Genomic DNA, 72,089 nt, shown 5'->3' with positions numbered 1-72,089 from the left:
TAAAATATGTGATTATGCTGTTTCATGTAAACATTCTGACGGTCAGTGCTTCTCCAGCCATCAGGGAGGAAGGAGCCTCACAATGTACAGGATTTTTGTTATGTAAGAAATCCTAAACCATAATTATTTTATTCATGTGTAATTGTATGTTAGCATGGAGTATCAGGTTGGCAATATTTATTCTATATTATCATTTAATTGCTATTCTTGAATGAAATGTATTGTTTTGTAGCCTTCTGACAAGTGGCATTTTTGAAGACTGCATCCATACTTCTTGAAATTAGCAAGACCTATATCTGAACTGTCATTCCAGGGGGTTGATGAAGAAAGAATGAGAGTGATATTTGACATTGTCTTTCTTTCTTCGTCAACTTGTGAAATGAACTTTTTCGTCGGCCTTGATTGCTCATGTTTTCCTGAGAAGTTGGATGCCTAATGTAAGATAGACCTAACAATAAGAAGTGTTGCGGTTTCTGCTCCAGTCAAAATGTCTACTTGCATCAGGGAATTCCTAATTGTGTTTACATGAAATGGCAGTATCTACAAATTTTTAACTGTATAATACTTCCATTTCATGTGAATACGATTATGGTCAGTGCTTCTCCAGCCATCAGGGAGTAAGGCGGCTCACAGTGTACAGGATTTTTATTATATAAGTAAACTCTAGCCATTATTATTTTATTCATGTGTTATTGTATGTTAGCAGGGAGTATCAGGCAGGCAATATTTATTCTGTATTCTCATCTAATCGATATTCTTTAATGAAATACATTGTTTTCTAGCCTTCGGATAATTGGCATTATTGACGACTACATCCATACTTGTTAAAGTTAGCAATACCTATATCTGAACTGTCATTCCAGGGGGTTGATGAAGAAAGAATGAGAGTGATATTTGACATTGTCTTTCTTTCTTCGTCAACTTGTGAAATGAACTTTTTCGTCTGCCTTGATTGCTCATGTTTTCCTGAGAAGTTGGATGCCTAATGTAAGATAGACCTAACAATAAGAAGTGTTACTGTTTCTGCTCCAATCGAAATGTCTACTTGCATCAGGGAATTCCTAATTGTGTTTACATGAAATGGCAGTATCTACAAATTTTTAACTGTATAATACTTCCGTTTCACGTGAATACGATTGTGGTCAGTGCTTCTCCAGCCATCAGGGAGTAAGGCGGCTCACTTAGTACAGGATTTTCGGTATGTAAGCCAATTCTAGCCATCAGTATTTTATTAATGTGTTATTGTATCTTAGCAGAGAGTATCAGGCAGGCAATATTTATTCTGTATTCTCAACTAATTAATATTCTTGAAATAACTGCATTGTTTCCTAGCCCTCTAACAAGTGGCATTATTGAAGACTACATCTATACTTTTAAAAGTTTGCAAGAACTATATTTGGACTCTAATTCCAGGGGGTTGATAAAGAAAGAATGAAAGAGATATTCGACATTTTCTCTATTTCTCTGTCAATCTGCGGAGTGAACTTTTATTTGGCAAGAATTGTTTCATGTGTTCCTAAGAAGTTGGTCACCTAATCTATGATTGACCTAAGAATAAGAAGTGTTGTTGTGTCTACTCCCATCAAAATGTCTACTTGCATCAGGGGATTCGTTATCGTGTTGCCATGAATTGGCAGTACTGTGGGACCTCGGTCTAATGTTTTTCAGGGCATGGATGAAAATATTGAAAAATGCGGGAAAACGATTAATGCAGTAGTGTTTGGCCTGGTTGCCTATGCCCCAGGAAACGCTGGAATTTTTTCGAATTATGATATTCTTTAAAGGATTCAAAAATTATTTTACCTGATTACAGGTATATTATTTCTTTATTGAAACACTTAGGTCATATTGTTCATTTCACTGATATTTCTTCAAAATATCCTGCAGGAACACGCCACCTTGCTAAAAAGTGTTACCACTCCACTTGGCATTTGCACTGATGTAATGGATTTCTATCTGATGTATAAATTCTTATCCATCAAATGCCATTGAACGTTCACTTGTTCCGTGAGCAATGTGCGCATTATGCAAAAACAACCCCTTTCGCCGATGCAGTGATAGGTTTGGAGATGGATCAATAAGGCCAAAAATAGTTTATTATTTGAAATGTTCCTTTCTAGCAATCAAATTTTTAATATGAATGAGGCCAGTGGCGCAGTGTGGGGGGTTTTTGGGGTTAAAACCTCCCTCCGGAGCTCAGAGAAATTTTTAAGTTTAATCCATTTTACTTAATTGGATCGATGTTACTAATAGAATAGTGTAGGGATTAATAAAATATCCTTCAGAAAGCCGTAAAACTCACCATTTTCAACCATTTATCTTAAAATTCTGCAATTTATTAATCTCGCACCTGCCGCTTATCCTGGTGGGTATTCCATACCCCCACACACCCCGGTATTAGTTGCTCTTAACCCTTAGACTACCATTTTTTTCTCCTTAATTTACAAACTTTTTATTTGTTCCTATCTCTTTACTAGTGCTTCAAGAGGCCATAGGGTCATTTTCTTACATGTCAGGTTACGTGTTTTCGGCTGGGGGGTGTGGGACATATACGTCCCACTGGTACTAATGGGTGGGACACATATGTCCCACTGGTACTTACGGATGGGACAAAATGTCCCATTGGTACCTATGGTTGGGACATGCATGTCCCATTGGTATATAAGGTAATTCAACTATCCACACTAATATATGGGAATAAATACGTTTTGAGAAAAACATTATTTTGAAATCGGCATACGTGTAGGTACAAAGAAGCAAAATACACAATAAAAGAGATTGAGATTGAAATTGTCATGAGGGTTATAATTGAAAAAAGTAGATAATACAGAGTTGAATAAAAAATTCTATTATTACAAACAAACAATACTTAAGTTTGACAAAAAAATGTGATGAAACAGACAAATCAAGTTTGTGAACCCTAGGTGTGATACGGCGTAAAACAAATTTTACATAATGGTGCATACGTTACACATACAGCAAATAGTTTTTGTTCTTTTTTCCATTTTGTTCTGCGCACTCCTCGAACAGCGTCTCCTGGTGTTACCCCCAAAAGGCAGATGGTCACCCACATTTATCATGAGCTTAGCTGCTTTTGATGGCCTCCCTATGCATCTTTTGCGTTTTACATGGCTTTTTTCTTTCCCAGTTACCATCAAGTTTTCGGCCAATGGAACAACGAACTGTAGCAGTTTTACATTTTTCTTTGTTATTTCCTTGTGTAAAATCCATGTATTCAGCACTGCTAGCATTAGTAGTTTGTAAAATACCTTTACCACCACTTCATTGACCGCCTGTCAAAGTCATACACGCTAACCTTTTGGTCAGAGAGATCTACTCCTCCCATGCACCTATTGTAGAAACAAATAGCGGCTGGAGTCTACCACCAACTTTGTACCATCTTTTTGTTTGCGATTAGCAGTGTGCGCTGTAGTATCGTGGAAGTTGCTAAGAACAGTAACTTCTTTGCTGTCCTGACACCTTATTGCTATTGTCCATGCTGATTCACAACAAGCTCATACTCTCCCCTTTTCAATTTTCCTTGGAACTTCGGCATATGTTTTCTTGAACTGATAGCAGTAACCACTGATGGAAATTCCATGGTATTTATCAATTGTACACTTGTGAAAAATCTGTCAAAAATTAGTGTGACATCTGGTTTTCTTATCGTCTTACATAGACATAGAACAACTCTCTCTCAGAGAGTGGTCAATGCAGAATAGTTTTGTCCGGATTCTTTCCCAGAGTAAATATTCAAATCATATGCGTACCCAGTTACTGCATCGCAGCGCTCCCAAATTTTTATCCCTCTTTTTATTGGTTTCATAGGAAGGTATTGCTTGAGAGAGGATCTGCCTTTGAACTTTGCTATGGACTCATAAATGCTCTGGAACGGACTTTCTTCCCTTGCCTTAGGAAATGAATGTTTGAGGCAAGAAACTACCTCGTCAATATAATATGTTTTTGAAGAACCCATAGATTGTTCAGGATCATTGAAATAGAGCTTTGATACTAACAATTGGAATCTATTTCATGCTATTGATTTTTTGATGGCCTCATTTCCCAAGGAAAGGTTGTGAGACCAATAATCTGAAATATTTGGTACTTAGTTGTAGCTCATAACGAGCATAGAATCAAGGAGCAACATAATTTCCCCAGGATCAGTGTCTCGGATAATATTATGTTTTCCCTTTTTTCGCAATATATCCAAACGCTTATTGGTACATTGACTGATGAATATAAATAAGCTGTGAGGAAATAATTGGAGAAAACAGTCCATTTCATCTAATGGCCTACTAACCGAAATCAATGGCATTGTCAATCAGGTATGCAAAAATGTCTCGGAAGCAATTGTATCTTTGAGTAGTCCACAAAATCTCACTCGGAATGTCACTTGTAGATAAGAGGGTAGAATTATTGCTTTCCTCTGTACATAAATTGTCTTGGATGTCGTCAGACTTTTCATTGCTGTCTTCCATAGAGCTCTCATCAGTTTATTCACTCCCCTCACTATTTTCAAAATCAACCCTGTATTCTTCGTCCGATGTATCACCAGATGACGCGTCTTCGTTTGATGATTCGCCAACCGACATTTCGTCGTCAGATTCATCCAATATCTGGAGTAATTCTTCTTCATTGCACTTTCTCATGTGGCTCATTTCTTGTGACTAAAATGAAAATGAATATGAATATGTAAAGGCTGTTATGGAAGCAATTATGTATTAGGACACCAAATTACATTTTGAAGGGTTTACTCACCTGGTATCAATCTACTCCAGAGGTTACACAGATGTAGTTGTAAATCACTGTAATCCTCAAATAGCTTCAAAGGACTGAAAGAAAGAGCCTCTAGATCTTGAATCTAGGAGTGCTCGACGCAATGGTCAGTATCACGTGGACACAAAGACAACTCTTTGACATCGTTTACGTCATCGACATGACAAATTTATCAGACAACGTACAGAACCAAAAAATTTATCATGTGGTAAAAATTCATAACGTCAAAATAACAACGGTAAATCAGAGAAATTATTTCACAACGTCGGCACTCATAATTGCAGATGTGAAAAAGATAAATCATTGCGCAAAATGGAGAGTGGTAATATTGTACAAAAAAACAAGTATCCTAAAGTAACATGAAAAAATATACTTAGCGTTGTAGAATTACTAGCCAAGACTAAATTTCCTCTGCTATAATAAACCAGAGGTGACAATGAAAATCTTATTGAACATGTCAAAGTACTGTCATCTGTTGGCAAAATAAGAACTAAAAGTCGGTAAGTTCATCCTATACCGATGGGACGATATTTTAGGTGTTTATAATAGGCCTACATCCCAAAGGTTATTTTGCAAATCTACCTGGGACATATGTGTCCCGTTGGTAGTCTAAGGGTTAAACCCCTCCCCCCTTGCCTTAATTTCTAGCTGCGCCCCTGATTGAGGCAATGTGTTAAGTGTTAATAATGTTGCGTCACACCCACTTGCTGTTTTCACCATGTACCCACACTACCCCACCCTTGCCGTCATGTGCCAGCAGGCAACCCGAGGCATTCTGCAATATTCACGTGCTTCTCGCCTGGATTCTTTTCTTCATCTTCAATTATTATCAGTCGATCTGTTAAAGTTCTCACTTGTTTCTTCGGAAGGGCCATGGTCCGAAGAGGAATAAAAATATAAAGAATGAAACGGGACTTTATTGAACCCACACCGAAAACACTCGCTGGTTTTAAGTCAACCCACCCTGGAAAGTACGGAACCACTCATACGAGGTGAATTTTGGCACTAGTGCAATCGCGTCCCAGTGAGAAATGGGTGGTGGAATCCACGTGGAACCCACGTGGAATCCACGTTGAGTGGTGGATATTTGGTGGTGGTGGATATTGAGTGGTTGGACCCACGTGGAATCCACGTTGATTTCACGTGGATTTGTGGTGATTATCATAAAATGTTAAACAGAATTTCTAATTTGTGGAACTTAACTCTCTGGTGACATTGCGTCATTTATCATCCTGAAACCACGCTAGTTATGTGAAAATGTATCGCACATTCTATTTTTATATAATTCGTGGAAAGGCAGCCATGAGAGCACATGAAAAATCGTAGACACATATATAGAAGGTTTAGATATAGAGTGGTTGAGGTTTTAATGGTTTTAGGACAGCACCAACTGCTGTTTTAATTTTTCCACCAAATTTCCACGTGGGTTCCACGTTGATTCCACGACCAAAAACACGTGGTATCCACGTTAATTCTCCACGTGGGTTCCACGTGGATTCCACCACCCATTTCTCACTGGGGTATGGCGTAAGCAGAGCTTGCTGCAGAGGGTGAGGCATGACAAAATGACTGAGCACTGAAAATTTTTGTCCTGTAGAGAAGGCAACTTACCCACTCATTTCTAACAATAATTAGCGTAGCTCTAGATGAGCATATGAATTCAGATTGCTTGTAGGGAGAAACAAAATATCCTGAGAAGACATCGCCTAGCAACTCTGACTAGTGAGACTTATAACAAAACTCATAAATTGTAACCTGACGCCATTTTGGAAAAAAATGCCGCATCAACAGCTGAGAAGGTAACAATTAGCTGCGAGGATATCGAGATTCTTCAGAAATCACCATCGTATCATTCCAACTATTTCCTTGTTTAAAATGCTTAAATATATTAGAAATATGTGGTGTTTGGTATCATTCTTTTTTGAAATACGTGCACAATAATAATATTTCAATCTAATAAAAGTATAATACCAATTGCAGAAATTCATTGTTTGACACCTTTTGGGCCAATAGGTGATTCATGCAGCAGTTGACCTCCAGAAACTGGAAAATTTGAAGGAGATAGAATAAAAAATTAAAGGGGGCGAGAATCGGAGAGGCGTGAAACACGTTTCTATTATTCTCTTGTAACTTTTTCTTTTGGTGAAGAAGAAAGCTTCAGAGGGGGGGAGGCGAGTGCAGAATGGAGGGAGATTGCAGATATTGAGAAATGCGCTAATGTATGTATCCCACGGAACTCAGGTTCTCCCTGTTGTAGTTCAAACTCCTGGGGAAGATTCAACCTATGTGTCTGTTGTTATTAGCCAAAATAACACGTTGTAAACACTTTGCCTCATTTACGTCAAACCATGGATGGGGGAAAATTATACGATGGGACCGCGATCTTCAAACAATCAATGCAGTAAAATGATACTTTGAGGAACAATGGATGAAGGTAAAAATTACATTGTCTTTGTGGAACTTAATTTGGGACAAGGAACGGAGAACAATGAATAAGGGAAAACAGTCAATGCCGGATTGATTGATCGGGGTTCCACTGTATTTACAAATTTTTAAATATGTAACACTGCTGTTTCATGTTAAAAAGTGTTGCTGCGACTGCTCCATTCGAATTGCCTAAGTGCATCAGGGGTTGTGTCATTGTGTTGACATGAAATGGCAGTATCTACAAATTTTTAAATATGTGATTGTGCTGTTTCATGTGAACATGCTGATGGTCAGTACTTCTCCAGCCATCAGGGAGTAAGGCGAGTCTTATTGTACAGGAATTTTGGTATGCAAGTAAACTCTAGCCATCATTATTTTATTCATGTGTAATTCTATGTAAGCAGGGAGTATCAGGTACATCATACTTATTCTGTTCTCTCATCTAATTGGTATTCTTGAATGAACTGCATATTTTCTAGCCTTCGGACAAGTGGCATTATTGAAGACTACACCAATACGTATAAACGTTTCCAAGAATTATGTCGGCACTGTCATTCCATGGGGTTGATGAAGAAAGAATGAAAGTGATATTCGACATTGTCTTTTTTTCTTCGTCAACATGTGAAATGAACTTTTTAGTCGGCCTTGATTGCTCATGCGTTCCTGAGAAGTTGGATGCCTAATGTCAGATTGACCTACAAATAAGAAGTATTGCTGGTTCTGCTCCAATCGTAGTGGCTACTTGCATCAGGGGATTCCTCATTGTGTTGTCATAAAATGGCAGTATCTACATATTTTTTAACATGTAATACTGTCATTTCATGTGAATACGCTGATGGTCAGTGCTTCTCCATCCATCAGGGAGTAAGGCAGCTCAATATGTACAGAATTCATGGTTGGTAAGTAAACTCTAGCCATCAATATTTTATTCTTGTGTAATTGTAATTTATCAGGCATGTTATTTAAAAGTTATTTAGAATTATTGAAACCAGTAAAGTTAAGATTTATGTGTGCGAGGCTTTTTCATTTCATCAAGAGAAAAAAATACCATTCTTGAACCAAATGCATTGTTTTCAAGCTTCTGACAAGTGGCATTTTTGAAGACTATGTCCATGCTTCTTGAAGTTAGCAAGACCTACATCTGAACTGTCATTCCAGGGGGGTGATAAAGTAAGAATGACTGTGATATTTGACATTGTCTTTCTTTCTTTGTCAACTCGTGAAATGAACTTTATCGTCGGCCTGGATTGCTCATGTGTTCTTGAGATGTTGGATCCCTAATGTCAGATTGACCTAACAATAAGAAGTGATGCTGGTTCTGCTCCAATCGAAATGTCTACTTGCATCAGGGGATTCCTCTTTGTGTTGACATGAAATGGATTAATCTACAATTTTTTTTACATGTGATACTGTCGTTTCATGTGAATACGCTGATGGTCATTGCTTCTCCAGCCCTCAGGGAGTAAGGCGGCTCACAGTGTAGAGGATTTTTGTTATGTAAGTAAACCCCAGCCATCACTATTTTATTCAAGTGTAAGTGTATGTTAGCAAGGAGCATCAGGCAGTTAATATTAATTCAGTATTCTCATGCAATTATTATTCTTGAACCAAATACATTGTTTTCAAGCTTCTGACTAGTGGCATTTTTGAAGACTACATCCATGCTTCTTGAAGTTAGCAAGACATATATCTGAACTGTCATTCCAGGGGGTTGATAAAGTAAGAATGACAGTGATATTTGAAATTGTCTTTCTTTCTTTGTCAACTCGTGAAATGAACTTTATTGTTGGCCTGGATTGCTCATGTGTTCTTAAAAAGTTGGATGCCTAATGTCAGATTGACCTAACAATAAGAAGTATTGCTGGTTCTGCTCCAATCGAAATGTCTACTTGCATCAGTGGATTCCTCATTGTGTTGACATGGAATGGCAGTATCTACAAATTTTTTAACATGTAATACTGTCATTTCATGTGAATACGCTGATGGTCATTGCTTCTCCAGCCCTCAAGGAGTAAGGCAGCTCAGAGTGTACAGGATTTTTTTTATGTCAGTAAACTCTTTAGCCATAATTATTTTATTCCCTTATTGTATGTTATGAAGCATTTTATGTATAATTTATTTACTCTTCGCCCCATACCCCTACGCTATTAGCCGCAAGGGGACCAATCAGGGCGAGACTACACCACTGGGCTACCTATATAAAGGCGGCCAAAACACAGCATAATCACTTCGACCTGAAGACACCTGCTGGAATGCAGGAGAAACTGTTGTCACCAACGCAACCACGACGCCGTGAAAGCCGGAAAATGCAGCCTACATTACTGCCATCATGCATTGCACAATGTATTTTATTCCTCAAGTTTGAAATCTTTTTCTGCATTCAGATGTATATGATATTCTTGTATTTAACGCATTGTTTTCTAGTCTTCTACAAATGGCATCGTTGAAGACTACATGAATTCTCCTTCGTTAATGTTGGGTGTCCTATAGTATTCTTGTCATAGCATGGGCTTAGTGAGAAAGAATGGCAGTGGTATTTGACATTGTTGTATTTTCTTCCTCAACCGGTGGAGTGACGTCTTTTGCCAGCATTAGTTATTCCTGTGTTCGTGATAAAATGAGTTCTTAAAACAGGATAGACCAAACAATAAGAAGTGGTGCTACGTCTTTTCGAATCGAATTGTCTATGTTCATCAGGGGCTCCGTCATTGTGTTGACATGAGATGGCAGTATCTACAAATTTTGTAACATGTAATACTGCCGTTTCATGTGAATACGCTGATGGTCAGTGCTTCTCCAGCCATCAGGGAGTAAGGCGGCTCACAGTGAAGAGGATTTTTGTTATGTAAGTAAACCCTAGCCATCACTATTTTATTCAAGTGTAAGTGTATGTTAGGAAGGAGCATCAGGCAGTTAATATTAATTCAGTTTTCTCATGCAATTGATATTCTTGAACCAAATGCATTGTTTTCAAGCTTCTGACAAGTGGCATTTTTGAAGACTACATCCATGCTTCTTGAAGTTAGCAAGACCTATATCTGAACTGTCATTCCTGGGGGTTGATAAAGTAAGAATGACAGTGATATTTGAAATTGTCTTTCTTTCTTTGTCAACTCGTGAAATGAACTTTATCGTCGGCCTGGATTGCTCATGTGTTCTTGAGAAGTTGGATCCCTAATGTCACATTGACCTAACAATAAGAAGTGATGCTGGTTCTGCTCCAATCGAAATGTCTACTTGCATCAGGGGATTCCTCATTGTGTTGACATGGAATGGCAGTATCTACAAATTTTTGAACATGTAATACTGTCGTTTCGTGCGAATACGCTGATGGTCATTGCTTCTCCAGCCCTCAGGGAGTAAGGCAGCTCAGAGTACAGGATTTTTTTAATGTAAGTAAACTCTATAGCCATCATTATTTCATTCTGTTATTGTATGTTATGAAGCATGTTATGTTTAATTTATTTAGCATTATTGAAAGAAAAACATTTAAGATTTATCTGTGTGAGCTTTATTCATTTCATCAAGAGAAAATAATACCATTAATTGTGAAGCAAGGTTGCAATATTTTTTTTGGGTGTATCATGAAAATGTAGATTCCGGCCACTTTTGCAAAGAAAATTGTTCTTAAAACTTTACTTTTCAATTTATTATAATGTATTTGCATGTGTCTGACATTCTTCAAAGAGATGAATTTTTTTATAGCCTGTTTCCAAGTGACGTTATTGAAAAACTACTTACATTCTTCTTCAACGATTTAAACCACGTAAAGGACTGGTCCTTCATTGGTTGGGTAAGATTGAATGAAAATGGTATTTGACATTGTCATACTTCCTTCCCCAACCAATGGAGTGAATTACTTTAGTTGCGGTAATTACTCCTGTGTTCCTGAGAATATTGGTGCTTTGTGTAATACTGAAAAGAAGGCGAGAGATATGCTGTGTCAACTCCAATCCAAATACGAAGTTTCATCAGGAGATTCATCATTGTGTGGACATGGAATGGCATTACACACTTATTAAAAGTATGTGGTAATACCTTTTCATGTGAATACGGTGTTGCTCAATACTTCTCCTGCCGTCTTGGAGTATGGCGGGCATACAGGATATTTGGTATGTAAGTCAACTCTAGCCATGATAATTTTTTTCATGTGTTATTGAATGGTGTAAGACAAGGATTTTAAGGCTTTTTAGCATTAATGAACCAAGTGATTTTAAGTTTGTGCAGGTGTGTTAACATCTCTGCAATTTCGCCATGGAAAATTAAAGCCACGGAGGATTCTGTGCCGTCTGGGATGAGGATTGAAACCATATAGCCTAATTTGATATAGTGTACATCGGGATAATGAGACTACTGCCATAATTCATTGCACAATGTTTTTTATTCCTCAAGGTTGAAATCTTTTTTCTGCATTAAGATGTATATGATATTCTTGTATGTAATGCATTGTTTTCTAGCCTTCTACAAGTGGCATCGTTCAAGACTACATGCTTCTCCTTCGTTAATGTTGGGTGTCCTATAATGTTCTTGTCATTGCATGGGCTGAATAAGAAAGAATGGCAGTGGTATTTGACATTGTTGTATTTTCTTCCTCAACCGGTGGAGTGACGTCTTTTGCCAGCATTAGTTATTCCTGTGTTCCGGAGGAAATGGATGCTTAAAACAGGATAGACCAAGCAATAAGAAGAGGTGCTACGTCTTTTCGAATCGAATTGTCTAAGTTCATCAGGGGCTCCGTCATTGTGTTGAGATGAGATGGCAGTATCTACAAATTTTGTAACATGTAATACTGTCATTTCATGTGAATACGCTGATGGTCAGTGCTTCTCCAGCCATCAGGGAGTAAGGCGGCTCACAGTGTAGAGGATTTTTGTTATGTAAGTAAAATTCAGCCATCAATATTTTATTCAAGTGTAAGTGTATGTTAGCAAGAAGCATCAGGCAGTTAATATTAATTCAGTATTCTCATGCAATTGATATTCTTGAACCAAATACATTGTTTTCAAGCTTCTGACAAGTGGCATTTTTGAAGACTACATCCATGCTTCTTGAAGTTAGCAAGACCTACATCTGAACTGTCATTCCAGGGGGGTGATAAAGTAAGAATGACTGTGATATTTGACATTGTCTTTCTTTCTTTGTCAACTCGTGAAATGAACTTTATCTTCGGCCTGGATTGCTCATGTGTTCTTGAGAAGTTGGATGCCTAATGTCAGATTGACCTAACAATAAGAAGTGATGCTGGTTCTGCTCCAATCGAAATGTCTACTTGCATCAGGGGATTCCTCATTGTGTTGACATGGAATGGCAGTATCTACAAATTTTTTAACATGTAATACTGTCGTTTCATGTGAATACGCTGATGGTCATTGCTTCTCCAGCCATCAGGGAGTAAGGCAGCTGAATATGTACAGAAGTCATGGTTGGTAAGTAACTCTAGCCGTCAATATTTTATTCATGTGTAATTGTAATTTATCAGGCCTTTTATGTAAAAGTTATTTAGAATTATTGTAACCAGTACATTTAAGATTTACGTGTGTGAGCCTTTTTCATTTCATCAAGAGAAAATAATACCATTAATTGTGAAGCAAGGTTGCAATATTTTTTTTTGGTGTATCATGAAAATGTAGATTCTGGCCACTTTTGCAAAGAAAACTGTTTATAAAACTTTAATTTTCAAATTATTATAATGTATTTGCATGTGTCTAACATTCTTCAAAGAGATGAATTTTTTTATAGCCTGTTTCCAAGCGACGTTATTGAAAACTACTTTCATTCTTCTTCAACGACTCAAACCACATAAACAACTGGTCCTGCATTGGTTGCGTAAGAAAGAATGAAAATGGTATTTGACAGTGTCATACTTCCTTCCTCAACCAATGCAGTATTTATTTTATTTGTATTAATTACTCCTGTGTTCCTGAGAAGATTGGTGCTTTGTGTAATTGGTGCCCTTTCGTGCAGGGCCTTCGTTGAAGGAAATTCTTCCCCAATAAGAGTCTCTTGAAAGTTTTCTTTACTCCTCTATACGAAGCCTGTCCGCGTCGACTATAGGCAGGTGGTCCCTCCAGAAACATTTTTGGAGCCAACTCGGTGGGGCGCCGATCATTTTCCTCGGCCTCCTAGACCCTAGAGGGATTAAAAGCCCCTTCCTAGCACGAGTCCGCGGTCATCTAGCTAAAATATTAACGCAGAATATATGCAAATACTTGTTGTTCGTATTGATTTTTTTTTATTCGAAATGAATTTAGTGTTGTTTTCTGACCATGCAGAAATTTTAAACGAAGTTCTAACGTTCATATAGATGGATTTAGTATATTTACTAGTTGTTCTATAACTCTGTTGATATTAACGTTAGAATTTCGTTTGAAATTTCCATGTGGTCAGCAAAAAAAGATGAATTCATTTCTAGCCTTGGATTTCAAAAGTAAGCAACAAATATTTTTTTGGAAAAAACACTGCAAATAACAGTAGTTGACCGCGTGGAGACGATAGGAAAAGGTCGACCTGAGCGGCCGAAGAAGGGGCTGGGCTCGCGCTAAGGCGGATCACAAGGGGCGACTGCATCCGTGGGTCTATTGTGTCCGCCACAGTCACTTTTTTGACCTGTGCCGCATAGGCGCGGCATTCGTTGGTTAGGGTAAGAACATTCAGGACGCACTGGTGTGGCATTTGTAGTTGAGGAAAATAAATCCTCGCCGCACAGGTGCGGAATTCGGCGCGAAAGGGTTAAAAGAGGGTGAGAGATATGCTGTATCAACTCCAATCCAAATACGAAGTTTCATCAGGAGATTCATCATTGTGTTGACATGGAATGGCATTACACACTTATTAAAAGTATGTGGTAATACCTTTTCATGTGAATACGGTGTTGCTCAATACTTCTCCTGCCGTCTTGGAGTATGGCGGGCATACAGGATTTTTGGTATGTAAGTCAACTCTAGCCATGATAATTTTTTTCCTGTGTTATTGTATGATGTAAGACAAGGTATTTCAAGGCTTTTAAGCATTAATGAACCAAGTGATTTTAAGTTTGTGCAGGTGTGTTAACATCTCTGCAATTTCACCATGGAAAATTAAAGCCATGAGGACTGAAACCATATAGCCTAATTTGATATAGTGTACATCGGGATAATGAGACTACTGCCATAATTTATTGGACAATGTTTTTTATTCCTCAAGGTTGAAATCTTTTTTCTGCATTAAGATGTATATGATATTCTTGTATGTAATGCATTGTTTTCTAACCTTCTACAAGTGGCATCGTTCAAGACTACATGCTTCTCCTTCGTTAATGTTGGGTGTCCTATAATGTTCTTGTCATTGCATGGGCTGAATAAGAAAGAATGGCAGTGGTATTTGACATTGTTGTATTTTCTTCCTCAATCGGTGAAGTGACGTTTTTTGCCAGCATTAGTTATTCCTGTGTTCCGGAGGAAATGGATGCTTAAAACAGGATAGACCAAGCAATAAGAAGTGGTGCTGCGTCTTTTCGAATGGAATTGTCTAACTTCATCAGGGGTTCCGTCATTGTGTTGACATGAAATGGCAGTATCTACAAATTTTTAAATATGTAATACTGCTGTATCATGTGAATACGCTGATGGTCAGTGCTTCTCCAGCCATCAGGGAGTAAGGCGGCTCACAGTGTAGAGGATTTTTGTTATGTAAGTAAAATTCAGCCATCAATATTTTATTCACGTGTAAGTGTATGTTAGCAGGGTGTATCAGGCAGGTAATATTTATTCAATATTCTCATGTAATTGATATTCTTGAATCAAATGCATTATTATCAAGCTTCTGAGTAGTGGCTTTTTTGAAGTCTACATCCATACTTCTTGAAGTTAGCAAGACCTATAGCTGTACTATCATTCCAGGGGGGTGATGAAGAAAGAATGAAAGTGATATTTGACACTGTCTTTCTTTCTTCATCAACTCTTGAAATGAACTTTTTCGTCGGCCATGATTGCTCATATGATCCTGAGAAGTTGGATGCCTAATGTAAGATTGACCTAAACATAAGAAGTGATGCTGTTTCTGCTAACAGCAGCAACACATGTGAATACGCTGATGGTCAGTGCTTCTCCAGCCATCAGGGAGTAAGGCGGCTCACAATGTACAGGATTTTTGTTATGTAAGTAAAATTCAGCCATCAATATTTTATTCACGTGTAAGTGTATGTTAGCAGGGTGTATCAGGCAGGTAATATTTATTCAATATTCTCATGTAATTGATATTCTTGAATCAAATGCTTTATTATCAAGCTTCTGAGTAGTGGCTTTTTTGAAGTCTACATCCATACTTCTTGAAGTTAGCAAGACCTATAGCTGTACTATCATTCCAGGGGGGTGATGAAGAAAGAATGAAAGTGATATTTGACACTGTCTTTCTTTCTTCATCAACTCTTGAAATGAACTTTTTCGTCGGCCTTGATTGCTCATATGATCCTGAGAAGTTGGATACCTAATGTAAGATTGACCTAAACATAAGAAGTGATGCTGTTTCTGCTCAAATGGAAATGTCTACTTGCACCAGGGGAATCCTCATTGTGTTGACATGGAATGGCAGTATCTACAAATTTTTTAACATGTAATACTGTCGTTTCATGTGAATACGCTGATGGTCATTGCTTCTCCAGCCCTCAGGGAGTAAGGCAGCTGAGAGTGTACAGGATTTTTTTAATGTAAGTAAACTCTATAGCCGTCATTATTTTATTCTGTTATTGTATGTTATGAAGCATGTTATGTATAATTTATTTAGCATTATTGAAAGAAAAACATTTAAGATTTATCTGTGAGCATTTTTCATTTCATCAAGAGAAAATAATACCATTAATTGTGAAGCAAGGTGGCAAAATTTTTTTTTTTTTGGTGTATCATGAAAATATAGATTCCGGCCACTTTTGCGAAGAAAACTGTTCTTAAAATTTTAATTTTCAAATTATTATAATGTATTTGCATGTGTCTGACATTCTTGAAAGAGATGAATTTTTTAATAGCCTGTTTCCAAGTGACGTTATTGAAAACTACTTACATTCTTCTTCAACGATTCAAACCACATAAACGTCTGGTCCTGCATTGGTTGGGTAAGAAAGAATTAAAATGGTATTTGACATTGTCATACTTTCTTCCTCAACCCATGCAGTGATTTATTATAGTTGTGTTAATTATTTCTGTGTTCGTGAGACTTTTGGTGCTTTTGTTAATATTCTAAAGAGGGTGAGAGATATGCTTGGTCAACTCCAATCCAAATACGAACTTTTATCAGGAGATTCATCATTGTGTTGACTTGGAATGGCATTACACACAGGCCCGTCGCGAGGGCGGGGCAACCAGGGCATTTTGCCCTTGGCGCAGCAAGTTGGGGGCGCACCGTGCTCGCCGACTAAATTTTTTTTAAATTTTGACTAACAATGTTATCCGCTTTGTGGCGCTCTCAGCTCTCTTCAACACAACGGAAGAGCTCCCTCACTTTCATAATCAATAAAATATCTGTATTATGAAAATGTTTTCAATTGTAATTTCAAATCTCCCGATTGCGGATATAACAATGTTATGGGGTGGGGGGGCACGATCCCAGTTTGCCCCGGGCGCCAGATCAGCTAGCGACGGGCCTGATTACACACATATGAAAAGTATATGGTAATACCATTTCATGTGAATATGGTGTTACTCAATACTTCTCCTGCCGTCTTGGGTTATGACGGGCCTACAGGATTTTTGGTATGTAAGTCAACTCTAGCCATTATAATTTTTTTCCTTTGTAATGGTATGGTGTAAGATAAGCTATGTCAATATTTTTTTTCATTAGTGAGTCAATTGATTTAAAGCGTGCGCGTTTGTATTAACATCTCTGCCATTTCTTCATGGAAAACTAAAGCCATTAGGACTGAAACCAAATACCCAAATTTCATATAGGCATGATCAGGATAATGAGGCTCTTGCCATTATGCATGGCTCAATGTTTTATGTTCCTCAATCGATTTGTCTAAGCTCATCAGGGGTTCCCTCATTGTGTGTTCGCATGAAGTGGCAGTATCTACAAATTTTTAAATATGTAATACTGCTGTATCATGTGAATACGCTGATGGTCAGTGCTTCTCCAGCCATCAGGGAGTAAGGCGGCTCACAATGTACAGGACATTTGTTATGTAAGTAAAATTCAGCCATCAATATTTTATTCACATGTAAGTGTATGTTAGCAGGGTGTATCAGGCAGGTAATATTTATTCAATATTCTCATGTAATTGATATTCTTGAATCAAATGCATTATTATCAAGCTTCTGACTAGTGGCTTTTTTGAAGTCTACATCCATACTTCTTGAAGTTAGCAAGACCTATAGCTGTACTATCATTCCAGGAGGGTGATGAAGAAAGAATGAAAGTGATATTTGACACTGTCTTTCTTCATCAACTCTTGAAATGAACTTTTTCGTCGGCCTTGATTGCTCATATGTTCCTGAGAAGTTAGATGCCTAATGTAAGATTGACCTAAACATAAGAAGTGATGCTGTTTCTGCTCCAATCGAAACGTCTACTTGCACCAGGGGAATCCTCATTGTGTTGACATGAAATGGCAGTATCTACAAATTTTTAAACATGTAATACTGTCGTTTCATGTGAATACGCTGATGGTCAGTGCTTCTCCAGCCATCAGGGAGTAAGGGGGCTCACAGTGTAGAGGATTTTTGTTATGTAAGTAAACTCCAGCCATTACTATTTTATTCAAGTGTAAGTGTATGATAGCAAGGAGCATCAGGCAGTTAATATTAATTCAGTGTTCCCATGAAATTGATATTCTTGAACCAAATGCATTGTTTTCAAGCTTCTGACAAGTGGCAATTTTGAAGACTGCATCCATGCTTCTTGAAGTTAGCAAGACCTACATCTGAACTGTCATTCCAGGGGGATGATAAAGTAAGAATGACAGTGATATTTGAAATTGTCTTTCTTTCTTTGTCAACTGGTGAAATGAACTTTATCGTCGGCCTGGATTGCTCATGTGTTCTTGAGAAGTTGGATCCCTAATGTCAGATTCACCTAACAATAAGAAGTGATGCTGGTTCTGCTCCAATGGAAATGTCTACTTGCATCAGGGGATTCCTCATTGTGTTGACATGGAATGGCAGTATCTACAAATTTTTTAACATGTAATACTGTCGTTTCATGTGAATACGCTGATGGTCAGTGCTTCTCCAGCCATCAGGGAGTAAGGCAGCTCAATATATACAGAAGTCATGGTTGGTAAGTAAACTCTAGCCATCAATATTTTATTCATGTGTAATTGTTAATTATCAGGCATGTTATGTAAAAGTTATTTAGAATTATTGAAACCAGTACATTTAAGATTTATGTGTGTGAGCCTTTTTCATTTCATCAAGAGAAAATAATACCATTAATTGGGAAGCAAGGTTGCAATATTTTTTTTGGGTGTATCATGAAAATGTAGATTCCGGCCACTTTTGCAAAGAAAACTGTTCTTAAAACTTTACTTTTCAATTTATTAGAATGTATTTGTATGTGTCTGACATTCTTAAAAGAGATGAATTTTTTAATAGCCTTTTTCCAAGTGACGTTATTGAAAAACTACTTACATTCTTCTTCAACGATTCAAGCCACGTAAAGGACTGGTCCTGCATTGGTTGGGTAAGAAAGAATGAAAATGGTATTTGACATTGTCATACTTCCTTCCCCAACCAATGCAGTGAATTACTTTAGTTGCGTTAATTACTCCTGTGTTCCTGAGAAGATTGGTGCTTTGTGTAATATTTAAAAGAAGGTGAGAGATATGCTGTGTCAACTGCAATCCAAATACGAAGTTTCATCAGGAGATTCATCATTGTGTTGACATGGAATGGCATTACACACTTATTAAAAGTATGTGGTAATACCTTTTCATGTGAATACGGTGTTGCTCAATACTTCTCCTGCCGTCTTGGAGTATGGCAGGCATACAGGATATTTGGTATGTAAGTCAACTCTAGCCATGATAATTTTTTTCCTGTGTTATTGTATGGTGTAAGACAAGGTATTTCTAGGCTTTTAAGCATTAATGAACCAAGTGATTTTAAGTTTGTGCATGTGTGTTAACATCTCTGCAAATTCGCCATGGAAAATTAAAGCCATGAGGACTGAAACCAAATAGCCTAATTTGAGATAGTGTATATCGGGATAATGAGACCACTGCCATAATGCATTGCGCAATGTTTTTTATTCCTCAAGGTTGAAATCTTTTTTCTGCATTCAGATGTAGATGATATTCTTGTATGTAATGCATTGTTTTCTAGCCTTCTACAAGTGGCATCGTTGAAGACTACATGAATTCTCCTTCGTTAATGTTGGGTGTCCTATAATGTTCTTGTCATTGCATGGGCTGATTAAGATAGAAAGGCAGTGGTATTTGACATTGTTGTATTTTCTTCCTCAACCGGTGGAGTGATGTCTTTTGCCAGCATTAGTTATTCCTGCGTTCCAGAGAAAATGGATGCTTAATACAGGATAGACCAAGCAACAAGAAGTGGTGCTACGTCTTTTCGAATCGAATTGTCTAAGTTCATCAGGGGATTCCTCATTGTGTTGACATGGAATGGCAGTATCTACAAATTTTTTAACATGTAATACTGTCGTTTCATGTGAAAATGCTGATGGTCATTGCTTCTCCAGCTATCAGGGAGTAAGGCAGCTCAGAGTGTACAGGATTTTTTTTATGTAAGTAAACTCTATTGCCATCATTATTTTATTCTGCTAATGTATGTTATGAAGCTTGTTATGTATAATTTATTTAGCATTATTTTAAGAAATACATTTAAGATTTATCTATGTGAGCCTTTTTCATTTCATCAAGAGAAAATAATACCATTAATTGTGAAGCAAGGTTGCAATATTTTTTTTTTGGGTTTATCGTGAAAATGTAGATTCCGGCCACTATAGCAAAGAAAACTGTTCTTTAAACTTTAATTTTCAAATTATTATAATTTATTTTCATGTTCTGACATTCTTCAAAGAGATGCATTTTTTTATAGCCTGTTTACAAGTGACGTTATTGAAAACTACTTACATTCTTCTTCAACGATTCAAACCACATAAACACCTGGTCCTGCATTGGTTGGGTAAGAAAGAATGAAAATAGTATTTGATAGTGTCATACTTCCTTCCTCAACCAATGCAGTGATTTATTTTATTTGCGTTAATTACTCCTTTGTTCCTGAGAAGATTGGTGCTTTGTGTAATATTTAACCCTTTCGTGCCAGGCCTTCGTTGAAGGAAATTCTTTCTCAATACGAGTCTCTTGAAAGTTTTCTTTACTCCTCTGTACGAAGCCTTTCCGCGTCTTCTTAAGGCAAGTGGTCCCTCCAGAAAAATTTTTGGACCCAACTCAGTGGGGTGCCAATCCTTTTCCTCGGCCTCTGTCCCAGACCCTAGAGGGATTAAAAGCCCCTTCCTAGCACGAGTCCGCGTTCAACTAGGTAAAATATTAATGCAGAATATATGCAAATACTTGTTGTTCGTATCGATTTTTTTTAAATTCAAAATGAATTTAGTGTTGTTTTCTGACCGTGCAGAAATTTTAAACGAAGTTCTAACGTTTATATAGACGGATTTAGTATATTTACTAGTTGTTCTATAATTATGTAGATATTAACGTTAGAATTTTGTTTGAAATTTCCATGTGGTCAGCAAAAAAAGTTGAATTCATTTCTAGCCTTCGATTTCAAAAGTAAGCATCAAATATTTTTTTGGAAAAAAAACTGCAAATAACAGTAGTTGACCGCGTGGAGAGGATAGGAAAGGGTCGACCTGAGCCGCCGTAGAAGGGGCTGGGCTCGCGCTAAGGTGGATCACAAGAGGCGACTGCGTCCGTGGGTCTATTGTGTCCGCCACAGTCACTTTTTTGACCTGTGCCGCATAGGCGCGGCATTCGTTGGTTAGGGTAAGAACATTCAGGACGCACTGGTGTGGCATTCGTAGTTGAGGAAAGAAAATCCTCGCCGCACAGGTGCGGAATTCGGCGCGAAAGGGTTAAAGGAGGGTGAGAGATATGCTGTATCAACTCCAATCCAAATACGAAGTCTCATCAGGAGATTCATCATTGTGTTGACATGGAATGGCATTACACACTTATTAAAAGTATGTTGTACTACCTTTTCATGTGAATACGGTGTTGCTCAATACTTCTCCTGCCGTCTTGGAGTATGGCGGGCATACAGGATTTTTGGTATGTAAGTCAACTCTAGCCATGATAATTTTTTTCCTGTGTTATTGTATGGTGTAAGACAAGGTATTTCTAGGCTTTTAAGCATTAATGAACCAAGTGATTTTAAGTTTGTGCATGTGTGTTAACATCTCTGCAAATTCGCCATGGAAAATTAAAGCCATGAGGACTGAAACCAAATAGCCTAATTTGAGATAGTGTATATCGGGATAATGAGACCACTGCCATAATGCATTGCGCAATGTTTTTTATTCCTCAAGGTTGAAATCTTTTTTCTGCATTCAGATGTAGATGATATTCTTGTATGTAATGCATTGTTTTCTAGCCTTCTACAAGTGGCATCGTTGAAGACTACATGAATTCTCCTTCGTTAATGTTGGGTGTCCTATAATGTTCTTGTCATTGCATGGGCTGATTAAGATAGAAAGGCAGTGGTATTTGACATTGTTGTATTTTCTTCCTCAACCAGTGGAGTGATGTCTTTTGCCAGCATTAGTTATTCCTGCGTTCCAGAGAAAATGGATGCTTAATACAGGATAGACCAAGCAACAAGAAGTGGTGCTACGTCTTTTCGAATCGAATTGTCTAAGTTCATCAGGGGATTCCTCATTGTGTTGACATGGAATGGCAGTATCTACAAATTTTTTAACATGTAATACTGTCGTTTCATGTGAAAATGCTGATGGTCATTGCTTCTCCAGCCATCAGGGAGTAAGGCGGCTCACAGTGTAGAGGATTTTTGTTATGTAAGTAAACCCCAGCCATCACTATTTTATGCAAGTGTAAGTGTATTTTAGCAAGGAGCATCAGGCAGTTAATATTAATTCAGTGTTCTCATGCAATTGATATTCTTGAACCAAATGCATTGTTTTCAAGCTTCTGACAAGTGGCATTTTTGAAGACTACATCCATGCTTCTTGAAGTTGGCAAGACCTACATCTGAACTGTCATTCCAGGGGGGTGATAAAGTAAGAATGACAGTGATAATAGAAATTGTCTTTCTTTCTTTGTCAACTCGTGAAATGAACTTTATCGTCGGCCTGGATTGCTCATGTGTTCCTGAGAAGTTGGATCCCTAATATCTGATTGACCTAACAATAAGAAGTGATGCTGGTTCTGCTACAATGGAAATGTCTACTTGCATCTTGGGATTCCTCATTGTGTTGACATGGAATGGCAGTATCTACAAATTTTTTAACATGTAGTACTGTCGTTTCATGTGAATACGCTGATGGTCATTGCTTCTCCAGCCCTCAGGGAGTAAGGCAGCTGAGAGTGTACAGGATTTTTTTTATGTAAGTAAACTCTATTGCCATCATTATTTTATTCTGTAATTGTATGTTATGTTGCATGTTATGTATAATTTATTAAGCATTATTGAAAGAAAAACATTTAAGATTTATCTGTGTGAGCCTTTTTCATTTCATCAAGAGAAAATAATACCATTAATTGTGAAGCAAGGTTGCAAAATTTTTTTTTTTTGGGTGTGTCATGAAAATATAGATTCCGACCACTTTTGCAAAGAAAACTGTTCTTAAAACTTTACTTTTCAATTTATTATAATGTATTTGCATGTGTCTGACATTCTTCAAAGAGATGAATTTTTTTATAGCCTCTTTCCAAGTGACGTTATTGAAAAACTACTTACATTCTTCTTCAACGATTCGAACCACATGAACGACTGGTCCTGCATAGGTTGGGTAAGTAAGAATGAAAATGGCATTTGACATTGTCATACTTCCTTCCCCAACCAATGCAGTGATTTATTTTATTTGCGTTATTTACTCCTGTGTTCCTGAGAAGATTGGTGCTTTGTGTAATATTTAAAAGAAGGTGAGAGATATGCTGTGTCAACTCCAATCCAAATACGAAGTTTCATCAGGATATTCATCATTGTGTTGACATTGAATGGCATTACACACTTATTAAAAGTATGTGGTAATAACTTTTCATGTGAATACGGTGTTGCTCAATACTTCTTCTGCCGTCTTGGAGTATGGCGGGTACACAGGATTTTTGGTATGTAAGTCAACTCTAGCCATGATAATTTTTTTCCTGTGTTATTGTATTGAATAAGACAAGGTATTTCAAGGCTTTTTAGCATTAATGAACCAAGTGATTTTAAGTTTATGCATGTGTGTTAACATCTCTGCAATTTCACCATGGAAAACTAAAGCTTTGAGGACTGAAACCAAATACCCTAATTTCATATAGCGTACATCCCCAGATGGCACAGAATCCTCCATATCTAATTCGTATGCAGATACTATCCATTGACTACCGCTTCGTCGCTTTTCGTCAATGGATACTATCTGCATACGAATTAGATACGGAGGATTCTGTGCCATCTGGGTCAGGATGATGAGACTACTGCCGTCATACATTGCACAATGTTTTTTATTCCTCAAGGTTGGAATCTTTTTTCTGAATTCAGATGTATGTGATATTCTTGAATGTAATGCATTGTTTTTTAGCCTTCTACAAGTGGCATCGTTCAAGACTACATGCTTCTCCTTCGTTAATGTTGGTTGTCCTATAAGCTTCTTGTCATTGCATGGGCTGAGTGAGAAAGAATGGCAGTGTTTTTGACATTGTCGTATTTTCTTCCTCAACGGGTTAAATGACGCCTTTTGCCAGCATTTGTTATTCCTGTTTTCCTGAGAAAATGGATGCTTAAAACAGGATAGACCAAACAATAAGAAGTGGTGCTACGTCTTTTCGAATCGAATTGTCTAAGTTCATCAGGGATTCCGTCATTGTATTGACATGAGATGGCAGTATCTACAAATTTTTGAACATGTAATACTGTCGTTTCATGTGAATATGCTGATGGTCATTGCTTCTCCAGCCCTCAGGGAGTAAGGCAGCTCATTGTGTACAGGATTTTTTTAATGCAAATAAACTCTATAGCCATATTTACTTAATTCTGTTATTGTATGTTATGAAGCATGTTATGTATAATTTATTTACTCTTCGCCCCATACCCCTACTCTATTGGCCGCAAGGGGACCAATCAGGGGGAGCCTACACCACTGGGCTTTCTATATAACAGCCGTCAAAACACAGCATAATCACTTCGACCTGAAGACACCTGCTGGAATACAGGAGAAACTGTTGTCACCAACGCAACCACGACGCGGTGAAAGCCGGAAAATGCAGCCTACATTACTGCCATAATGCATTGCACAATGTATTTTATTCCTCAAGTTTGAAATCTTTTTTCTGCATTCAGATGTATATGATATTCTTGCATGTAACACATTGTTTTCTAGTCTTCTAAAAGTGGCATCGTTGAAGACTACATGAATTCTCCTTCGTTAATGTTGGGTGTCCTATAATGTTCTTGTCATAGCATGGGCTTAGTGAGAAAGAATGTCAGTGGTATTTGACATTGTCGTATTTTTTTCCTCAACCCCTGAAGTGACGTCTTTTGCCAGCATTAATTATTCCTTTGTTCCTGAGAAAATGAGTGCTTAAAACAGGATGGACCAAGCAATAAGAAGTGGTGCTGCGTCTTTTCGAATCGAATTGTCTAAGTTCATCTGGGGTTCCGTCATTGTGTTGACATGAGATGGCAGTATCTACAAATTTTGTAACATGTAATACTGTCGTTTCATGTGAATATGCTGATGGTCAGTGCTTCTCCAGCCATCAGGGAGTAAGGCGGCTCACAATGTACAGGATTTTTGTTATGTAAGTAAAATGCATCCATCAATACTTTATTCACATGTAAGTGTATGTTAGCAGGGTGTATCAGGCAGGTAATATTTATTCAATATTCTCATGTAATTTGTAATTCTTGAATCAAATGCATTATTATCAAGCTTCTGACTAGTGGCTTTTTTGAAGTCTACATCCATATTTCTTGAAGTTAGCAAGACCTATAGCTGTACTATCATTCCAGGGGGGTGATGAAGAAAGAATGAAAGTGATATTTGACACTGTCTTTCTTTCTTTATCAACTCTTGAAATGAACTTTTTCGTCGGCCTTGATTGCTCATATGTTCCTGAGAAGTTGGATGCCTAATGTAAGATTGACCTAAACATAAGAAGTGATGCTATTCCTGCTCAAATGGAAATGTCTACTTGCACCAGGGGAAACCTCATTGTGTTGACATGAAATGGCAGTATCTACAAATTTTTAAACATATAATACTGTCGTTTCATGTGAATACGCTGATGGTCAGTGCTTCTCTAGCCATCAGGGAGTAAGGCGGCTCACAGTTTTCAGGATTTTTTTTATGTGAGTAAACTCCAGCCATCAATATTTTATTCACGTGTTAGTGTATGTTAGCAGGGAGTATCAGGCAGTTAATATTTATTGTGTTCCCATGAAATTGATATTCTTGAATCAAATGCATTGTTTTCAAATTTATGACAGGTGGCATTTTTGAAGACTACATCCATACTTCTTGAAGTTAGCAAGTCCTATTTCTGAACTGTCATTCCATGGGGTTGATGAAGAAAGAATGAGAGTGATATTTGACATTGTCTTTCTTTCTTCGTCAACTTGTGAAATGAACTATTTCGTCAGCCTTGATTGCTTATGTGTTCCTGAGAAGTTGGATGCCTAATGTAAGATTGACCTAACAATAAGAAGTGTTGCTGTTTTTCCTCCATTCTAAATGTCTACTTACATCAGCGATTTCCTTATTGTGTTTACATGAAATGGCGGTATCTACAAATTTTTAAATGTATAATACTTCGGTTTCATGTGAATACTATTATGGTCAGTGCTTCTCCAGCCATAAGGGAGTAAGGCAGCTCACAATGTACAGGATTTTCGGTATGTATGTTAATTCTAGCCATCAGTATTTAATTTATGTTTAAGTAATTTTTGTTTTCCAATAATCTTTGGCCTAATAGTGTCAGATAATTTATTTTCAATAGTCTTAAATTTTTAACTTTATTGTGGATGCTATCATTCGATGATTATTCTTATCAAATTCATCTTAGAGAGCTTTTGTTTCTTAATCAATCCACATCCTCAAATTCCTCTCATTCCGAATATTTTGACGGTGGCAAAACCAGAAGAACTCTCAGAATATTTTCTCATTCTCTTTGCAGAACTAATGTCAGCAGGTGTCCTAGGTTTCTTCTCAGCTGCATCTCCTGCTTCTTAGTCTCCTCTGCATTATAGAATCCGGGATTGACATGCCTGGTGTCCATGGGTGTCCTTTCTTGGTGACTTTATAAGAGGGAACCAAACATCTTCTCACTGTGGTCTGCACTCACCAAATCCTTTTCCCATATTTTGTCTACAGGATCCTCCTAGCCCATTTATATTCTCTGCATTGAGCAATGGTAGGAATAAGTGAAAGATATGCTTAAACCTCTACGGGTGAGGTGGGGTAATGGTAGGGTGAGGTTCGGTAGGGGGAAAGGAAGCATGTTTGGCTTGGAGTTGAATGGGGTGGTGTCGCATGATAAGGATTCCCATGTGGTTGCAACACAGGTTGAATCAAGTCTTCAATTACTTGATAAAATTTCACAACAATCTACACACTGCAGCTGTTGCATTCTCACTCCATGGACTGGCAGTGATCCAACTTAATGTATTTAAAATTTTTGAATCTTTTCTAGTGTATGTGGTGATACTTGCATCTTTCTCATCATGACTATGGCATAAGCCATCTACTAGCAAAGAAAATACCTATGTCTTGAGAAAATTTGGTGGAAAGAGGCTCAGTGTTTCAATGACTAAATTCTCAATAGCAAATTCAATAGTTTTTTGGTACATTGAATTTTGTTGCACCAAGAATCTCCTGCGTGTTTTAGTGCATCTGTCAATTTGGGATTCATGTTCAATTGGTTTCTATATTGTATGCATGGTGAAGACCATGGGTGTCCAAACTTTTCAATCTAAGAGCTAAATTATATATTTTCCACATTTATCCAGGACACAGGAATGAAGAAAAATAATTCAGTGCCTGTAATTTAATTTCGTCAAAAATTAGAGTATAACCGTGGGAATATTAAATAATATCTTGTTGGGAAAAAAATAGAGTAAACTGACCCGATTCCTGCCTTTGGTTTTATGCAACCAAATGAGTGTGACGAATGACAGTTGTATTGACTTCAAAATTTCATTAAAATTAGGTTCCAAATTTGGTAGATGAGCCAATTGTAAGTAAACACACCAGGAGTTGTTTGGCAGGACCATTGAATTATTTGTTGGGCTGAATGTGGCCCACGGGCCATAATTTGGAGGCCCCTGGTATAGACAGTATCATTTGGTTTTGAATTTTTATACTTTCCTCCTTGCAAGGGTGTACCCAGGATCATATAACTAAGGGGGGTGAGGGAGGCAAGCCATGGGATTTATGAGATTATTTCATTGAAAAAATAGTTTTATTTTACTTATGTATAATTTTTCATGGGTTTGAAGAAAATTTGTTGAATACTTTCGTTTCAATTCAGTACTGATTTTGATTAAAGAATTTTGCGATTTTTACTTCTCGGGGGCGCAGCTGCCCCCAAGAAGACCTGAGAGACCTGCCCCTCGCTGGGTACACCCATGCCTCCTTGATTACTAAATTGTTCTATTTATGTATTTTTATTTATTCATCTCAATTATCTCCGAAAACAGCACAATGAGGCCTTTACATCGGGAGTTTAAACAATCAACAACAGACTCTCTCACAACCACGTCCTGGAAGGGGCCACCCTATCCAGGCGGGACCCGAACCCGCAACCATCGGTATGGTAGGCGAGGACTTATCCCCACCACCATGGAGGCAGACTTCTATCATGTTCTGTTGCAGTCCGTGCGTTAAGATTCAACTACACCTCCACTTCTGGGTGCCGCCAGTGCAGGTTTTAATATTTTTTGTCTGATGGTGATTAGGTAGTGTCATCACTGGTGGACAGAGAGCTGAGTGGATCCGATCTCATCAGGCTGCTTGGAAATAGAATGGGTGAGTAGCATACAAATTTCATGACCTCTTTCCTTTCAAAGATGCATTGATTCTTTTTCCTCCCACAAAATTGATTTTTTTCTTAGCGCATCAAGTGCTCTATACTTGGCTCATGTACCAATATGTACCTTAAAAATTTCAATGTTCACTGAATGGGCCCTGGCCAATATTCACTTTATTATCTTAAATACTAAAAGTTTGCTTCAGTATTTTCTCTGATATGTATGCTGTGTAACCATAGTTTTTCGTTCTATAAATTTTTGCATTTCATATTTGTGGATTAGTCAATTCCTTATCCCTAATTTTTTTCTGTGATGGTTGCCTTGAAAGGTAACTAAGAAGAGTGCTATTAGCATTTTTTAACATTTTCTATGCTGGTGATACGCACATTATTGTAAGCCCATCAGGAGAGGAGTCTTCAGAGTATGTTCATTACGATGGCCTTTTGCTCTTCCGTTGATGTTGTGTGTTTTTTTTTAATCTGCTCATAATTGGGATGGAATTGTGTCAAAAACTTTGCAGGCTAATGTGCGTTAAATAGTATCTTGATATGATTCACTGTCAGTTGTAGAATACATTCAACAAATCAAGCAATTCTGGCAATAAAACTACATATCCAAAAAGTTGCCTTGGAGCACCCACACTGCTAGTTGTGATACATTTCATTGTGAATGGGAAATGGCTGTGTGATAACCCTCTTAGCTATATTAAGGAGTTTTTTTCTTGTGTAGAGATTGATATATTGACTTTAACATTTTTTTTGTTATTTTGATTACGTATGTTGATGTTGTGTTTAAGGCTGTGGACTCAAATTTTATTGAATTTTAAAGTTATTATTTTTTCCTTGATAATGGATATTGGTGTCCTGGTTGCTTATTTAGTCTTCAAATAATTTTTTATTTTTCTTAGAATAAGCAAGTTAAGATTACTTTTTATTAGAGATGTGCAAATAGTATCTGCGAATACTCAAATACTAGAAAGTATTCGATATTCGAGGTCTCGAATAGTTATGCTAAAGGTACCGTATCGAAATACCACAAATACTTTGAATATCGCGCCACACACTATCATACACTCGTCGTTGGTAGGCGACTCGGAAAAATGTAGATGAAGCAAGTCGTTTAGTACATGCAGTGCCGTTTTAGGCAAGTTGACGAACTACATCAAATTTGTGGATTAGAGTGGTGAAAAGAGTTGGACATGGGGAACGGAAAATGATGGGGTGAAATAATCTGAAAATCCCCGGTATGCCCCACTAGAAGAACCTCAGTGCCGTGGGATAGTAACTACATAGCACAATTCCCAAAATCCGCTACCCCCTCCATCCATTAGCCCCCTCCTCTGACGCTTTCCTCCTCTCCGAAATCAAACAAAAGATCCCAGCTCGCGCAGGGTTTGTATTACAAGGACCATAAATCAAAAACTTCAAAAGAAAATATCAAGTTACAGGAGAGTAATAGAACCGTGTTTCACCCTTCCCTCTTCCTCCCCCACTGACCTTTTTCTGCCTACCTGCTTCGAAGTTCCCCATTTCTGGAAGTCAACTGCTGCATGAGTCATCTATTAGCCCAAAAGGTGTCTAAGAATGACTTTTGGCATTGATATTACACCTTTATTGGATTGAAATATTAGTAATGTGCGCATAATTTAAAAAAGAATAAGACCAAACACGACGTTTTTCTGACTTTATTTAAGCATTTACGCAAGGAATTAAATGTCAAAATACGACGGAGACTTGGTATTCTGGCGAAACTCGATATCCTCGCAGCTGTGTTCTCGGAAGTTGATGCGGTATTTTTTTCCGAAAACACGTATCAAGTTACAATTTATGAGTTATGCTATAAATCTCTATTTTCACATTCACAGACAAAGGCATATTTCCTCAGTATATTTGGTTTCTCCCTGCTAGCAATTCGAATTCATCTGCTTATCTCGTGAGAACTTCCAAAGATGGACTGAAAATAATTGAAGAAGAAGAAAATTCGGTGGAGAAGCGCAAGTATTTTGCAAAATGCCTCAGATTATCCGCTAGCACTTGACAGTAGGAGTGGGGGTAAAGTGAGCTACCTGTTGAAAATAAGAAGTTGAATGAAGCCAAGTATCAGATGGGCGTGCCACTGAAATGCTGTTTGGTAGATAAGAATGTATGCACCAGACAGAAATCCATCGTAGCAGTGTAAATGCTTAGATGGCATGCAATCATTTGGTCGTGAGGTGGTGTATCCTTTTAGCATATTTGAAAGAGATGATAGTTGAATCAACTATATGCCCAAATTGTTTCCATAAAATTAAAATATTCAATTAATCAGCTAAATTCCTGTTTGAATCCTTCAAAGGAAATCACAATTACTCGCCAAAATCCTGGGTTTCCTGTTGCATAGGCAACCTAGTATTCCTGTAGTCATCATTTTTTTTTCTGTCTGTCCCCTTGAAAAATGATAGATCGAGGTTCCACTGTATACCTTTTTATTTATACATTCATCAAGTGAAATAGAAGAAGAAACGTACGTTTAATATGCTTTGCGCAATTCTAGTCATCGAGGTTTTCGAATATTCGAGCAATGATTTAATATTCGATATTCGAGTGCGAGAAATCTGCTATTCGACCTATCTCTACTTTTTATGCTTATGGTACATATATTCTTACCATAAGTGTACTTTGTGTATACCATTGATGACATCCACGTAGGTGATGCAATGCCAGATGAATTAAGATTTGCATTATGATGTTAAGCTGAACTTTTTGAGTGAGATAAGGCTAATGGTAGAATGGAGTCCAGTGTAGCATTTTAGGACTTGATTGAAGATAAAGAGTGTCGCTAGTCTTCATAAAATGTTCAGTGCATTATTTTGGAATGGAGTCCCTTTACGTATTTGTATTCGTAAGAATCTTCATTCTAAGCCTATGCTCTGATATCAGCTTTGTTGTGGACTCCATGACAACATAAAGATGTCGTAAGAATATGTGAGAATATGTACTTACATATGCTCACCTGACTCCTTGTTCAATGAAGGGTCCAAACTTGTCAGGCTGCTATATTTTTTCTGTATTAAGGTAATTCTAGAGGGAAACCTAAAAATTCAGAGAATTTTGCTGTGTCTGGAATGTCATGGAATATGATGATATAGTCTGGAAATGTCAAATTTGCTGAAATAATTATAGTTGGATCTGGATTTAACGTCTTCGCATTTAACGTTTTTCCGCATTTAGCGTTTATTTTTTTGGGTCCCGATTCATTCCCTATTAGGACAATGTAAAAATTATCCGTATTTAGTGTTTCCGCATTTTGCGTTTTTCCGCATTTATGGTCGTAAAAATTTGTCCTGCTCAAGATTTTTTTTGCCCGATTTAACGTTTTTTCATGACGGTTCATCCAAATCTTCGAATTTATGCTCATCAAAAGGACAGTCTCATGAAAGTTTACCAAGAGTCGATAGAATCTACCGGGGAACGCTTCTTCAACTGCTTTCTTCCGCGAGCGCAGCGCTGCGACCTTCAACTTGCAAGTTGGGTGATTTGCCTTCTCGTAATGTTTCGCTCCCCTTCTGATCCAAACACCAGACACTTTTTGTATCAGATCCGATCTAATGGAGCAAAGTCATCTCTTAATAACCTCGAACTACCTTATCCTTCACTTCTTGAACTTGACTTCGATGATACGTGACAACTGATGACACGAGTTATCCTCCGAGGGCCGGTACAATAATGGTTTTCTCGTTATGTTTTCAATTGATGGCTCATGCCCCTTTCAACTCTACCCCCTACGGGCAGTCGATTATTAGCCCAATATTTTTTTAGTCGGCTACTTTCTCTTTTCAAAAGAGGAGGCCCAATATCAATTGCGCAGTTCACTAGAAGATTCTTTCTATAATCCATTCCAAGGTCAGTTTCCACGGAGGAACAGCGAAAGAACAGAGGAAGTGTTTCCCCTGTCATGACCTTGAGTGAGAGCATTCTTTCCCTCCGGAACAACATTATTTTACATCGTAATTTAGATATCCCAGAGGCAATTTATCGATATGCGGCAGGTTGATATCGCTGTCGATTCAAAAATATTTATCTCGTGCTAATTAACGTCAAAAGAAAATGACAATCAGAGTTTTGACGAATTATCACGGTCCATGACTCTAAATAAATCGCTCATGCTGGAAAAAAAATCACCGCACACTCATGGTAGAAGAGATAAGGGCGGAAAAATACGAAAATCAGGCAGGTGTCCCTTGGTGGTTGACTTCGACATCATAGCCCTGACGAAATTGCCAAATTCCAGAGGCACTGACAATTTTTCTGATGAAATCCAGTTCTGTTGAAGATTAAACCTTTTCACTTAACGGAGTTTAGCTAATTGTTATTCAAGGTCCAACCAAATTTTATTAAAAGCTGCTGAGAAACAAGGCGAGTCGGAGTCAAGGTGATCAGCGCGCCGCGTAAGCAACTTCTCCCGGCTCCATTCGACCTGCATAAGGCCGCGAATATATGACAACGAATCTGGTGTTATCATCGAGTTGAATCACCATCGACTTGTGCGCATACTAAAATAAGATTATACTTTTTTGGATGACCTCAAAATCCAAAATGTGCGCATAGGAGGCTTTTTAAAGGCTCATAAATCCCTTGTTTCACCGAGGCAACAGAAAACGTTAAGTTGGCAAAATTCCAGAAAACCTCCCTTTTACTAGATATTCGGTAGTTGAGAATTCGGGATTAGCGATCTTTTGCTGACCCTTTATTTCACTCATTCCTCATGATTTTTCGAGTTCCTCCGTACACCTTTTCTTATTATATTAGAAATGCCATAGTCACCTACATGTCACTTTTACAGAAATAATTCTAAATTTCATCAAGACCACTGAAATATGCATAAAAATGGAACCACTAATGTCCATAATAATAATCTATGTGGGAATGCTTTTATGTTGATGATAATTAGAATTTTCTTAAAATATTTCATTAAAACAATTGTCATCCTCTCATTACTTATTTTTACTACCCATTTTTTTAGCTGATTCCTGAAAAGTATTATCCAACCTTCATAGGGCAGAGAACATTTCATCAAAGAATTTTTTGCTGCATTCAGCACCTTTTAGTTACTTAAAATAATATTTTTTATTCATAAAAAGCCATTCCAATCATTACAGACCCTTAACCCTTTCAAGACCGCGGAGTTTTTGTCTTAGCTTGACTGCTGTACCGCTCCCCAAGAGACTCTTCTTTCTCGTGGTACGGAGCATTTTTGGAGGGCATTCGTTAAGAAGGGTCTCGCTGAACCTTTTTCGACCCCTCCACGGTGGGACTCCGTATTATCTCGGACTCCAAGAGTAGTTGTGCTCCCTCCTTTCCGGGTTTACAACCATACCTGCGGCATTGGTTCGCGGTCAACTTATGTATTGCTTATATGTATTTAGCAAATGGATAATTGTTGCTTGCACGTAAATTACAGACATTGAATATAATTCCTCATTTTTATCTGAGCATTGTCAAATTTTAAACGAAGTTCTAAGGCCATTATCAAAGCATTTAACGCAGCAACAATTTCCATGTTGATGTTTATACATAACTCGAGATATAAGTTAATATTTGTCGTAGAATTTCGTTTAAAAATTGTAAACGCTGCTCAAAAGACAAACAATTCAATTCTTAGTTTATATTTCTTTAGAAATGAACAAATATTTATTTTAAAAATTGACTCTATAAACAATTGTATGACCGCTGTCCCTTACCGCTGAGAGAGGTTGTAAAAGACGAAGGGTCCGGGTACCTGCTCCCGGATTCGGAGGGTTAATCCTAAACCCCGAAGCGTTGGGTCCCGAGACAAAGGCGACCTAAATCCACGACCGTCCTGAAAGGGGGAGAGCTCGAAAACGTATATATACGGGTTTCGTTTTCTTGACCGGGAAAATCTCACACGTATATATACGCCCGTGGTCTCCCGGGTCAGGAAACGTCCACACGTATATATACGTGTACGGTAGGGAAAAGGTTAAACTTGAAAAAAATGGCAGGTCCTCATTTAGTGTTTTTCCGCATTTAGTGTTTTAAATTTTGTCCCCCCTGAAAAACCTTAAATCAGGATTCTACTGTATAATTCTTTGACTAGGCAGTTTAACATTACTTTTAATGTTTTAGGGTCATTCTAGGGTGCAAGATATATTATAATGCTGTTTAGAGTGCTTTACATTAACCAATGACGACATCCGCATGGATTATCCATGATATGTATTTAGGTTGATTTGGATATAGACCCATATGGGAATTTCGATTGATACCTTAGACCCTAAGGGCCAAACATTTGTTGAAATCAGGAGAAATGATCTATTTTGTTATCGCAACTGTTGAATTTTTAGATATTTTTGCTCTAAAAGTATCTGAAATGCTGTAAAGTGGATTTTTGTATAAACCATAGACAATGACCAGTGGAGTGATGAATGGCCGGGATGAATCAGTGTGATGTTAAGCAGAAGTTTTTGACTGTGAAAGGACTGATGGCTGGCTGAAGGGAGAATTCTGGTTAAGCTCCATCGTTGGTTTTCAATTAAGATAGTAAGTGTCGCCTGCCTTCATAAAAATGTTCAGGGTATTTCCTTGGAATGATGGTTGTTAACGTATATCTGATCGTATTGAATGTCATTCTAAGCCTATACTCGGGTACCAGCTTATTTGTGGACACAATGGCGGAGTATGAAGATCCTTGCAGTATACAAATTTGTCTGGGAGATTATTTTGACTTGATGTTTCTATTATCATATTAATTATCCACTATAATTCACGTCATTTCCAGGGGAATCATACCATTCATGGTGTTTTATTTAACGTGCTGGTTGATGGCATGATTCCTTGTATTTGATCTCAAATGGAATCATTGCAAGAATATATTTTGTTTAATCATCGATGGTTTTCTTTAATTAACTACCTTTATCATCAATCGTGTATTCTTTCATTTTAGATTTTGTACTTAATCATAGCATGTGACTTGTCATGGGGCTTTTTCTTGAATAGTACTGTAATCATTTTGATCATATTTATGTTTTAATTGTTGATTTGGACTCCACATTTGTTGCGTATTTTTAGTAACTTTTTTGTTCTATAAGGTTACGATTAAAAATTTATTAAAATGCTTAAGCTGCGTTTTTGCATTCATATAAATTTGTAATGTTGTTTAGTTGATCTTTTTATAACCATTGACAATATCCAAATCGGTGATGAAAGGCCTGGATGAATCAGTATGATGTTAGGAAGACTTTTGTGAGTGTGAAAAGACTGATGGCTAGGTGATGGAGAATTGACTTGAGAGCTAACTAGGACTTGACTGAAGATAATGAGTGTCACTGGCCTTCACAATAATTTTCAGGGCATTTCCTTGGAATGATGTGTTTTTACTTATATTTGATAGTAAGATACTTACTTCCAAGCATATGCTCTGATACCCACTTCCTGGTGGACTCAGTGATGGAGTATGAAGATGTCTTAAGAATATGTATATGTTTATGTATTCCGCCTGACTTATTGTTCAATGTAGGGTCCAAGCAGGTCTGCTTGCAATATCCTTACATTTGGGGTGGCCACTCTAATGGGAAACCTGAAAAGTCAGAGAACTTTGCTGTGTATGGAATGTAAAGAATATGATGAAATAGTTTTAAGTATATCGGGACTAGTCAAGAGCAAACACCTCTGTGTGTTCCAAGTCCGGGCCTGCTCCCCGGCTGTGGCACTGTGCACACCATTTGGACTGCTTGTGGCATCATATGCTTTAGCAGTTCATAAAACCTTGTCCGGTTGTGTCCACAAATATCCACAGGGAGAAATGATGACTCAGTAGCTTAACTGGCTAAAGCACTCGATTGGAAATTGGTGGATCCAGGTTTGAATCCTGGTCAAGACGAATGACTTTTTCTCTATGGATATTTCACACAATATGATGAAATAGTCTGCAAATGTCAAATTTGCTGAAAAATTCAATTGGCATTATTTCCTTATTCTCTTGTGCATGGACGTAGCTTAACCCTTATAGTGCCAGGGGGCCGATCCATCGGCCTGGGTAGTATATGCGAAGAGTGCCAAGGGCCGATTTATCGGCCCGGCTTATTTTGCACTGATGCCTTTTATTTTTTGATCTTCGTATAGATTTTGTCTCTATTTTTTTGTATCTATCATGCTTTAACATACCCATAAGTATTGAGAGTCAACGAAAAAAAAAAATTAGTTTCAGAAAATGCATATTAGGCTTTGTATAATTTTTTTAGCGCAAACCTACAAATTCAGCAACAAAAGGCCTGGCATTCTTCAGCAAACCAGGAAAAATGGGCTGGCACTAAAAGGGTTAATACAGTGGAACCTCGATTTATCGTTTTTCAGGGGGATGGATGAAAAAAACGATGAATGCGGGAAAACGATTAATGCGGGATTGTTTGTCCGGGTTGCCTATGTCCCAGGAAACGCTGGATTTTTGCAAATTATGACATTCATTCATGGATTTAAAAAAGATTTTAGCTGACTACAGGAATATTATTCCTTTATCGAAACACTTAGGTCATATTGTTGATTCGGAGTATATCTCTTTCAAATATCCTGATGGAGCGCGCCTAAAGCCTTGCTAAAAAATGTTTCTCTCCACTCGGAATTTTCACTGCTATTATGCATTTTTGTCCGATGTAAAAATTCTTATCCATCAAATGCCATTTCAAGTATACGTATTTACAAGAGAAATGTGCGTGTTATGCCTCAAACAACCGATTTTGCCATCGCAGTGATTGGTTATGAGATGGATCAAGAAGGCCAAAAATAGTTTATTATTTGAAATGTTCCTTTCTTGCAATTAAATTTTTAATATGATTGAGGCAATGTGGCGTTAATCGTCAGCGGCACGCCCAACTGATCCTCGGCTTCATCCCACTTCTAGTTTTCACCAGGGATCTCGCTCTACCCCTACCCCTGCCGTCATGTACTAGCGGACATACCGAGGCGTGCTGTAATATTCACGCATTTCTAGCCCGGATTCTTTTCTTCGTCTTCAATTATTTTCAGTCTACATATCTTTTAAAGTTCTCACTCGTGTCTTTGAAAGGGCCATGGTCCGAAGACGAAATAGAATAAAACTAATAAAAATGAAACTGGACTCTATAGAACCCACACGGAAAACACTCGCCGGTTTTAAGTCAACCCACAATGGAAAGTACGGAACCATTCGTACGAGGTAAAATTCGGCACTAATGCTATCGCGTACGGCGTAAGCAGAGCTTACTGCAGAGGGTGAAGCATGACCATAAGACTGCGCAAATTTTTTATCCTACAGAGAAGGCCACTTACCCACTCATTTCTAACAATAAGTCGCGTAGCTCTAGATGAGTAGATGAATTCAGATTGCTAGTAGGTAGAAACAAAATATCCTGAGCAGACATCGCTTCGTTAGCACCTCAGACTAGTGAGACTTGTAGCGTAACTCATAAATTGTAACCAGACGCGTTTTCGAAAAAAAATCCACATCAACTGCCGTGAAGCTCACTATCAGCTGCGAGGATATCGATATTCGCCAGAAATCACCATCGTATTATTCCAACTATTTCCTTGCTTGAAATGGTTAAATAACGTTAGAAATACGTTGTGTTTAGTATCATTCTTTTTTGAATTACGTGCACATCACTAATATCTCAATCTAATAAAAATATAATATCAATTGCCGAAATTCATTTTTACACACCTTTCAGGCTAATCGGTGATTCATGCAGCAGTTGACCTCCAGAGGTGTGAATCTTTGAAGCGAGTCAGCTAAAAAAAAGTCAGTGGTCGAGAAAGGGGGAAGCGTGAAAAAGGTTTCTTTTGTTCTCGAGTAACTTGATATTTTCTTTCGAAGCTAAGGTCTTCGTAATACGATCCCTGCTCGAGCTGGGACCTTTTTTTATTTCGGAGAAGAGGAAAGCTTCAGATGGGAAGAGGCGAGTGCTGAATGGAGGGGGATACCGGATCTTGGGAAACACGATAATGTAACTATCCCACGGTGCTCAGCTTCTCCCTATCGTATTTCAATCTCCTGGGGAAGATTCAAACTTTGTGTCTGTCGTTATTAGAGATAAACAACACGTTGTAAACACTTCGTCTTATTTTTGTCAAACAATGGATGCGGGAAAATTATACGACGGGACCGCGATGTTCGAACGATCAATGCGTGAAAACGGTTCTTCGGGGAACGATAGATGCGGGAAAAAATTACATTGTCTTTATGGAACTTAATTTGGGACCAGGAGCGGCGAACAATGAATGCAGGAACGATAAATCGGGGTTCCACTGTATATGAATATCTTATCCCCTATGTCATTCTAAAGGTGAACCTTAACCCTTTCGCTGCTGTTCAATCTCCAAAAACCTTCACCTCACATGTGGCGAAAAGGTTAAAATGCGTTTCGTGGAGCAGAGGTACTTCCAGGATGTGCACCCTCCGAAGGGTCGCTAATCCAGAACCCTTTCCTCGACGAGCCCACCCTCACTGGCCCGTCTCTTAGACCCTCCGAGCAGGGGGCCTCCCTCCCGAAAAGTGACCGCTCTATCTGCTATTTGAAAATCAATCAATCAATCCTATCATAAAAAAATGATTGTTTTCATCGCACTCCTGCCAATCAAGTATGTCTTTGAACCGTGTTTTTGCGATGAAAAATAACGATTTTGTTAACTTAGCCTAAAAACGTGGCTGTGGACCACCGGAAAATGGCAACAGCACTTTGGAATGGGCAAGGTAGAGGGCTATTTGAGTGAATTTTGAGCATGATTTGGCCATCTCGTACATATACATAGGTCCCGTATACACCTACCAGGGGTGACAACATACTTGACCCCTTGGCGAATATTTCAGAGTGCTTAATCAGAACTGAGGCTGGTATTAGAGACCACAAGGCACATAATTCATACCTCATGGTTCCACCTAGTCTGCGACAGATAACCTTGCCCATTCCAAAGTGCGGTTGCCATTTTCCGGTGGTCCGCAGCCACGTTCTTAGCGACGATAACAAAATTGTTATTTTTCATTGCTGAAACACGGTTCAAAGACATAATTGATTGCTTGATTGGCAGGAGTGCGATGCAAACAAACTATCATCTTTTGATGATCTGATTGATTGATTGATTTTCAAATTGCAGTCAGAGCGGACACTTTTTGGGAGGGAGGCCCCCTGCTTGGAGGGTTGAAGAGACGGGCCAGCAAGGGTGAGCTCGTCGAGGAAAGGGTTCCGGATTAGCAACCCTTCGGCGGGTGTACCATGCCCATCCTGGAAGAAAAGGTACGTTTGCAGGAGTGAAAGGGTTAAATGATAAAATTAATGTAAAATCTGTCATATTGCTTTATTTATTTGAATATAATAATGCAGCTTGACAACATTTCTATCTCCTTTATGGTTAATATTTGGTAAGTTTAATGTTATGAAATTGCATTTAAAAGACAAATATTGTCCTCAATGTCAAAGAGAACCAAGGAAAAAATTTCTTATTTGAGTGTCCACCAAACCAGAGGTACAGTCACTTTCAAAAGTTCTAGGACAAAGTTTGTGGTGCCACTTCTGCTGCTCAAGGAATTTTAGTTTCCCTTACTCTTTCTGTTTTCCTTGGTTACTCACCGAAAATATTTCGTTTGCGAGTGAGGAGATATTCACTCAGAGGGAGATGTTACTTGCAAATTGATCCTTCTGTTTCGATTTGCACTGGATTTAATGATCATTTCTTGTGCATTTACTGCGTACTTTCCCCGGTTTTCACTGTTGGTTTATATTTTCAATATTGTAAACCTCTTTCTCCAAGCAGTTGAAGTGGCCTAGTGGTGTAATCGTACGATTATGATGGTGATACAGATATCAGTCTCTCCATATACTCTGGCAAGAGTTAAAGAGGCTAAGGAATCGTTACCATGCCATTTTTTACCAGGTGCTCAGTAACCACAAACCCTGGATTTGGCCAAAACGGATTCTTCATAAGCTCTGAAGGATTTTTCAGTTGTTCACATCCAGGGAACAAACGAAGCATGGAAAAATCACCTGCAGAAGTGTGCTGTTGCTAATGGAGCATACTTGTACTCTGATAATACAATAAAATCTATGATTTAACAATGATGAGGCTTATTAAAGATGCTCTTTTGGATATTCTATCGCCCAACATGTCTCAGGGTTCCAACATTACTGTACAGTGGCAGAAAAAATTAACCACCTGGGTGATCCACGGCCTGGGTGAATCAAGATTATGTTAAGCAGAATTTAAAAGTGTGAAAAGACTTATGGCTGGCTGAAGGGAGAATTCTGTTTGAGCTCCATCATAGGTTTTCAGCGAAGATAATGAGTGTCGCAGGCCTCCATAAAAATTTTCATATTATTTGCTTGGAATGATGGTCTTTTATGTAAATCAGATGGTTAAATATGCCATTCCGAGCCTATGCCCTGATACCAGCTTCCTTACGGACACAATGTCGGAGTATGGAGATGCTTGAAGAATAAAAATTTGCGTGGAAAATTACAATTGACTCAATGTTGCTACATATTATCATAATAGTTATGCATTCTAATTCAATTCCTGTCAAAGTGGTTCAAATTATGATCTCACCATAGCATGCATAAATAAAGGTCTGGATGATGGTGTGAAGTAGTATTTTGTGACTGTGAATAAACTGAAGGCTGTCTAGGGAAAATTCAGGTAAAGGTTGCATTGTAGAACTTAACTGAAGAAAATGAGTGCCCCAGGCCGTCATAGAAATATTTAGGGCATTTCCTTGGAATGATGTTCTTTTACGTATATCTAATCGTAAAGCGCACCTTTCCAAGCCAATGCTCTGATACCTGCTTGGTTGTGGGCACAGTGATGGAGAATGGAGACCATTGAAGAATAAAACTTGGTGTGTAAAATTATATTTGACTCAACATTTTATTACCATAATAGTCATGCATTATAATTCAATTCATGTCTAAGGGATTCAAATCATAAGTGATGTTTTATTTTAACCTGTTTGATGATGTCATGAGCCTTTGTATTTCATCTTATATGGAATCATTTGAAAAGTATGTGTATTTAAATTGATATTTGATTCTTTTCTAGTATAAAATAAGCTTGCTCACTCTTACGATGATCATTTATTTTTTTATTATATTTTTATACTAATCAATGCAAGTCGTCAGTGATTGTGTCTTTTCGTGGATAGTATTGCGGCTGTTTTGAATATGTTCTTTGAAGTATTATTTGCTCGTTTATCTAGAATTATTGGATTATATCCTCATTCTCATATGAATAGGCTTAGGTCAACGTTTGAAAATTTTACTAGCGACATCAATTACATGGTGCTCCATAACTGTTAGAATTCATATTATGCAGAAAAATATGTGTGATACATTTCCCTGTTCTCGGTGCTTTTATACATTTTTTTGAGTAGCAATGCACCAAGTGAGGGTGAGGGAGGAGGGAATTAAGTTCCTCACTTCCACTGTGTCTCCTCGGTCAGAGTACGGAAGGGAATAGAAATGCTTGACTAATTTCTTTCTCGTCACAACTGATATTAAATTGTGCAAAGTTCAATGAGGTATGTTAGAATGAAAATTTGCATGATATTTTGATACAAAATTCTCCATTTTCCAGTTATTGCCCTGAAATGTGCCAATAGGAGAGCAGCGATGAACCCTTGTTGGGAAGAGCCTGTTCATAAAAAGAGCCAAGATTGTGGACTGCCGTTATGTACCTGAAAAAGATACTGGCAGCAGTGTCAGTTGGGCTGTTGACTATAACTCTACAGTAAACAATGTGGTAGAGGTTGGAAAATTGAGAATTTGGTATGTATGGCACTAGTGATGTTATCTGACTGTATTTGGTGGAAAATGTTTCCTCTTTGTGTGACCATTTATCAAAGTGAAAAAAGAAGTGCTCTAAGGAACTTATGACAAGCATTTATTAAAGTCCTTTATGGTTCAGGGGAAAAATGAATTCCCATATCTATCTGTTTGACAAAACATCTCTCTTAATTTATCGCTTCTGTGGGACCTGGAAATACAGTGCGGCTTTAATATTATGTTCTCCGTGTCGCTATTAAGGATATCCTTTCTCAATTGTTCAAGTAATCTAAGCCTAGCACGCAGCCTCCGAGCCTCTAGCGGCTCCTAGCCTAATTCGCTTAACATCTGGGTAATGCTGTCTGTATGCCCATAGCAGTTTTTGACTAAACGGGCAGCCTTCCTTTGTATTTTATTCAGTTTGCGGCTTAAATCTTTCTGCACCGGATTCCATACGCTCGCTGCATATTCAAGGTGCGGTTGGACGAGTGCGCTATAGCACCTTTCTTTATCTTTCTCATCCGAAAATCTTCCCACAATAAGCTTGACGAATCCTAATTTCTTCAGGGCTATGCCTCAAATATTTCTTATGTGTTGCCCACGAAAGGTTCGAGGTTATCGTAGCTCCACTTCATCTGTTGCCTTCATGTTAATAGCAACCACAGCATAAACATGGTTAAAATTGGATGAACTCCGCAAAAAATGTGCAGACATGTATTTGCTCAGATTAAGTTCAAGTCCCAACTCTTGGCTCCACAAATGAACGTTGCTTAACACATTCAGTGCGGATGACATATATATATGCAATGAAGGCGGATGACATAAATGTATGTCTTCGGGAGTTCGTTTTTCCGCTGGTCACTAGGGCGCTCCGAGCGCGCCTAGCGTTACTTTTTCACCCTCCCGCAGTTCGGGAGTGACCTTACACCATTGCGGAAGTGTCCGTTTCTAGTTCTACGTGTTCCTTCATTTTAAGTGTTTTTTTGTTTACTTTAGTGCTATTTTTTGGAGCAATTTGGCAGATTAAGATTTTTCTTTTCATTTCCTTCACCTCTTTTCCATTGTTCTTATCGTAAATATCATGATCATGTCTTACATATGGATTATTTTTTTATATTTTTTTTACCTTCATTTTTAATTTATTCATATTTTATGTGCTATCACAAAAATTATGATTAGACTAACTTTTTTATTAAAGATATTTATCCCCGTTTCATACTCACTACATTATAAAAAAATGATCTTAGTGCGGTGCTTCAGTTAATGATATTATATTTGAATTTCTTTTTCTAGGAACATTTTTTATTAATGCAAATTACGTTTATCCTGGGTGATTTTTTTTGGGTCTTTTTCCTACTTTTACGGCATATTTTCTCATTCGTTTCTCTAGGTCAATTACCAATCCTCTATTCATTTCGATTTTATTTAATTTTCTGAGTTATTCATACGTGTTGGGGTTAGTTGCACATTTTCTTCCTTTTCATAAAAAAATAACATATTAATCGCGTATGCAACACTGCATTACATGATGTACAGTATTGGTCTGTATTATTTTACTCGTTTATTTGTTTCCTTAGCTTTGTAAATGAAATTGCGGAAAAGAATAGATAGACTCAGAGGTATTTTAAGCATTACGGCATTTAATCATTATTTATTCCCTTGGAATAGTATTTTTATCTTATTTTTTAATTTAATCATATCTTATGTGCAACCACAAAAATTATTATCAGACTTAGTTTTTGTTAATAACGTGTATTCCCGTCTCAAAACTTACTATATTATTCCAAAATGTTTCCATGCGGTCCTTAAGGTCGTATTTTACACTTGATTAATAATTTTAAAATAATTTTTGCAATTACGTTTTTTTTTACATATTTTGGGTTTTTTCCTAATTTTATGGCATATTTTCTCAGTCATTGCTCCACATCGATTACTTGATCTCTGATCATTATGGTTTTTTCATTTTGTAGGTCATTTATACATTCTAGTGTTAGGTACAGATACAGTCTAAATTTTCATAAAAACTAACATATTAATCACATATGCAACACTCCATTACACAAATTGTACTATTTTGCTGGATAATTTTTAAGGCTCAAGGTCGGAGTCCCTCCCTACCAGCGGCACTCCCAGAGAGTATTTCAACTTGCAAATGATATTTTCATTGAAATAATCCTCTCGTAGACGGAGAAATATTCAGAAAGCATTTTCTTCCGAAATCCTTCACCAAGGGCGTTCACTAAGGGCATAATGGATTGGAAGCCGTTGGGCAGGGAGAACTGGAAACTTGGCTGGGCCTTCTTCTCCACATGGGCGCAATTAGGGTTAACACGATTCCGAACGATTGGAGGTCAGAATTAGTGCGAGTACCGATATTCGGGAGAAAATGTGCCGTGATAGGTTTTTAGGAATGATGCAGGCTCTTCATTTCTCTGCTAACCGTGAAGGCATCCGTAGGACAGTGACTACGATTTGCCCAGAATGTGAAGGTCAACCAGGGCTCTGTCTAAGGCCTTGCTTTCAAATATATCATAAAAATTTGAGAGAATTTTTATTGAAATGTTTCAATTTTGCAATAACTCTGAGGTAATATAGATTTGCTTTGATTAAAAAAAATGTTTATTCCATAAATTTATATTTTTCTTGCCGTTCAATGTGTGTTCTACTTCTGTGACTTGAAAAAATAAATCTACGGCCGTTGAAACAAAAAAATACACGTAAAGACTAATTCCAAGATATTTTCGTCATTAACCTAAGGAATCAACGGTAGAATAAGTATTATAAACTGAAATATGAAAAGTTCACTCTATCATACAAGGAAAATTGCATGTGTGTAATGCGGGTTGCATGAATTGTCAATTACTGGTGACGGGTGGCATACATGTATGTCATTAAGGTTTTTTACAAATTGCGTGAAATAGGAACAAAAAAAATTGCAAATTCTGTTGTATTACTTCAAAGACCACTGTTATGAAGGAAAATCACCCATCCCTCACTGGAGGTTTCGGCGAAAATATCATCCGCATTGAATGTGTTAAATCTGATGATAGAATTTCTTAGTCAGAGTGATCACTAATTTCATGATAGATGACAGCGTCGTCAGCAAATAAATGTACTTTACTGCTAATTCAGGAGCAGAGGTCATTTATGTATATAATGAACAAAAGGGGGCCGATCACACTTCCTTGTGGAACACCTGATGTTACTTTTACAGCATCAGAGCCAATTCTGTCAAGAACTACTTTTCGTTTACAATCATTCAGAAAGTCACATCTAGTTTATCATTTTCATTTAATCCACATGACTGTAATTTGTATAAAAGTTTTTTGTGAGTTACCGTGTCAAAAGCTTTCTTAAATTCTAGAAATATGCTCAAGTATCTTGCCTATATGAAAAATGAAAAAGAAGAAACTTGGTACTTTCACATGAAATATTTATTCACACATTTACACGACCATGGTTTTAACATAAGACGTCATCATAAGGTGAACTCTGCAGAGGTCTATCACATCAATTAACACCTCTTGGTCCGGCACCCTTTAAACTAGACTAGCCATTGGGGCCGGTCATATTATATGCCATAGGCCTCAATATATGTTCAAACTATTATAACGTCGATAAAAAAGACGTCAATAAGAAAAACTTTCCCAAAAACAAACAGTAAAGCTACCTGAAGACGCGCAAACCAGAACTGCCAGAACTAGGTCGAAATAGTTCCAAATAAATCCGTAGAGGTCAGCAGGAGACTACACTGCATGAAAACGTAAAAACGCGTGATCGGCACATAAGCGCTGGCGGCGGAAACACGTAAAAACACGTGTGCGGACCATAATGTGTTAATACCAGGCTTGGAGGGGAAGGGAGGAAGGTAAATAGGTTGAACGGATTGGTCAACAGAGATGACCTTTACTTATTATCACTGCACTCAACCTTATTTTTATCTCCTTAAAGGTTGATTGATAACAAAGTTTTGTGTCATGTAACTATGTAAATTATGAATATTGTCTATACATTCATGAGAAGTTTGAGCGTTACATTTTAATATTTGTGTTGTGAGCCCATCCCATTGGTCTTAAATCTTTAAAACTGCTTATGCTTCTTCACATAAATTGATATTGAATTTTAGTAGCTTATTATTTGTTTCGAACCCTTAGGTAGACCCACTTTTGTGACTGTGCTTAAATCCACATCTATGTTTGACTCATGCACAGGCAATAAGTTGGCAGTTGGTGTCTATTTGCATGAGGCGCATGAGAAAAGACAGTGCAGATAGGTGTGACTGATTCAGGATTTGATCATTCCACAAATAATCACTTCTTTTTGTTGAGATGTGTGAAGTTTGAGTAGATGTGCCTGGTGGCTTTCTTTCCCATCTTAAGTGCTTTTAATTTGGAAAAAGTTCATTGAAGCATATGAGAATTAATGTGTCTGCAGTGTTGTGATTCAAAAATATCCCTTTTTCAGTTATTAGCTTTAAATTCACCATTTGCTATGGCATCTTTGCAGTTAAATATCTGTATGGCCAGAAGTTTGTGCTTATCAGTGATCATCAGCCTCTTCACCATATCCTTACTTCTGACAAAGGTATTCTTAATGTGTTGACTGCATGACCTCAAAGATTTGCCATAGTTTTAGCTATATCAATATAAAATGGCATATCGTGAGTCTGTCTTAATGTGTCTTGCTGATGCACCATCTAGGCTCCCCATTGCCTCAGAAGACTGTGCTGAAAATGTGCTCCTTATTAATTTCCTATTGACTTACAGTTAAGTTGCTGTAGAAACTGCCACAGATGTACTAGTAATTAAGGTTATTGGTTTTTTTAGTAAAGTTGGCCTAATTATGTTGAGGGTCATGCCATCACTTCATTTTTCTGAGAAAGGTTCTAGAATTCCTTGAAAAATGGCTGCCTTCAGATGGGCTCTAGGGTAATTATTCCTAAGTACCTCATAGAGACATTTTTGAGATTATTACATGATTCCCATCTCAGTGTTGGGAGAATAAAGGCTCTAGCTTGCTCTGTATGTTGGTGGCCAAATATGAGTAGGGTATAGAAGGTGTGGTTTTAACTGTGAACAGTGACAATTTCAAATTTCAGACCAGATTTTTCGGCAAATGTAGCTTGGTCTATGGATAATGGTTGGTCTACGTACGTGTAGATTTAGGTGTAATGGAGCAGAAAAGTTTCCTTATTGTGGTCGATAATTGTAAGAAGTGTACATAAGCCTTCTATATGTCATGTGGAACAAATTTGCTAAAGGTCTCAATTTTAATATAATTTGTTTCGTACTTCTGGTTTTCCTTTACAATTAATGCCTGGTGACGACCCATCCTTTGATTCAAACCATTTTATTAAATTTTCTATACCAGGGTGTTTCAAACCATTTAAAATAAGGAACTGAGCTCGAGTACTGAAGATCATAGAAACATTCAAGGGGTTCAAAATTTTGTTTTCCAACCACACCAGCCCCCTGTAGATTTTGGTGTAATGGAGCAGAAATGTTTCCTTGTAGTGGTTGATAATTCCCCCCTTCCTTTGGGTCAAGCCCATCAGACTTTATGTTTTACTTCAAGGCCTACACCATCCTCTCATTCCTCGGTCATCCATTCCCCTTACTTACATTACATTCATGGCTATCCAAGTGTTAGGTGAGGAAGTAGTGCTGGTGAGAATAAACCCAAAAAGAGAGCCTGTACATATATGTTCTAGGGATCATTCAGAGAAGAGTTAGCTAACTGATGTACAAGGTAGAAACTGGAGGTGAAATCTGACTAGTCCAATAAAACCAAATTAACCCTTTCGGGACGGCGGAGTTTTCGTCTTAGCATGACTGCTGTACTGAGCCCCAAAAGACTCTTCTGAGAGTAGTTGTGCTCCCTCCTTTCCGGGTATACGACCATACCTGCAGCATTGGTTCGCGGTCAACTTATGTATTTAGCAAATGGATAATTGCTGCTTGCACATAAATTACAGACTTCGAATTGAATTCCTCATTTTTATCTGAGCATTGTCAAATTTTAAACGAAGTTCTAAGGCCATTATTAATGCATTTAACGCAACAACAATTTCCATGTTGATGTTTATACATAACTCAAGATATAGGTTAATACTTGTCGTAGAATTTCGTTTAAAAATTGTAAACGCTGCTCAAAAGACAAATAATTCAATTCTTAGTTTATTTTTCTTGAGAAATGAACAAATATTTATTTTGAAACCTGACTGTATAAACAATTGAATGACCGCTGTCCCTTACCCCTAAGAGGGGTTATAAAGGACGAGGGGTCCGGGTACCTGCTCCTGGATTCCGAGGGTAAATCCTTAACCCCGCAGGGTTGGGTCCCGAAACAAAGACGTCGTAAACCCGCGATCATCCTAAACGGGGGAGAGCTAGAAAACATATATATACGGATTTCGTTCTCTTGGCTAGCAAAATCTCACACGTAAATATACGGCCACCGTCTCCTGGGTCAGGAAACGTCCACACGTATATATACAGACTGTCCCAAGGGTCGTGTGTCATTTTTGACCTGTAATTTTAGTAACTTTCCATAGAGCAATGTTCATGAAAATTGGCACACTTATGGGGAAAGGTCCTAAGTTTTGTTGAGTGCAAGCAAAATTTTTCAATTTTGACCTTTTGACCTCGCAATTTGGGTCCAAACCAAAAATTTTAATTTGCCTTATGGGGTTTCAATGTTGAAAAAATCGAGATAGAAAAATGTCTGAAAACCATTGACCAAGATGTCAATTATTAGGGTTTTGGACTCGAGAAACCCGAAAATAACACTTTTATTTACGAAAATTCAACCGTTGACCCAGTAAGGTCACCGTCAAGGTCATAAGGGTGACAAAAAGAATAAGGTGTCCATCCATGGGTTTCATAGGGTGCCCAAGTCATTGGTATCGTCCAAAAACCTGTATTATTCATTAATTAACCTCCGAGGGTCATAATGGGGGTCAAAGGTCATAGAGTTAAACATCGGGCCATCATGACAACCAACGTGTCAAACCATAGGTTTTTAAGGGTGCCAAAGCCGGTTAGGCAGTTCATAGGTCCGTATTGTGCCGGTCCCGTCTCCCTGGTAGGGTTTTGCCCCAAACCCCCCCACACCCTTTCTCCGAAGGCGTTAGGACGAGTGGGTTTTGCAAACGAGACGATACGTACGTATTTGTTTTTCCCCCTGAGTCGGAGGAGTCACTGCTTCTGTCTACCACTCCCCTCCTCCGATCCGGGGTTAGGGAACACCGGTTTCGGGCGGCCAGCGCCATTGGATTTGCACTAAAGCTAGTAAAATTGGTGGAGGGGTGTGACCAAACTCCCACCTTAAATAAATTAAATTCCAGTTCTTTTCCTTTTACCATAAATCACTTTTAATGAACCATTAACAAAATAACAACAACAAATAACCCCATAGACATTGGAATACCCTCCAAAAAACACAAAATATACCTTTAAACACGAATATACCCTGACACTCAATAAACCCTTATACACAATATTGATTAAACAATGAAATTCAGAACAATTAAGTAATGCCTTCGAAAACAAAAGAGGTATTTTAGTCTTTAAGGCAATTTAAATAGCAACCCATTTACAATGATGAGATCAACACTCTTTAGCAATGTCAGTTTTTGCTTGAGAAAGACGAATTATCGTCAATGCAACTTTGAGAAAACAGAGAACAATGAAGGGTTGACACAAAAACACTGGTCATTCCTCTTCTTCGGACGAGAGATAGAGAGAGAGCACGAAACACTCACTTTTTTGGGGGCACACTATTTTAGCTATGACCAGCTTCACGAGAAGAAAATAGGGAAATTGGGGCATTGTTAGCTTACGCTTCTATTCTGCGGCGGGGATCTGGGCCAGAAGCCACTCGGGCCAACAGCCGGCTGATTGCGTTTGCAAAACGTGGCCAGTGCTTCCTCCAAAGATTCGACCCTTCAGCGCCCAGGAACATGCAGTAGCAGCTTCTCCGGTCCGGTAGCAGCTTACTCAAGGCCCTCTTCAGCCTTTCCTTCTCTTTGGTGCATTTCCGCTGTAGTGCCTTTTAAATTTCTCTCCTCTGTTGTGCGTCACTCTCCTTCTCCCAGGTGCGTTCCGACTGTTCACCTTGTTCTCTCTCGCCGGTGCTCGGCCTTTTATCCTATCGTGTTTTACCCATCGTTCCCCCGCACTAACGTCGTCTGCACCTCTCACGTACAGTGACGACGTTAGCGGGGAACTGAGCGAACTACATTTTCGCCTTTCACTTGTTCTCCGAGTCAACATGATTTGAAAAATTATACAATTCAAGCGATACAAAATTATATTACACAAAAAATAAATAAACCACTTAGCAACAAAAAACAAAATAAGGCATTCCGTCACAGTATTGTTGGTTTTTTGACCTCCGACGGTCACAATGGGGATCAATGGTCATAGAGTTAAAGGTCGGGCCATCATGACAACCAACGTGTCAAACCATAGGTTTTGAAGGGTGCCAAAGTCGGTTAGGCAGTTCATAGATCCATATTGTTGGTTTTTTGACCTCCGACAGTCACAATGGGGGTCAAAGGTCATAGAGTTAAACGGCGGGCCATCATGACAGCCAAAATGTGGAACCCTGGGTTTTAAAGGGTGCCCAAGTCAGTTTTGCAGTTCGTAGATCCATATTGTCGATTTTTACCATTGAGCGTCATAATGGGGGTCAAAGGTCATAGATGTATGTTTTGAAATCATAGGGAAAATAATTATCCCAACCAAAGGTTTTGAAGGGTGACCAAGTGAGTGGCATCGTACACATATCCACTGTCTTTTCTGACAAGCCTCCCTTGCCCTCTTAGTTTCACGCCGTTGTTGATTATTTATTTCCCTAGACATCCTTTTGCCCGACTCTGTGTCCACATTCTTCCACTACATCTCTCTTCAAAGAAGGTCCTGAGGAGGTCTAACGCCACATAGGATTTTCTTGATAACTATGCTGAAATCCCAGTGGTTTTAACCCTTTCGCTGCTGTTCAATCTCCGAAAACCTACTCCTCACATGCGGCAAAAAGGTTAAAATGCGTTTCATGGGTCCATGGAGCAGGTACTTTTAGGATTGGTGTGGTACACCCTCCGAAGGGTCGCTAATCCGCAGCCCTATCCTCAACGAGCTCACCCACGCAGGACCGTCTCCTCGACCCTACCAGCTGGGGGCCTACCTCCCGAAAAGTGGCTGCTCTGACTTCATTTTGAAAACCTATCAATCAATCCGATCATCAAAAAGATTGTTTTCATCGCACTCCTGCCAATCAAACAATCAAGTACGTCTTTGAACCGTGTTTCTGCGATGAAAAATAACGATTTAGTTAAGTTTGTTAAAAATGTGGCTGCAGACAACCGGAAAATAGCCAATAGCCAATTTAGCAAAGTTAACAAAATCGTTATTTTTCATCACAGAAACACGGTTCAAAGACATACTTGATTCCCTACTTGGCTGGAGTGCAATGCAAGTAATTATTTTTTGATGATCGGATTGACTGATTGATTTTCAAATTGCAGTCAGAGCGGTCACTTTTTGGGAGGTAGGGTTGATGAGACGGTCTTGCGTGGGTGAGTTGGTCGAGGATTCCGGGTCCCGGATTAGCAACCTTTCGGAGTGCTTCGGCGAAAGTGCCGACCGCATGGCAGGAACGACAAAAAAGTACGTCCACAGCAGTCTGCCGTGCGGACGTACTAGGTACGTCCACAGCAGTGAAAGGGTTAAAGACTAACAAGCAAATAGCAAAATCCATTTATGCCGCTTTTCATTTAAGTATTTGACCTCCATTGGTAAGGTTCAAGTTAAGGGTTGCGAGTTTCTCCCATGAAAGTCCTAAAAATATGTTAAAAAAGTAGTGAAGAAAAAGTCCCAGTTTGACTGTAAGGACCGCAATTCCCCATGCCTGTCCCTCGTCCTGCAAACATTACCGGCAGTAAATTTATCAGGACCTCACTTCACATTCAAACTTGCAAATTGTTTGGGTATGTCTCTGCTTTGATGAGATTTTTGAACACCCAACAATCTCATCAAAGCAGAGACATGTAGTTATGGCTTCGTCTTGGCGTTTCCATTAAGATGCATTTGCCGCTGAGCACTATTGTCCGCGCAGCATGTACTGGACAATACCAGGTGTGCGTTATAACAAAATTTAAATATTCTAAACTTGAAGCCCGGAAAGTGTAATGGTGCCGCTTCGAGAAGAAGAGCATGGCAATCAAAACCATTTCTGCTATAGGATGGTTGACTAGCACAATGAAAACTCCATGTTCATATTTCAGTTTATAATCCAATTAATTTTGTCGTTTTATGATATTTCTCTTTGATTGTTAAATATTTATCACATTGCATTATACAATAAAATAAAATCTGGATTTATCCATTTGTTTTATCTTTTACGTTATGGTTTCAGACATAGCAAATATATTTTTAAACGGAGTTTTGTCTTTCACTTTGAGCAGCTAATCAAAAGAATGTTTAGAGAAATAAATGATTAACTGCGGCGTGAAGCTAAGAGGGCATAGGAGGCCTGTCGGAAAAGACTGCGAGGAAATGAAAAATTTTGGAAGGAAGGGGGGGTAGGTGCATTACATATTTTCTCTATGACCTTTGACCCCATTTTGACTTTCGGAGATCAAAAAAATCTGATTTGCGGAACTATGAACTGATAAACCGACTTTGGCACCCTTTAAAACCCATGGTATCACGTTTTGGCTGTCATGATGGCCCACTGTTTAACTCTATGACCTCTGACCCCCATGGTGACCCTCGAAGGTCAAAAAACCAACAATACGGATCTATGAACTGCCTAACCGACTTTGGCACCCTTCAAAACCTATGGTTTGACACGTTGGTTGTCATGATGGCCCGACGTTTAACTCTATGACCTTTGACCCCCATTGTGACCGTCGGAGGTCAAAAAACCAACAATACGGATCTATGAACTGCCTAACCAACTTTGGCACCCTTCAAAACCTATGGTTTGACACGTTGGTTGTCATGATGGCCCGACGTTTAACTCTATGACCTTTGACCCCCATTGTGACCGTCGGAGGTCAAAAAACCAACAATACGGATCTATGAACTGCCTAACCAACTTTGGCACCCTTCAAAACCTATGGTTTGACACGTTGGTTGTCATGATGGCCCGACGTTTAACTCTATAACCTTTGACCCCCATTATGACCCTCGGAGGTTAATTAATGAATGATACGGGTTTTTGGACGATACCAATGACTTGGGCACCCTATGAAACCCGTGGATCGACACCTTTGTTGGTATGCCATTCTTTTTGTCACCCTTATGACCTTGACGGTGACCTTACTGGGTCAACGGTTGAATTTTCGTAAATAAAAGTGTTATTTTCGGGTTTCTCGAGTCCAAAACCCTAAGAATTGACATCTTGGTCAATGGTTTTCAGACATTTTTCTATCTCGATTTTTTCAACATTGAAACCCCATAAGGCAAATTAAAATTTTTGGTTTGGACCCAAATTGTGAGGTCAAATGGTCAAAATTGAAAAATTTGCTTGCACTCAACAAAACTTATGACCTTTCCCCATAAGTGTGCCAATTTTCATGAACATTGCTCTATGGAAAGTTACTAAAATTACAGATCAAAAATGACACACGACCCTTGGGACAGTCTGTACGTGTATAGTAGGGAAAAGGTTAACACGTTGCGTACGGATGGCGAGAATTCTCGTCATTTTTTTCCCGAACGTTCCGGACGGATGACGAAGATTCTCGTTATTTAGGCGTGTCAACCTAAACATTTTTAAAGCGTACAATACGTATTCGTTAGTACGTTTTTTGTTGTTGTTCGTTATTCATAATGAATTGATGCATCATAACGTTTGATTGGGTAAAGTTATATTCTAAACATAAGCTTACCCCGGTACGCAATCTGTTAAATCCTTGCCACTACCCCATATCACTCCTAAGCATAATAACACCTATGATTTTCCATTACTAGGTTTGCCAGCCAGATTCAGGGTGGACCCACCAACTTCAGCCTCATATTCCACATTGGAGGCCTTTAACTCTTCTCTGCCAGCATGCGTGTACTCGCCATTTCCTGTCGTGACCCCAGCCACAGATCCTGAGAATATCCAAGAAAGCCAACCTGGTGATACCACCATCAGTGAACTTTGCTGCTCCTCTCGGCAAACCAATGCCCCTGTATGCCTTAATCTTCAAGGCTGAATGGAGGGGTTTGCAACCTAGCGGGGGTGGAATATGGTGTATCGTATTTTGAGTGCTACTTATTTTGTGACAGAAGTGCTAGGGACTGAAGGTGACAAGATGTATGTTGGATCCAAGGATCGGATGTGGTTGTGGCCAGAGTTTGTATTGTGATTAATAAACTGGTGGAAAGTATTGTGTGTGTAATTGATCCTCTAAAATGTGGTGATGCAAGCATGACACCAGAGAGTGTAGCAGAAGCAATGAGAGCAGTTACATGGGGAATAACGATAACCTTACTTCCCCAATCCTCCCTTGCTGTCTCCCTCTTTAAGTAGCTCACAAAAAACTGTTCAAGAGGGGGTAGAGGAGCTTAGTGTATGTTTGCCTACAGAGGAAGGTTTATGATTATAGAAGAAACTGAGTGTCCATATAAACTTTTGGCCCAGATCATTTTGTGAATTAATATTTGGGATGTGATTCTGTGTGTGATGGTTATGTGAAGCTTTAGTGTACATTTGTAACTTGGAAGACATTTGGATGTGTAATGCAACAGAGAATAGTTAAATACAAAGTCTTTTCCAGATCTCATCTGTAATTTCTATCTGTTCCCTGAACTTCCTGTGACAAGTCAGCCAGTCTTTGCATTATTTTTAATGTGTGGAAATATATACATTACATTTTGGTTGAAATCTTATTTTTATTTTGTCTAATAATGGCAGGTGCTATGAATAAAAGAATATGCTCTCAAAGTGAAAGGTAGGTTACTAGACTCCCTGGAGGAATTTGAGATCCTTTTCAATAGAAAAGCAAGCATTCCCCTTCTTCATGGAAACAAAACCCCGCCCCAAACCTCTCTACCCATCAAAACATATCGCAAGCATTCTTCCCTCTTTTCTTGCTCTGAGTAGAGAGTATGCTGTTAACCCTTTTAGTGCTGCACGCTGATATATCAGCTTTTACCGCTCAGCTGAAAAGTGCGGCGTGCCGATATATCAGCTTTTACGTTATTGCTGTTAAATTTGAGGACATTGAAAAAAAAACATATATCAGTATATAAAAATTTTGTGATTTTGTCCAATTTAATCTCATTTATTAAAAAAACCGCTTAAAGATATCTAAAAAATTAACCATATAATGTTTATTTTTCCTAGTTGCTACTACATTTTATTAAAATATCCTCTGCATTTTTCGACTGCACCCCGGGAAGAAGGATAGCACTAGAAGGGTTAAACAACCATCTCTCCACACTGCTTCCCCCCTCTACAGTGCTGCTGAATACTCTCTGTACCTCTCTAAAAAAATTCCATAGCTGAAAAGACGGAATGCCATTAATCTCCTGAACAATCTCCACCACACGAAATACACCTTCCACTACCCAAAATAAAAGATCTACAACTGCAAGAGAAAGCCGGAGGATATGGTGCTGTGACACTATCACCCAACCATTAAGCATCCACTTACCCAAAAGCTACCATTCCCGCATTAAGGTCATCCCTATTTCACACTTCGCCTTTCCATAGTAACTCATGAGATGAAGCTCAGCAAACTTGAAAATGATTCATTGTGTCAAATCTGACCATTTTCATAAAAAAAATTTTGAGGTGGAGAATTGTATTTTCATCCACTGGTAGAGCATTTTAAAATTCCAACACATCAATCCAAATTTTGTAACATAAATGTAGATGGTCATGGAGTATCTTGGATTATAATTATGTACATATAACTCCTAATGTACTGAATCTTTCTCTCAATCAATGGTAGAAATCACTGACTAGAGGTATGCTGAACTTATATTCTCATATGGTATCATTATTTTGTGATATTCCAGGCCTGCTACTCTTGAAAAATGTGGAAAGTCAGGGATTTTAGTTTTCTATGGAAAATCACCCCAAAGTTCTGAAAAAAATCACCTTTGCTGAAAGTTGAAATTATTTTTATAGCATGTGAATATCTTTGGTATTAATGAATCCATTTCCCCACATGTCAATCAAATGGTGAGCAATTATTAAAATTCATTTTATTGCTTTGAATTCACTTATTGTTGTTAAATAATTAACAAATTTTGTTTTACATTGATATTCAAGTGTACTTAATCACATTTTCATCACCTAAAAAGATAAACACTTGTTAAAAACCTGTTATGGGAAGGTGTAGAGAATAAAGGAAATAGTCTGGGAAACCAGAAATGTGAGGAGGTTTTAGTGGCCACCCTTTGTATGTAGTGGCACAGACTCTATGGGGCCTGAGAGGACAAGAGCCCCCTCAAAAATTCGGTATGGGTGTGAGGAAAAAATGTGTCAGGATTGTCGATTTTCCCTGGGGTATTGAGATTCGAGTTCTCAGGGTTCTAATTTTGATAATATGACTCTTCTAAAATGCTTAAAAAACTTAAAACTCACTACTTATAAAATTTACCGGGACAAGATCCCCGGTTTGGGCCCCCCCCAATATTTTTTGTTAGGCAGCATCCCTGTTTGTATGCAGAAAATGCAAATAGTCTCTTCCTACACTTGGTAAAGTGGCTTATGGAATTTTTGAAGGTTTGATGATAATAGCCATTTTCTTGATGTAGCATAATGGGTATGATGCACCAAAGGGATCGCCATGTATTAACCTCAGCCTCCAGATTTAAATTCCCTATAGTTGCCCTTCACTCCCAGTGAGAAATGGGTGGTGGAATCCACGTTGAGTGGTTGTAACGTTTCAATTAATTTCACTTCGTTTTCACGTTACTTTCAAACATTTTATTTCACTTTAAAATAATACAAACTCGGGAGCAGGGAAACACCCGTCCGCCATAACTATCACAATCCGAGTCCCCTCATTTCACTTCTTCCCGCGCCGTCAACAATCCCAACAATTACCTCACTCCACCTCTGCTGCTTATTATTGCTTTTATTTCGTCACACCAACAACCAAAACAAACCACTCAAAATTAGGTGTTACATTTGCCCCATTGGAAAAGAAAATGGAATGACATGCAATTTTCTTTTTCAAAGCCTTCAAAAACAAAGTATTATGGGTTACGGGCGTGGCCCCAACGCCTTCAGTCTTGAACCTCCCCCTTTTCATCACACAAACACAGTTCACTCCACCTCACACACCGGCATTTCACTATTCTATCTGTCACACCTCCTTTACTTATCACTCCCCCTCTTTGCTCACTTCACTCATTCACTCATCACTGTCATCATTCATTCCAAGCATACAAATATCAACCCTGCACTTAATAAATAATCAACAAACACTTTTGCAATCATCCATATCAAACCATTTCACATGTATTTACCCTCATTTTCCTTCATATCACATCACCCTTCCACCGTCTCTCCAGGGTGTAACCACTCTCGCCACCTATCTAATTGCCCCATTTTAAATTTTACTCTCCTCCTTTTCTCCTTCCTCCTTCTTCTCTCCACCCGACCTTCGTCCCTTCTTACGTTACCTTCACGTATCCTAAATATTCTCGCGATCCTCTCAGAGTCACCTTCTCCCGCCGATCCAAGCTCGGTTATGTGACTGCTTCCTTCCGCCATCATGGAATTGACAAGGTGCTGTCGCTCCGGTTGGCGCGCCTCCGCTACATTGTTTAGTGCAGGCCGCTGATCAGCTGATCTCTCGCCCGGCTGGTGAAAGTATCCATCGCCAAGAAAGTCATTGTCTCGTCGTCCCTCTCTCTGCTGGCTCGACGCCTGCCACTCCTGCTGCTGCGACTTCCTCGAGTCCCATCCGTGCTGCTGGTTGTGCTGGAACGCGCCTCCCGACGTCCTCCACGCATTCTCCTCACGGGGTCCTGATGTATGCCTCCCATCGAACGTCGGTACCTTCAACTGTACCGCGGATGTCATTGTGACGCCGGGTCTCGCGTCTTTCTCACGCACGATGCGTTGGACTGCTTCCTCATCTAGCCCAGCTGCCTTTGAGGTGGATTCTTGTCCTATCTCGTCCGCCATCTTCCCGGGCACTTCCTCCGCTTGTTTTTCCTTTCTCCCCTCACATTCTCGCCGAAACGCCGCTAGCCCTTCGTTGATGCTTTTCATTGTCTCCTCCAACTTTTTGTCTCTTTCTTCTTGTTTACTATCTCGCCTCTCCCGTTCTGCTTTCCATTTTTTATCTCGACTCTCCCGTTCTTCTTCCCATTTTCTATTTCGACTCTTCTGTTCTTCTAGCATCTGTCTTAGTAGCACCCGTAGGTCACTGTATCCTTGGTCCTGCGTCTCCATTTCAAACTCATGTGTCTCTATATCTACCCCTTCTTTTATTAAAAGTGGCTTTAAACGCTCCTGCAGCTCAAATTTCGCCCCTTGGGTCGTTGATCCCCGATCCCTCAACAAACTTTGTAAATCCGCCTTTTTCAGTTCGTAAAATTTTTTCACTCCCGCCATCTTGAATTCCCGCTCTCTACGACGCGACTCGTTCCTCAGGCGTTCCGTGGTCTCGATCCTCTCGAGAAGTCGTGCCCTACACGTTGCGGCGCCAAAATGTAACGTTTCAATTAATTTCACTTCGTTTTCACGTTACTTTCAAACATTTTATTTCACTTTAAAATAATACAAACTCGGGAGCAGGGAAACACCCGTCCGCCATAACTATCACAATCCGAGTCCCCTCATTTCACTTCTTCCCGCGCCGTCAACAATCCCAACAATTACCTCACTCCACCTCTGCTGCTTATTATTGCTTTTATTTCGTCACACCAACAACCAAAACAAACCACTCAAAATTAGGTGTTACATGGTGGATATTGAGTGGTTGGACCCACGTGGAATCCACGTTGATTTCAAGTGGATTTGTGGTGATTAGCATAAAATGTTAAACAGAATTTCTAATTTGTGGAACTTAACTCTCTGGTGACATTGCGTCATTTATCATCCTGAAACCACGCTAGTTATGTGAAAATGTATCGCACATTCTATTTTTATATAATTCGTGGAAAGGCAGCCATGAGAGCACATGAAAAATCGTAGACATATATAGAAGGTTTAGATATAGAGTGGTTGAGGTTTTAATGGTTTTAGGACAGCACCAACTGCTGTTTTAATTTTTCCACCAAATTTCCACGTGGGTTCCACGTTGATTCCACGACCAAAAACACGTGGTATCCACGTTACATTTCCATGTGGATTCCACCACCCATTTCTCACTGGGATGCAGCCTTTTGCTTTCCGAAATTATGCTCACAGATCAGTGGTGGATTTTTCAGTATGGTTAAAGTAATGGCACATTAAAGCAAAATAAAAGCGTCCTTAGCTAAATAAGTTAGCAGAATAAGAAAACACTGATAAATAGAATTCACTTACTAAAATACATCACATATCATAATACTTAATTGCCTAAAGAGCTTGTAAAATCGCTCCTTGCTGGAATCGATCCGGGTCTGTATGACGGTGTGTAAAGGGGAGTATACACGGCAAATAAGACAAAATTTAAATGCTTATTTCACTTATAATGGTGCTTTAAACATTAAAGGTGTACCACAGAGTCATGCAAGGAGTTGATAATGTTTTTTTACCTCTGTGCCTGTCAGGCACATTGCGCCTGAACTCAGCAATTCAAATGTTGCACCAGACAGAAGGTTAAATTAGTATGCCCATTTGGGTATGCCAGGCACTGACTGGAGCTTTACCTCATGCTAGAATGGGAATGCTTGGCACTTGATGTTTATCATAACATTTTGGACTGCTGTGGATGCTGAAGAGGAGGTGAGGGGATAGCAGTGGATGCAAGATGGATGAGGCGGAATGCTTTTGGGATCACTCAGATGTCCTCTGAGGGCTGAAAAGGTGAAATTGGAATGCAGAGGATATCAAAGTGAAGAACACAGGACAGAATCAAGGTTCATGGACTTCAGAGATTTTATCCCTGGGACTTCCTTTCAGTGTTCTTGGATCTGATATCCTTTGGATGATATCTGCATGCAAAATGGCTGCATATGAATGATTATGCATGATTGACTGTTATTATCCATCCCCAACCATCAGGGATATATTCTAATGGTATCAAACAATAGCTACCTAACTTGTTACCCAAAATAGTGTGGGTTCGTTGATGAGACCTTCTTCTCAACACGTCTCCTGTGTGTCCTCGAATCAGTGGAAGATATCCATTATGAAGGTGATATGCATAAAATGATGATTGAGATAGAATTTTTTGCATTGAATATATGTTATAGTTTAACAAGTAGTGGGAAATTCTTACGAAGGGAAATAGCTGAAATATAATTATTGTGAGGAATTGAATACTTCTTTGGTATAAAAATGAATGGAAGTATTGAATAAATGCATTTGAAATCTTTTAGTTCCTTCATGGCCAGGAAAATGAAGCATGCCTACAATGCCTAAAGTGGATGATTCCTAACAAATTTGTAGCCTCACAAATGTTATCTAATTGGCGAGTAATGATTTCTACCTACGAATCAAAAATCAAATCATTTAATAACAAAATGTTGGAAAGATAGTCATTATTTCTATGGGCGTACCCAGCGAGGGGCAGGAGGGAGCATAAATTGCAAATGCCTTTAAGGAAAATAATATTTTTTCAAGCAAATGATTAAAAATAATAATAAGTATCTGTTACAGTTTCCTTAAAATGTTAGTTTCATTCACCTTTTCCATACTTAAATCTTACCTATAACTTATGAACGACCATGGCTTGCCCCCCCTAGTTTTGATCCTAGATACCCCCTTGATTATTTCATGTGATATTTGCGGGATTTGATTGACAGCTACAAATTTCTATGATCTTAAACGTAAGAAAAAATAAATCGCCGGTAAATCATGAACATTTTCATATTATTTCTATCCTTAGAAATTTTTCCAAACATTTTTAGCATTGCAAAATTGACGCACTCATTTTCGAAGAACTGATTTTAATGATGACACGACTAAACCTATTTTAAAATTCAATTATTCCAAGTGCGACTTTATTATCAAAAATTGTATGGTACATTTAGTGAAAGTTACAATATTTTCAACTATTCACCGAACGTGATGGCAGAAAATGATAACTTACAATTAGTGTTAATAACCGAGAAATTTAAATTGGCCGCGTATTACGCTATGCGCTCCACTTGTTGCTCCCTTGAACCCCCGCGAAGCATTCCGTAAATACAATCAAAAGTGGGTGTAGTTTAGAACTAAACGTGAGGTGAAAACCTTGATTGAATCATCAGGTGCTGAGAAATTACACTACTAAAGGTTAACTTGATCTTCGTAATTTAGGATTTCCGTCGGTGAGTGTAGCGTGTAAATTGGAAACTTTGCCCACTATGTCACTCATTTGCAATAACGTCTCTTTAATATCCTGTTGAAAGTGTTTTTGAAGGTGAGGTTGAATTGCATTTGTTCATTGTTATGTGGACCAACATTGTGTAAATAAATAAACTCCACGCCTCATCAGATACGTCGTTTCCAAGGTGTTGTCCGGCTGGATCATAAATGAGGAGTGATATAATGTGCTTCTCTAATTTTGAAAACAACAATTTTGTCATCCCGTTGCATCGTTCGTGTTAACTATTTTATTTAACTAGTTTATCTTTGTGTTTGGTGTAGACAGCTCTGAGAATGATATCATATAGTTCACGAAAGTTGCTCAACTGCATTGTTTGAATATGAAATAGTGGGTACCTATTGAAGGCTACATGTTGGTGATAATAGGTCTGAAATCGTTAGGCAATTAGTCGGGTAATTTGCAGTATGTAACTTTAAGTTAGACAGTTGTATTCTTTACTCATAATTTTGCTTGGTACATTATTTATTGAAAGGAATGTCGTTAAACTTAATGTAACGCCCATGAATATTACAGAAGAGGATCTACAAGTGTGCGTGGTTACTTTGTTACCCACTGCGCATTTAAATGGGTTTACAAAAGTCGCCACTCGCGACGCTGACGGACTAAGTGATCCGAATTTCACGGGGAAATAACGTTCAAATAGGGGTGTTAACTAAAATTTACATAAATGACGATGTATGATCAAATTCATAATGCTATTCGTCGTTATGACAAACATTTTATTGGAATGTATTAGAAGAAATGGATCGCATTTCACTCATCACCGCGCCGCGGACATTTTTGAAAACCAATTGAAATGCGACAGAAATCAGCCATTGATGCTATGTAATCCAGCCTCCTCTATGCAGTCCCCTTGGTAACGTGCATGGCCAAGGTTCTTTTGTATGGCATATCATGGGAGTACCCAGCAGGTTGGGGCAGGGGGGCAGCCAACTCCCCAAAGTATTAGTTGCACCTAAAACCCCCCTAGTCTTTTAGTAATTTTTGGCTGCACCCATGAGGGGTATGGTGTAACCGCCAAGGTAAGCGGAAGGTGTGGGTTCCCTCCCCCAGAAAGCTACTATGATAAATGGTTCAAAATGTAGAGTTTTAAGGGTGTGTGAAGTTTGATGTTTTATTTGTGAGTCATTCGTCCCCCTAATATTAGTTACTGAATTTGTCACATTGAAATATTTTTACAAAAAAAAAATTCTGAGCTTTGAGGGGGTTTTATTTGGTTGCTGCACCTCTGGTTCTATTGTCTTAGTATATTCTCTTTTTATTTTCTTTTGATATTGTTAGATATCATTAAATGCTTTTCAAATGCATTATTGCCTTTTTCCCTTCAATATATATGTTACCTAATGGTGGCATTCATCATTTGTTCCACTGATACTCAGTGCAGTGTTGTATTTATTGCCCTTTTTCTAGAATAAGATCCTGCTGCATTCCTCGCATACACATACATATATTTAGTCTTCTTGATACTGATGTACTGGTGCCAATTTTAGTGTCCTCCTTTATTTTTCCAGTCATATTGTCCATATGTTCATAATCTGTGATCACTGGCATATCTATGGGGGTGGGGGCTAAGGGAGCTATTGCCCTCCTTTGGGTCAAAAAGCACAATGGATAAAGACGAAATTTTTGGAGGTTGCCACTTGGTACAAAGTATTTATGTAATTATGTTTTCCAATATATATACCTACTATAATTAATTGAAATACAAATTAGCTCTAAAATTATGGTCTATTTTACCAATTTTGGTATGTCACAACCCAGTGGCAGATCCAGAGTGGGGCAATGGGGGCTATAGCCCCCTCCTTCAGTATCCAATTTACACTATATAGAGGGGTAATTTTGTTCAGGCTCCACTACTGCTGGGGGGTTACCTCCCACATAGCCCACCCCCTTGTCCCTATTCTGGATCTGCCACTATTTGCGATATAACAAATTGGTCTTTTGCTCAGCTCAATGTGTAGATACCATTTCTGCTAGGGGCCTTTGTTGTGCTGAATTGCAGTTCTCTACATGGTTTTTGGGTAAGCTGGATCAAAGTTGTTTTCAAGATGACCTTCCGTGACCAAATCAGGGTTCTCGACACTGTTGGTTCGCACCACTGGCCGGCCACTCTGAGGTTGGTATATGTAGAGTGCCACTTCCATCTGTTGGCACTTAGACCTGATCTGAAGATGTGGTCAGCATAGGCCTTGAAACGTCATCTTGAAAACAACTTTTATGTAGCTAACCCGAAAACCAATGCTGGCCACATCTTCAGATCAGGTCTAATTGTGAGTGCCAACAGATGAAAATGGCACTCTCTACATACCATCCTCAGGGTGGCCTATCAGTGGTGCGAGCCAACAGTGTCGAGGACCCTGATTTGGTCATGTCATCTTGAAAACAACTGTGAGGGAACTTTTTATACATGAAGTACTTTCATTTAAAGGCTAAGCAGCACTGTATAGTTACATTTCTCTTTTCAACACTCCAGCGTATGATGCAACAAGCATCTCTTCCACTTTATGCTTCTTAGACACTTGAGCTAGGTATGTTTTTAAAAGTATGGGGGTATACAGTCCTTTATTAATCATAAATCCCTGAGATAAGTCAATTACCATTTTAATTTTGGCCCTGCTATTCTTATACATATTTCTTAATGGCTTATATTAAGCCAGGGGATATGCTAGATATTTCCAAGGCCTTCCACAGTTAAATTTTTTGCATAGTATCATATGATTTTTTAAGATCTACATATATGAGGTGATCACCTTTTAAGTCTTTGATGCACTCCAAGTTTGCTGTCTCATTTGTGTTGAATGAAGCAGATTGTCTGAAGTGGGCTTTCATTCTCTTAACCCAACTTGTTATTCAGTCTTTGTCTGCATTATCAATTTTGCTTTTATGATTTAGCCATATAGGTATTCTGGTAAATGAACTAGTTACACTATTCAGAAATAATCAATGGATTCCGTCTTATTGCCTTTTTTATATACATACAGTGAAACATCTCACTTATGAACACTAGCAGTGTGAGTGAGTGAGTGAGAGTTGTCCACAAGTATGAGGTGACCCAAAGAATATCTCACTTCTACTCCTTATTTTACTCCACTAATATTATAGTATGGACTTTAAGGCAGTCAAAAATTTCAAATATCATGCCTGAATAGTTCAAAATAATTTGGAACTAACCAAATATCATAATTCTTTTGCTCACAAATATATATGGTAAAACCTCTTTACATCGTAATGGAGGGGACCAAAATATGGGCAATTTGATGTATGGAGGTTCACCACGGAGAGGTTTCACTGATAGGCACCATTTTTTCATATCCTTCGAAAATGGAGGTGCTACTGTCTTTTAAACCATTATACCTATTTATGTCTTTAAACAAACATGCATGCATTAGTGAACATGCATTTATCATTTAATAATTACAGAAAACGAGCACTATTGCATGATTTTTGCTATGATTGGAGAGAAACGATGTGATCTCTCTTAATTCAACAGTCACTTAAAATTATTAGTATAGTTGGATGCCTTTTTTCTTATTTACTATTAGGTATGCTCTCATATGGATCAAAATGGCCACAACAAATGATTAACATGAAAATTACAACATAATAAAGGTGTACATATAAGAAAAAAAATATGGATGAAACATTTATTGCTGAAAATGTCATTCCTTGTAGGTACGTAATTGTAGCTGCATTAATGGTCTCTAGTTGTCTTGGTACGATTTGCTGAGGTAGTTTGGCTGTCTCGGGGATATATCCTTGGTATGATAAGTGGAGGTTTTATGAGATAATGAGGTTCACTACAAAGAGGTTTGCCTATAAATTTACATGTAAATCTGACGGGACCGTATAGGGGTGGTACGAAGTATGGAGGTTTACGATGTAAAGAGTTTCATTACATATAGGTTTTACTGTATATATTTTCTTGGATTTTTGACCTGTATTCAAATGTTGCACTCTCTCAAGTGAGTGTATATATTATGATTGTGTTTTCATTTTGTTTCAAATTTTAATGAAGAAGGACTTTGTTGCTAGGAAGTGTTGTTCCCTTCACGCTTATTGTTAGAGAATTTTTACAGTCCTTAACTAGTTAATATGGCAATAAATTGCAAATATCTATGTGCTGAGATATTAGGTGTGCTATCCTGAAAAAGGGAAGTAAAGGAGGTTGAAAATTGATTCAAATGATTATAAATGATTCCTAGTATGTACAAAATATTATTTGTTTTTCCTGAGTAATAACTAATTTCCTCAAGAGGAGAAGTTAAGGGTTAGGAAATAGATCCAATTGGCTATAAATAATTTTTTTGATGGTGTAATACATACCTATGTATTCAGGGATACCGACTTACAAAAAATATTGGGGGGCCCAAACCGGGTATCTTGCCCCTGGAAATTTTATAAGCAGTAAGTTTTAAGTTTTTTAAGAAATTTAGAAGAATTATATGATCAACATTAGAACCCTGATAACTCGAATCTCGATATCTGGACACTCCGGGGAAAATCAACAAGCCTGAAACATTTTTCTCACACCCATAACAAATTTTTGAGGGGGCTCGGGCCCCCTCAGGCCCCATGGAGTCGGCGCCACTGGATGTATTCATAATTCTTGAAGCATTATGCATTTTAGTGTGTATACATACAAATACATATGTAGCTCACTTAGGCGTAAATAAACCACTTATTTTGGTTTGTTTTTTTATTTTTGTTGCAAATTCTATGTAAAAATTTATTTGTACATCAATAGGCTGCTTAGTGCCTCCCTCTTGCCTTTTGGGATGCAAAACATTTGCAACAGTTCAATTTGATGCAAAAGCATCTCTTCCACTTCAGGCTCAGGTTCACTGTCACCAAGTTCACTGATTTTGCCATCTCCTTCAGCCAGAGTCCTTTTAATAATAGGGTGATTTCCTATCATTTTTATTGCCTAAATCGAAAGATTATTACTCCTGGAGTACGCATTTCATGCTCTTAGATTTTCAAATGACGATATCTATTTTTCGCGATTAACCATAAAGAGAAATTTTTTCTAGCCCGCAAAAACGCGACGGCTAAGTAGGAATGATGGGTAAAGTCCGTGTGACGCATTTCTGGTTCCCGCTGCCACCCTTTGAGGTGACCTTGAGGCGAGGCTTGAGCGCTGTTATGACGCAGGCTGCTAGCAGGTAGCAGAGTACCCTGCTAGCAGGTAGCGCTTGGCTTAAATATGAATTATTATTACCTTATAAAACAAAGGAAACTTTCCGACCTTAGACAATTTTAATAAGTGATTATTAAGAGATGCTTCCCTGAGCTCTGTGACTCATGCATGCATTGGTAATCTCAGACAATGTAAAACTCCTATCCTCTCGTCTAGAAACTAGGTCCCTGTGACGTCATGTGGAGTGGAATCGCATGGGCGCCAATCTGGCCTCTTTCAAATGCGGTTAAAATTGACCATTGCCATTCGTTCAAACTGGGATTTCTAAAAGCAAATAATTTGTATATTATGAATACCCTAATGGTGGGTAACGAATAGCTATCAATGCATTTCGTTTTCTTTGATTAACCTGGATCCGCCCAAAATATTTTTTTTGAGATTAATAATTCATATTCTAGGGGAATGGTAAGGGTCTCATTTTTACTACATTCTGAAAATATTTCGTTGATCGGTTGTGTAGTTTCCGAGATACAGGCTGTGACATAAATGTCACATTGGGCGGATCTGTTGTCTTTTGGTGCAAGGTAATATTTCCCCAGAAAAAGCAAATATTTTCCGCATTTGAGCTGCACTGTTCATTTAAATGATAAAAAAACACTAGAAAAACATATTATTAATTACGTACACTATTTTCAAGCTTTTGTTTAAATTTAAAGTAAATTGTTTAAAAATTTAGCAATAATTTTCAGAGTTCCATTGCCCGCGATTCATAAATTTTTCAATGTAAATTGTGATTTTTTAAGATGTAGAAGTGTTTTGGATTTTTTCAATGCTATTTCACAAGTTTGGGGTATATTTAAATTTATAATGTTTATATTATAAACTTGTCAAATACACATCAAGAAAAATTATTTTAAATTTATGTATAAATTTAAGTTTTCGGCAGTAGTGTTATGAAATTACAGAACCTTGAATTGACACAATCAATGGATTTGTTGAAGGTACATTTAAATAATATTTTTACATGGCTAATAAGTAAAATAGTTGAAAATGCATTTCCCAATTTTGGAAAATACATAGAATAAATATACATGTTTGAAAAATATTCTCACAACATATAAGGGTGTAATACCTTATAAAATTGAATTAAATTTGAATCAATTTGTTTCATATAAACTAAATTGATTGCTTTAGAGTTCAATGCCGGCGTATACGTACCATTTTGAGTGGTAAGTAGTAAAGCAATATTTGTCCATATTTCATGCATCGCATGCAGTGCATTTGACGGAAGTACACTGTTCTCCAGCACGGCGACGCAATCTTTTGAGACTAATTGATCATTAGCATCGTAACATATTTCACTGTCTGCCTCTGTTGAAAATGAAGTAGTACGGCGGCTATACTTGCCTTTGCATCGATGTATGGTCAGTAATGTTTGCATTATTACACGCCTGATCTCTAATTGTGACATGCAATGACCAGATTTTGCTCGTGAACAGATTGTGAACAGCTTCAGATTGTGAACAGCTACATCCAAAAGTCAAGGAAAATATTCCACCATTACCACCAAAACTGATTGTCCTCCGCCGAATGAATTACATGCAAGGATGGATACCAAAATACTCCACAATCATACTCCTGCCAAAAGAGAGTTTTTTCAGTGGGAAAAATCCCTCTGAAACGTTCTTTCAATTTAGTTATCTACGGCTAAGCTACCACAATTTGTCTATTATGTCGGGCATCGTATTGTCTGCACAGTGAAGGTCTACTCATCACAAAGAACCTATTCCTTCGCTAGGCTACAGTAACCATTGAGTTGTGAGCACCCCCAGAATCTTCCCAGGAGCATCGCTTGGATGGAAACCAGTTACAACCTCATAACAGTAAAATCCCAATGAAAATTTTCATCTCCTCTTTACTGATGCTAGAAGATGAAAAAACAATAGAAGTAGTATAATTATCTAATTCTGCCATGAGAAAAAAGAATGTCATCCGAAAAAACTATTTAAAAAATTTCTACACTTAATTTTTCCCTCTATTCAGGAAGATCTGTTTCGGGGAATAACCTATTTCTTACAAAATGACCTTCTTGTCGCAAATTGGCAGCTTCTCTTTTTACTTTTTTCTATTGGAGAAGTGATGTAAGCTTCGTTGACTTCGAATCCTTTTCCTTACATCTAACTGGTACCGAAATACTTCAGGACTTCTCTTGAAATTCATTAGTATTATCATTATCAAGCTGCAAAACAAGCTCCACTCTTGCCCGAAGTTGTCTTCCCGTTAAATTTTCCACAAGTCCACCAGCCTGGTCATCTGCAATGTCCTCATCAGTGACAATTGCTGCTTCTGGTAGCTCAAGGTATATTGTACTTCGTCAAAGTCTTCGTTTTCCGGAAGCTATTTGGCTTCACACAGTGTAATATCTCTGAGCTATCGATATCCCTAATATTAAAAAATTTAATTCAAAAGTAATTACCGGAATAAAAGTTAATAAATGCAAATTTATCGACTTATTGATAAATAATAAATCTTTTGGCGGGAATACGAAGGAAAAAACGTTGAAAATGGAATAAATTCTAACTAGAGCATAAAATTCGAAACTTTGAAGATTTGCATAGGGATCCGCCCAATGTGACATTTATGTCACAGTAACATTTATCAGAGTATATTACAGAAATGGAAAGCAATACCAAACATATTAATGTATTATTAATAATTTTGTATCATTATGTTGATACATACCAAAAATTGTCGCTGTAGCGCATATAGTTAATGAAAAAATTAAATATTTACACAAAGCGAACGTCCATTTTTAGTGTCTAGGGAAGGCGCATAAGTACCAGGGGTACTCAAAGGATAGGTCTTCACTCTCACTTGACAATTTTTACCTTGAATTGAAGCACCTAGCTTCCTCTTTCTTATAAGGTATAAAACACAACAATATACCGTGCCCGAACGATGCAAGAGCCATTACAGTGGAGCGATACAGGGTGTGACATTTATGTTACATTGGGCGGATCCAGGTTAAGGAAACTACCCTATTTCTTCCATGTCAACCTCATGGTCAACAGTCAACAGATTAGAATCAATGCTCGCATATTCAGTATTTTCACCTGCATCATTTAACAAAATGTTTAACTGCCCGTTATTTGAAACATTTTCTACCTTGGGTGATTATTCAATGTTGCAGAACCCCGATTTAATAAAAAATTTAAGCACAGCTGAACTTTTTACGTTTTTGATTGCTCAATCAATCCGAAATACTGCTTCAAGGAGAGTGATAGACTTATCCATATGAATGTGACGATTCCCGTGGTGAAATTTATAAATGCATATTTAAAAAAAATAAATGTATATTGAGGATTATCAAGTTTTTAATTAAGCTTTCGTCCATTGGTTGTAGCACACTTGTAGTTTTTGGAGGGAAGAAAATGAATTTTATATTTTTTAACTTAAAATTGGGATGGCAAGGAGCATTGTCAAAAAGTAGCGTAATCTTTCTTTTTGCCTTTCTCATTGTTTCATCGAGATTAAGCAACCACTCTGTTATTATCTCCATAGTTATCTAAGGCTTCTTATTTGATTTCCATATAATCGGTAGTTTATCTTTACTCACTCCTCTGTAGCACATTGGATTTTCAGCTTTTCCGATTGTCAGTGGTCTCAGAAAATCACCTTCCATGTTTGTGCCAAGTAAGAACATCAGCTTATCTTTAGATGCCTTACCTCCAGAGCATTTTTCTGATTTAAGGGCCAGGGATTGTTAGGTAAGGCCCAATTCTATTTCATCTGCATTGTAGGTGTCCCAGTTTTAGTGTTGAAGTTTACCAGCGGCACAGGTAACCTTTCAATCCTCTTCATAGCACCGTCTCTGCATATATATGCTACCTCCCCACGCATAGCTTTAAACTAAGCATAATATCTTAAACAGAATTTTTCCAGGCAGCCATTTGAGGCTTTTAAGTTCTCTATTCCCAGTGCCACTGCAAGATCAAGCGCTTTATCTTTTAGAAGTGGTTCATAGATGGAAAATTATTTTTCCTCACTTTTGTGAACCACTTGAAGAGAACAACGTCCAATTTTTTCCTGATGGGATCACTTTTTATTGAATTCATAATGATTTTCCATTCAATACCACATAATGGTCACCTTCTGCTTCAGAATGTCAGTGATTTGAGTTTTACTCACACCGAAATGAAGCCCTAAATTACAGACCCCTCTCTTTTCTTTATCCCCATACTACAACACCTATACTATCTCTCATTAAGAAAGAATTTTACTTTTCAGCATTGCATACTAAAAGTGAGATGCCCCCTAGACCAAAAACAGTAATAACTGTCACAATGTACTAGTGACGGCTAGATGGCACAGTCGGAGAGGTACTGAAAGATGGTCTGTCTAGAAGATAAGAGTTCTACATCCAACAGAAGATAGATGATAATTGGATGCTTATCAATCATTAGCAGCTGATTGCTTGACAACAGTGGTCACCCTATGCACGTCTTACATTGCAATACATTTGTACAATGTTGCATCACATATTTTTGTATGTCCAATGGTTTGATCATTTTCTGTGTCCCCTTGCCACCAGCTATTCATAAACGCTATATTTAAAGGAAAAAATAACTTTCCAACTTTGAGAGATCGGTCAGAAAACCCATGGCCATGGTGTCTGTAAAAGAGTAAAATTTCATCTAAAAAGTGTCCGTGTCCAAAAGTGGGAGAGTGCGTATACTAGAGGTTCTATCCTTATACAAATGCATATCCTTCTGCCGGGGAATTGAATACTGTCCTCAAGTCAAGGGTGTCGGTGAACATGGGTTTCACGGTAATGGAGATGTATTAGAAACACTTCGATATTCTGGAACGTCTTCCCCATTTAGGCATAAATTGGTGAAGAATTCTGTTTAGTTGTTCTGTGATTCTGATCCGTACTTCAATAGTTCTCCCAGTATGTGTCCATGGCTAGTAGCTCTTTCATGTTTTAGGGTTTTAGAAGTTTGTTTAATTTCAATGCATTGCATAGCTACATGTGATGCAGAACTTAGCGTGGTGGGCAAATCAGTTTCATTTTCTACATGCATTGTATAATCACTTTCTTCTCTATTCTCTGAGAGTAACTTTTTAAGGTATGCTTCCCTCATCTCTTTACCAATGGATGTAATTAAGCCTTCCTTTTTCATCTTGTCCCTGTTATCATAAAAACCTCGGCCTTTATTCACCTCTGAATCTTCTGGTATAGGTAATTGAGAGGTTGAATTTATTTACCCAGCATGCATTCTTGAGACAATTTCCATTCTGAGATCCTGATCACTGCCCAAAACTTTGAATAGTCAAGAGAAAGTCAGAGGTTAAGTG

General features: G+C 38.2%; 1 long non-coding RNA gene across 1 annotated transcript; it reads left to right on the top strand.

The window, feature by feature from the left end:
* The first annotated feature begins 27,812 nt into the window (after window positions 1-27,812).
* On the top strand, window positions 27,813-54,946 carry LOC124171052. Its single transcript, XR_006867635.1, has 3 exons — window positions 27,813-28,332; window positions 41,927-42,117; window positions 54,093-54,946. It is a non-coding gene; the product is annotated as an uncharacterized LOC124171052 (long non-coding RNA).
* Window positions 54,947-72,089: the final 17,143 nt, after the last annotated feature.

Source organism: Ischnura elegans, chromosome X (assembly GCF_921293095.1).
Source record: "Ischnura elegans chromosome X, ioIscEleg1.1, whole genome shotgun sequence".
Taxonomy (NCBI): Eukaryota; Metazoa; Arthropoda; class Insecta; order Odonata; family Coenagrionidae; genus Ischnura; species Ischnura elegans.
This window is presented reverse-complemented; position numbering and strand designations above follow the sequence as displayed.